Source organism: Aotus nancymaae, unplaced genomic scaffold (assembly GCF_030222135.1).
Source record: "Aotus nancymaae isolate 86718 unplaced genomic scaffold, 86718_ANA_hifiasm-v0.15.2.pri h1tg000039l, whole genome shotgun sequence".
Classification (NCBI taxonomy): Eukaryota; Metazoa; Chordata; class Mammalia; order Primates; family Aotidae; genus Aotus; species Aotus nancymaae.
In genome coordinates, this window is record NW_026988453.1 from 9822806 (window position 1) to 9893507 (window position 70702).

The window sequence follows — 70702 nt, forward strand, 5'->3', positions numbered from 1 at the left end:
TTTGTACCATGTGGATGTATTAAAAGATTTCAAAAAAAAAGAAAGAAAGAAAAAGGAAGAAAGAAAAAAGAATTATGTGATTTTGTAAACCTCTTGTATGGTCACATATGGAGAATTTCTGGCCCCTGTCCTCATGGCGGAGAGTGGGATAGCGCATGGGAAAGGCCTCATTTGGGCTGAACTTCAGGCTTAGAAGGGGCTGACAAAGGGAGGTGTCTGCTTGGGTTTGAGATTTTCTGAGTGTCTGAATGACACAGAATCTTGCATGACGAGGGGAGCGTTGCTGAGTATGATGGTCCTGGAGGGAGGAGGATGGGCCTGAGGTTCTGTAAAGGCCTAGAAGAACATTTGACGTTTTGTGTCTATGAATTTGACTACTTAGGTACCTCAGATAAGTGGAATCATGTAATATTTGTCGTTTTGTGTCTGGCTTATTTCATTAGCACAATATTTCCAAGGTTAGTCCATGTTATAGCATGTATCAGAATTTTTTCCTTTTTTTTTTTTTTTTTGAGACGGAGTCTCACTTTGTCGTCCAGGCTGGAGTGCAGGGGCGCGATCTCGACTCATTGCAACCTCCATCTTCTGGGTTTAAGTGATTCTCCTGCCTCAGCCTAGCCTCCCGAGGAGGTGGGATTACAGACACCCACCACCATGCCTGGATAATTTTTGTATTGTTAGTAGAGACGGGGTTTCACCATGTTGGCCAGGCTGGTCTCAAACTCCTGGCCTCAAGTGATCCACCCACTTTGGCCTCCCAAAGTGCTAGGATTACAGGTGTGAGCCAATGTGCCCAGCCACTTCCTTTTTAAGGCTGAATGATATTACCTTATATGGATATACCACATTTTATTTATCTATCAATAGACATGAATTGCTTCCACTTTTTGGCTATTGAAAATAATACTGCTGTGAACACGGATATATATACACACATATATCTGTTTCATTCTTTTTGGTATATCCCCAGAAGAGGAATTGCTAAATCATATGGTAATTCTATGTTTAATTTTTTGAGGACCTGCATACTATTTCCACAATGGCTGCACCATTTTGCATTCTCACCGGCAGCACACGAGGGTTCCAATTTCTCCACATTTTAGCTAACATTTATTTTCTGGGTTTGTTTTTGTTTTAGTAATAGCTATTCCAATGGGGGTAGCCTTGAGGAAGTTGAAGCATGGTGCCCTGGGGCTCGTAAATGGGAGGGATATATGCAGGAAGCCCTCATTGAGAAGGTGACATTTGACCTGGGCCTGTAAGGATGGGCAATAATTCTCCAAGTGGAGGAGGAAAACCACATAGGAGAAAGGCTTAGCAAAAAAAAGAACAGAGAGAGACAAGAAACCGCATGGCCTGTTTAGAGGCAGCAGGTGGTTAGCATCAGCAAGAAGATACAGTTTGTATGGGAGAGTGTCAAGATTCAAGGCAAGAGGCAGATTTAAGGTCTAGAAATTCCTCTCAGTCTTTGGACTTTGGTCAATAGGGAGCTATTGGTAATGTATGTGAAAGTGTTGTGCAAACTTCAACACACTTTATAAATATAAGAATTTAGAATAGCCGGGGTGGTGGCTCACGCCTATAATCCCAGCAATTTGGGAGGCCGAGGCGAACAGATCACCTGAGGTCAGGAGTTCGAGACCAACCTGACCAACATGGAGAAACCCTGTCTCTACCAAAAATACAAAATTAGCCAGGCGTGGTGACACATGCCTGTAATCCCAGCTACTCAGGAGGCTGAGGCAGGAGAATTGCTTGAACCCAGGTGGCAGAGGTTGTGGTGAGCTGAGATCACTCCATTGTACTCCAGCCTGGGCAACAGGAGCGAAACTCCATCTCAAAAAAAACAATAATTTACAATAAAAAGGAGAGAAATGTTTTTAAAGAAACAAGGTGTGGCTAGGCACGGTGCCTCATGCCTGTAATCCCAGCAATTTTGGGAGGCTGAGGCAGGCAGATCATTTGAGGTCAGGAATTCAACCAGCCTGGCCAATATGGTGAAATCCTGTCTCTACTAAAAATACAAAATCAGCCTGGTGTGGTGGCACATGCCTCAGGAAGCTGAGGCAAGAGAATTGCTTGAACCCCGGAGGCAGAGGTTGCAGTGAGCTGAGATCGAGCCACTACACTCCAGCTTGGGCAACAGAGCAAGACTTAGTCTCAAAAAAGAAACAAAAGTACTAAGATCAATACAGAATGCCTATTGTATATTACACAATATGGAAGTAGTGTCTGGCATCTATCTAGGAGAATTCTGGGCCCTCAGGGTGCTGGCACTGCCCCCTTCCCTCCCTGTCAGCTCCCAAATACAAGGCTAACCAAACAGCATAGATGGCCTCCCCCTGTTGATCTCTCTGGGTCAGGAGAGGCTCCTGCTGTGCATCAGATGGGAGAATCATGCAGCCATCACAACTCTCTGCAGCCTCAACCTTCTGGGCTCAAGCAATTCCTCCTATCTCAGCCACTTGAGTAGCAGGGTCTTAGAGGCTTCTGAACCACTTTCAAGAGCATTTAGGAACATGGGCTCTGACACATGTGGACGCAGGTCTTCCCCATCTGATTGTGTGATGACTGGTCAGTTAATTAATTTTTCTGAGCCATAATGTTTTCAGTGATCAAAATACCAGAAATACTACTACTTAGAGCATTGTCGAGAGGATTGAATGAGATGGTTAGTATGAAGGTACCTGCTGCATAGAAACTGCTCACATTTACAGAGACCAAGTTTTATGTGTCAGAGACTGTTGAAAATGTTACTCTTGTATTTAATCTAGGGAATATGATTTCTTCTTTCATTATACAAACAGTACAAGGAAGTGCAGTTAAGTATAGTAGTGAGTGATGGGTGGGATTGGAGCCAGGATTTGATTCCGCCATGCTCTGCTGCCTCAAAGTTGTGTTCTCATGTGAAGCTATGGATCATTATACCCTTAGGAAATCTCGACCCATTCCACATACACACGTGTGTATCTCTTCCCTACGTCTTCTACCTTCCACTTCCACTTACTTAAGTGAGGGAGAAAAATCCAGGCATCACCACCAGGTCACGATCCCTTTGGTTGACCCATCTTGACTGTGTTCCTACATAGTTTCCCCTTTCCTTTCCCCCTTTCCGAATCATTATCCAGGCTGTTACTCATCTAAGTAGCAACTGATATGCCAGATACAAGCTAGGTTGGAGGGCAGTGTTTTTCATTCAAGGACAACAGCCTTGAAAGCCTTCTTGAATACAGGTGAATATTTGGCTCTCTTCCCTGCATTTCCCATTGTAAACTGTGGATTTAGCATTGGGCATCCTGCAGTCCTAATTACTCTCATTTGTAGTCCCTTTGGACCATGTCATGTCTGTTGATGTGCAGAGGTGAAGTTTCTGTTCCCCTTTGGGTACTTCTTAGTTTCTCTTTCTATTCCCATTCTTTGCCACAGCCCCAGATGTTCCCTGCCATGGCATGAAACTGTCAAAGGATAAAGTGCAGATGAGGGCACTGTGGGTGGTGGGGAAGCATTTTTCCCCTCTGAGATGACTTACATAGGGCATTACCAATGGCACTTGCTTTGGGTAGAACTCCTTTCTGTGAAGCAGCCCTTAGCACCTTCAGAGAGAGGTCAGATAGAAGGGCTGATAGAGGCCATCCTCTCCAGTATTTTGAGGTCACTTTCTGGGTCAGAAATTTTTGTGACTAATGAGTCTTATGTATATATATCTGTCACTTTTGCTTTAGGGAATTTCTCATTTTATAACAGAAATACTATTTTAATGACAGGAAGACTGTTTATTTCTCTCTGGCTGTAAGCCATTTTTCTTTTCAAGGGTGGGTTTTTAGTGGACAGAGCTTCTTCTGTAAATCACACTTCTTCTTGCAATATTTTGTTTGCGGTACTAGCAATGGATACAAAGGTTGCTTTATCTGTGTTCATGTGCAGATCCGCCAGCCTGTGGATGACCCTCTCTCATCAAGAGAGTGTTAGCTGAAAATTTCCAAGAAAGCCACCTCCATAAATTTCCATCCTCTGTCACTCATTCAAAATGCCACATCATAGTTAAATAGGAAACTTTTACTCCCTGATGGTGTGATGGCTAAGTGGGGGAATCTTGAAGAAAAATACTGTCATGATGTAGCCTATCATATAACCCAGTCATGCAAATTAACATAGACCTATACTCTGCAACAGACTAGGCCAAGATGGAAGGAAACTGAGGTGTGGGAAATTGACCTTGATCTAAAATGGAAAGAATAGCCCATATCTCTTCAGGTGATTTCTACCCAGAAATAGCAGTTACCATATTTCTGACATTAAGAAAGATATGTGAGTGTATGTCTGCTCAGGAAGACTTGGGTCCTGTCCTTTGCTAGTGGAATAACTCTGGGAAAGTTATTTAATTTCTCTGGGACTCAGTTTCCTTATTTATACAACAGATAAGTGGGGATAACAGTACAGACCTCATACGGCTGTATAAGAGTAGGATAAGGTTTGGCTGTGCGTGATAGAAAATGTAGACCATCAGTCACTTCAACAAGAAGGCTGTTTTTGTCACTCTTTCATATAAAAGTCTGGGTAGGTGGTTCAGTGCTGGTATGATGGATCCAGGTTCACCAGGGCACAGGTTCCTTCTGTCCTTTTGCTCTGTCTTCCTCAACCTGTAACCTCCACTTCACCATCCAAGATGGCTCCAGCTGTGGAATTTTTATTCCAGCCAGCAGGAAACAAAAAAGAAGGAGAAAAAGGACCTACCCCTTTCCATAAACCACTTCCATTTACAAATCATTCGCTAGAACTTAATCTTATGAACGTAACCAGCTGTAATAGAGGCTGGACAATTGGGAAATGCAATTTTTTTTTTTTTTTTTTTTGAGACAGAGTCTTGCTCTGTTGTCTAGGATGGAGTGCGGTGGCACAATCTCGGCTCACTGCAAACTCCGCCAACCAGTTCAAGCAATTCTCCTACCTCAGCCTCCCGAGTAGCTGGGGATTACAGATGTCTGCTACCATGCCTGGCTAATTTTTGTAGTTTTAGTAGAGACAGGGTTTCACCACGTTGATCAGGCTGGTCTCGAACTCCTGACCTCGTGATTCTCCCGCCTTGGCCTCCCAAAGTGCTGGGATTATAGGCGTGAGCCACTGCACCCGGCTGGGAAATGTAATTTTTATTCCAGGAAGTCTTATGTTTAGCTAAATATGGGGGCTCTTTACTGTCAAAGAGAGGGAAAACAGGTATTAGCCCACCCAACTAGCAATCTCAGCCATGGATTGTCATGAGATTTAAATGAGGCAATGCAGGAAGAGGGATGGCCACAGTGTTGGGCACTCAGGAATCACTCAACAAACATGGCCATCATCATCATCATGAGAAGGTGAGGAATACTTTGAAACTGTGACAAGCTATTTTCTATTTTCTTGCTGATAAAGTCACCCTTGGCTACCTCCCTTTTAAGATGATTTGAGTTTCATCTTTTATGATACCTTTGACCATGCCTTCGTGAAATAAAACTATATAAAAAGGAAAGCAAAAGAAAGGTGAATATGGAACTCAGGATGATGGGGTCTTGGACCAGGGAAACAGAGGGGTTGGGGGAGTGTGTGTGCAGGAATCATCTGGTTAGACGTATGTTATTGTCAAAGTTCTAGTTTTTATTTTGGGTAGTGGATTCACAGGTGCTTACTGCATTATTAAAAATAATTATTAACTAACCGTATAAAAGTGGAGCTGCATGGATCAATGAGAGTGTGTCATGATTCAAGGATTATAATTAATCCATTTCTATGTACCTGAGGTCCTTAAATTGTCTTTATGTGTACTGTATTGCATGGCATATGTGTTTCCATGTTAATGGTAGACAAAAATAGTACTTGCTATTCGGATAGACTTTCAAGTTTTGAAGTGCTTTTACACATCCATAAAAGCTATTCATTAAGTAGTTCATTACAGATGGCTGAGAGCCTGGTGTTACACAAATAGGACTTTGGACGGCTTCCTGTGGGAAAGCATTTTATTTTATCTTTGCACAAGCCCTACAAGGTGGGTAAAGTAGATGTTACTGTCACTATTTTATAGATAAGAAGGAAGGACCTGAGGGAGCAAGGGGTTCTCATGAGGTTACATAGCAAGTCAGTATCAGAATGGAACTTAAGACTCGGAATCTCTTGCCCAGTGCGTCTGCCTTTAGCACGACTCACTCCTCAATTATTCATCCACTAGGCATTTATTCTGTTACATGGCACACTGTGCTTATGTGTTGTGTTCATATATGTGTGTGTTTTCTGGTGCTGTGTGTGCAGTTCATATAATCCCTATACACGATGTATGTACCCCCAGAGTCCCTGCGTGTCCCCTAGGCCTATTTGGCTTTTGCAACTCCAGGAGGAATCTCAGGTGGGGATTCAGTTGTCCTGTTATTCCTAAATCTTCGGGCTTCACCATCTCCTCAGAGCTCCAGCTAGGTAGGAAAGTGGCTCTGATATCAGGGATAGATCCGTAGGCCATGGGAACAGAACAGAGGAGCAAGCCAGTGATGTCTAAATAATGGCGATATTGAATATTTCATGATAATTTATAGTTTACGCTTTAGGATGTCTTCTCATAATTACTATTTCATTGTATTCTCACTCAGCCCTGAAAGTAGATTTTGCTGTTTTTCGTCTTTTCTTTTTCAGATACTGAGAGACGCTACATGTCTTGCTCAAGGTAAACCAGTTGGAGGAAAGCCTTGGCTTCGGCTCATTTGTCTCTAGATCCTGTGGTCTTACCACTGTGCCTTGCTGCCTCTGAAAAGGCAGAAGGAAGTTATCTCCTTTCCAGCTTCGTGTGCCAAGCTATTGGGAGCCTCCAGTGACTCTGCGAAATTAAAAAAAAAGACCAATTCAGACTCCAGAGCAGACCCACACCAGAGGCTGGGCAGCTGGAATCTTTCACCTCCTCATCCCTGCATTCCTCTCATCCTTGGGCATCTCCTGGGTGTGCTTTGGGGAGGTGACAGCTGTGCTATAGAAGTGATGGGATGAAGGAGTTTTCCCATCCCCATGGCCTTAGGTAGTGTCTTTGTTTTTGAAGAGTCGGGGGAATCCAGGGAGCTGTCTAACCATATCTATCCTGTAGCTCAGAGGAAGTTGCTGGCTGCTGCAGACAGAAGAAAATCCCTAAGCTTTGGGCTTCTAGGATTGGGTCTGCCACCCTCTCTGTGCCACTGGTATCTGTCTTCTTCCCCACCAGATTAACACCATCCGCCACTGCAGGGCTGAGCATGGTGCTTGGTACAGAGCTCTAAGCAGATACTGCTTGAGAAGAGCAAATGTTCATGTCCTGGGAACCATGTCTCTCCTTGGTGGGAGGGACCTGCCTGCCCCAGGAAAGGACAGCCTTGGGAGGGTGACTACCGCCCCTCATTCCTCCCCCTCATTCCTGTCTCCACAGGCATCTGGGAAAGATGGCACTTGTGCCTTACCTACCTAGGTTCTATCCCCAAGGGCCCCTTCCGCAGGCGCTCTCTTCTCTCTGAAGTTTTGGGGGACCTATTAGGGGCCATGTGTGGCCATAGGTCAAGCCTCAGTCTCTAACTGGCCTTACCAGGACTTAAGCTGACGTTTTGTGTTCACCTGTCTGGGTCGCTTGTCTTATTTCTCAACTGCTCTGCCAGTCAGAGTGGGGCGGAGGTCGGCAGGGATGGACTTGGTCATCTCGAACCCCATCAGAATGTGTGTGGAGGACTCCTGGCAGCTTCTATGCAGGGTCCAGCTAGATCCCTGGGCTTTTCCTGAGAGACACGGGGCTAACTCACTTCTTACGGACTTTTTCCACATCGGAAATCAGAACCCATTCCTCAGAGTCTCCCCTTCAGTTTCGTTATCTCCTCTGACTCTCTCCACAACCTTTGAAAAGGTCTCGCTGTTCTTCCCATGGAGAGAGAGGTGCAAGGCTTGCTCGGCCTCACACAGCCAATCCGTGGCAAAGGCTGGCGGGAATTCAGGCGGCCCCAATCTCAACCCATCCTCTTCCCACCCTGCGTCTTTTTTCGTTTATTTACATGAAAACATGTTCAAAGGTATAATTACGAAAGTGCTCCTGGTTACACAATAATACGTCTTTACTGAAAAACAATAAATTCATGAGAAAAGAGATGCAAAGAACTCAGAGGAAAATGTTAAAGTTAAGAAAATATTTCATACGCCCGCCTTTGGCGCACACCTTTCCCCGGGATGAATGACCCCTGTGCTTCCAGCTCGCTCCCGAGGTCTCATCTAGCTGGACACCTACGAGCCATCCCTCTCCTTGGAAATACACCCCTCTCCCATTCGCTGCCGCTAAGAGGCCCAGACAATTGGAGAGGGATGGATTTTCCATCTGAATTATGCGGCTCCTTTGACACGCCGCCCCTCTCCCTTTGCATGGCCTTGGTTAGGAACTGGGATTTCTTCGTCCCCTCTCCCTGCCCGCCAGGCAGCAGCCCCTAGCCTACTTCGCGGTCCTCCCAGCTCCGGGCACCTCGCGTCCTCCCCTTTAAGGCCCGCCCCGCCCCCATACCACGCCTCCCCAGGCCCCGCCCCCACTCCTCCCCTTTAAGGACCGGCCCCGGACGCAGACGAGGCTGTGACGCGGCCGCCGGCTCCGGGCTGGGTACATTGTCGCGCGGCCGCTTCCCCCCGGCCGGGCCCCCGCCGCCCCGCGGTCCCCAGAGCGCCAGGCCCCCGGGGGGAGGGAGGGAGGGCGGGAGGGAGGGTGCCGGGCCGGTGGGCGCCAGCGGCTCGCGGCGGGACTCACGGAGCCCCGCGACCCGCCGAGCCTGGAGCCGGGCCGGGGCGGGGAAGCCGGCTCCAGCCCGGAGCGAACTTCGCAGCCGGTCGGGGGGCAGCGGGGAGGGGGCCCGGAGCCGGAGGAGGGGGCGGCCGCGGGCAGCCCGGCCCGTGCCCCCGCGCCCCCGGGCACCATGCTGTCCAACTCCCAGGGCCAGAGCCCGCCGGTGCCGTTCCCCGCCCCGGCCCCGCCGCCGCAGCCCCCCGCCCCGGCCCCGCCGCAGCCCCCGGCGCAGCCGCCGCCGCCGCCCCCGCAGCAGTTCCCGCAGTTCCACGTCAAGTCCGGCCTGCAGATCAAGAAGAACGCCATCATCGACGACTACAAGGTCACCAGCCAGGTCCTGGGGCTGGGCATCAACGGGAAAGTTTTGCAGATCTTCAACAAGAGGACCCAGGAGAAATTCGCCCTCAAAGTAGGTCTGGGGCCGGGGGAGGGGAGGCGGGGCCGGCCCCGCGCCCTGGAGCTCCGCGGCGGCGGCTGCCCACCCGGGCCTCGGTCGCGGCGCGGGGCGGAGGGGTGGCCGGGGCGGGGCGGGGCGGCCGGGCAGGGGGTGCCGAGTGCGGGGCGGGCGGCGGGTCCTGGCGCCCTCGCCACCCAGACCGCTTCCGGCCGCCCCCATGCGGGAGCCCTGGGACCCGCTCGGGGGACTCGGGGACTCTGCCATTTTGGCGTTTGAGCGGGATCCAGCCAAGTCGGAACGGTTGACTTCGGGACTTCTGCTAATTTCACTCCATCTCAAGGAAGTGATTCGGGGGGGTGGTGGTTCCCCGTCTTCTCCTCCCTCGTTTTTCTCTCTCTGCGGGCACAAAAGGCCCATTACTCATTGAGCCGGTTGGTCGGTTGGTTTGGAGAAGTCGGAGCGCAGAGGTTTATTTAGCCTCGCTCCTTATTTGGGAGCCGGAATGTGTGATTTCACTTCCCCGAGCCTCGCGAGGGCAGCCGGGCCGCCTTGGGGCGCGCCGGCCGGGAGGTGTGCGGCGGGAGGGTTCGGGGCTCACCCCGGCTGTGGGGGCGGGATCGTTTGGATCCCGGAGCGGGCCCCCTCCCACGCCCGCGCGGGGCGGCTCCGGAGAGAGGCCGGCGGTGTCCGCGGCCCTGCTGATCACTGGGAACCGAGTCAGTAACCCGCGGCCGGGCCCGTGCTGATTCCGCCTCCCGGAGAGGGCCACTTGCTGTCCTGGACACGTGCGATGATGGGCAGTCTGAGGAAACTTTACCCTTGGGCCAGGGAAGCCCATCCTTTTTCTTTCTTTAAGGGGTGCGGTGGTCGGAGAATAATGATTCAAGTGAGAATATTGACTTCAGAAGTTAAACACAATGGGCTGGGAGGTCTCATGAGATGGGTGGGTCCCCAGTGAAGTGTGAGCCGGTCTTGCAGGGTCACCAACAAGGTTTTCCTCTCACAGAGGTTTCAGGTCAAACCAATCTCTAAAGGTGACACCTCAGGTCTGTTTCCCCTGGGGTGTCTCAATGATTGGAGAAGGAGAAAAATACTTCCTGTGTTATATTTTTCTCTTCCCCTTCAGCCCCCACAGCCAGCTGTATTTCAGTTATCAAGTACAAAACTCAGAAATGAGGTATGGGCGGAACTACTGGAATATACAATAAGATGTTTTAAAAAAAACACCAGTGCTTCGGGGTTGTACAGGGCAAGCATGTCCCATTTCTAGATTTTAAGGCCTCTAGAATTATTTTCTTGATGCTCTCATACTCAACACCATCACAGTTCTTTGGTTTCTGCTGTGAGTTCTTGCTGTGGGATCTCGGTGGTTGTTTAGTGTTGACTGTTGGCGAGGGGATAAGTATCTTCAACACTTCAATATTTGTGCCTCAGACTTCTCTTTCCTTGCTCATAACTGAAGGGAAAGGAGCAGGACGAGTTGTTTGGATTGATCGTAGCTCTGACCTTGGCGACTGGAGTTGGGTGAATACATTTTGACCACAGTTAACCTGTATCTTTGAGGAAGTGACAGACGGTCTTTACAGGAGTGTTTTCTGTCCCCTCTGAGGCACCATCTGCTTTCACCTATCAGTAGTTTGGGGACACTGGCTGTTCATTCTCTTGGATAGTTGGAGTATTATGTAAAGGCTTCAGAACAAAAGCTCCCAACTTCTGCTCCATATTCTGTTTAATAGACACACACACACAAAACCATCCTAAAAAATGCTTTTGAGTGGCAATTCAGATTTCTGTTGTAACTAACAGGAAAGAGGTTTAGGTATTTTTCTACTTTGAATAGTTTTGGAAGGAAAAATCCAGCAGCATGTTAAATAACACTCATAGTTTATCTCTTTCTGGTTAGAAGTGGGTGAAGAGTGAAGTCAGTCTGTTTTGACAGGCAGCCTGCTCCCAGATCTTTTAAGTTGACTCAACTGTTAAATTGTGGATTTCCCACACACGTCTTTGTGTTAAAACTTAATAATGGAGGAGGAAAGGAGAGACAAGGCATTTGGAGACTGACAGCAGTGTTAACAGCACTTCCATATCCAAATATTGGCTGAGACATAATTACAGCTGTGAGGGAGATCTGGTTCTAAGAATCCTGTTCCAGAGACACACACCAAAGAGATTTCTAAATCTTGAATTTTGATTAACCTCAGGTGCTGAGTAGTGAAATCGTTTTCAAAACTAGAAGTCTCGTGATTATAAAGCAGGAGAGGAAGATGGAGTGGGGCAGGAGGGATTACCCCTTTGGGAGGTGCCTGAGAAAAAGGGAGGAGACCTCTCTTCTGCACAGCGTGTGGAGGCCAATGCTGGGGGGCTAGGGCAGAGCTGGAGGGCAGCAGCCCCGCCTCTTCTGGGGTTCAGAAGTCTGCTGTGTCGCTGCCCTGAGAGTCGATGGGAACTGGCAGCTGCCCAGATGCTCTTCTCCCTGCCTGTAGTCTGGTGAGCCCGTCTTAGCCCTGTTAAGTGAAATCAGCATTTGAAAAACCGTCCCAGCTCACCCTGCTGCTTCTCTCCGTCCACCTCAGAGAGCTCCCATTTAAATGTTTTCGGTGGGTGCTATGACCTCACCTCACCATCTCTCCTGGCTGCTTTTGCTGACTTTCAGTCACAGTTGTAAGGGACTTGAGAGGTCATTTCGTGTAGCCCCCTGGTTTTGCAGAAGAGAAAACCAAGGCCCAGAGTGAGGGAGTGACTTGCTCAAGGTACCATAGCCATTCACTTGGCAGAGGCAGGATTGGAACCCCGGTTGCCTGACTCCCAGTCTCAGGCTTCTTCTCGCTTACTTCCTAACTGAGCCACAGGCTCAGGGACATGGCTGGCTGCTGCTCCAGGGTGCCTCCAGCCTGAGGAGCTGTTCTCTTACCTCAGGCCCTTCTTTGAGGTCAGCAAAGGGGGCTGGGGTGGGCATTTGCTGCTCCTGAGCTGAGTCCCCAAAGTTGGCAGGGGAGCTTCAACAGTAGCTCCATGCATTTTTTTTTTCAACAGTCCATCCCCCTTTTAAGGGAGTATTTGATAGAAATCTTGTTATCTTTTGTACAAGAACATGGGAATTCTATTATTTCTTTGATAAGGACCCCTAGTCTCAACTCACTTATGTATTAATTAGTTGTATTCCTTGGGAGGGTTCCTCAGCTGCTTGCCGCTTCACTGTGTCGTGGTGACCCTTAGGTGTTAGCTCAACAAATTTAATTAAAGACCGTATCGTTGTCCTCCTCTGCTGTGCCACTCTGATTAGGTGAAGCATGTTATTGCTTTATAAAATATACAGTGTTGTCATAACTTATCTCTGTGTATCTTTCCATTGCATGGATTAGAGAAAACAAGGTTCTGTAGTTTCTTTTCCTTTCTTTTCTCCAGCAGTCCTTTCTCCATAGGTCATGGAAGTGCCACTGTGTTGTGGCTTTCTTTGTTCTCACAAAGGGGAGATGATTGGAACCTCTAATGATTATTCTGGATGCTGTTGGAGGGAAATTCCAGAACTCCCACATCCTCACAGTACAGGCACCATCTCGTCTCCAGCACACCTCATGCTGTGTACCTGTGGAGCGTAAGACAGGTAGTGTAGCTGGTCAGAGGCAGTGTCCCAAACTGGAGTTTGCTGGAGTCACCAGGTGAGGAAAGTTTCCTTGACCAAACCAGCCTCTTTTATATGCAATATGGTTACAGGTAGGTAACAGTTTGCTGAGTATCTGTCATAAGCTTAGTTGCATGGAGGATTCACATGTAAAAAGTGGCCTGTAAAATTTTGAGTCAAGAAACCTGTTTGGAGAGGTGAAATTAACACATGTAGGCCAGGGCTGCACTGTCCAGTTTGGTGGCCACTACCCTCACATGGCTAATTAAATTAAAATTAATTAACATGAAGGGATTAAACTAAATGAAATTTGAAAGATCAGTCTCTAGCCACACTTCAAGTGTTTGGTAAACATGTGGCTAATGGCTATTGAACAGTGCAGAAGAACATTTTCATCCTTGCAGAAAGTTCTCCTACACTTTGCTGGTCTAGGAGCTAAATCGTGTGGCTGGGAGTAGAGGAGCTTTGAAAGATGGCAATCTGTGATGACCCCAGGAGCTAACGGGGGCTCCAGCTGGGGTCAGTGGGACACTGCTGTGCCTCTGAGGAGTGAGCAAGTCTGTGAGAGGTATGGTGACACTGGCCTGGCTAGAACTGAGGGGAGGAACAGGAGGTCAGAGTGGTCAGGGGTTGGCGGCTCAAAATTGAATCTAACCCATCTTGTGTCAAAGCAGGTTTTAAAGTGTTTGAGGGACATGAAGGTGTCAAAAAAGGTTAGGAATCATTGAAGTTGGGCTTGCAGAATTAAGAAGGAAGGGTTGGGTTTCTGGTTTCAGAGACCCCGTCCCTCCTGACCCCGGCCCTGACCCCGGGCTCCTGCAGCACGGCTCTTGGCATCCATTGAGGCAGGATCAAAGCTGGGTCTGCTCGTTGTCCTTTTTTACTTGTGAATTCTTGGCTTTGACTGAGCTTGGAGATAATCTCCAGCTAAGATATGGGATCAGTGGCTGACAGGAGGGGAGAGAAAAGCAGTCCCTGGGCCTCAGGGCCAAATATTGGTGGGTGTTTAAGAAACAAAAGAACTCCTTTGTGGGAGGAAGAAGGTATTGGGACCTGGTTTAAGAAGATGTTTCCACTACTTGGGACCTGAGAGGTTGAGCCATCCACAGTTGATGGTTTTTCTTATGAAGCAGGTACGGGGGATTGGGAGAAGGGCCTGGAAGAGCCCAGCCTCAGAACTACTGGAGGCAAACTTAATTCTGGGGCTAGGGGAGGGCCCAAAGCTCCTGTTACCCGGAGCCCAGGAGTGTGCTGAGTGGGTGCCAGGAAGAATGTCAGCCAAGATGGGGAGGAGCAGGGCACAGTCTGCGTCTGAGCCATTGCACAATTCCCAAGCAGCCTTGCCATGCTCTGAGCCAGGGTTCTTCCTGGTGGCGTGATGTCTGTGGTGCAGGATTCACTAAATTCTGCTTACCTTTCCTCTACTTCAGGCCCTGCCAAGGGTCATGTGAAGTCTCTTTTTGCTTCTTTTCCCTTCACTGTACCTTTCCAGATGGTTCTGTGTCCTGGAGGGAGGTGGATGGGCAGAGAGGAGTTGTTCTTTCCAGGGACTGGAGCTTTTCTTGGTAATGGTTTGAGGCCCAGTGATGAAGCGACCCACACTTCATAGTGACTTAGATCCCACATTCCCTGGTCATCATTCAAGACTCCTTCCACATCACTGAGGAAGAAGCTGGGCCAGTGCAGAAAGGTGTAGTGGCATGTCCAAGGTCTTACGTGTTGTCGACATCCGAGTCACACCTTGACACTTGGTTCCTTGGGACCTGCTCTTGGTTTGGGCTCCTTTGTTTTTGGTTGCTAGAAGACTGTAGACCTGGTGGAGCAAAACTGAGCTCCACTAACCCATCTGCTAGGGTCTTTCCATATAGATCACCTAGTAAATGAGGGCATTGGTGAACAGAAGGGGCTGTGCCACTGGACAGCATAATAATGTACGCCTGTCTCATTTCAAGTCATGGGCCATTTGAAGTCCACTGTGATTGCTGGTGCAATCTCTGCCCAAATCAGATTGCTGTACCTTTTCTAGTTTTTAGAAAAACACTGTTATTTTGTATTTTAAGATATATATATTATCTATATATAGATATAGATGTAGATATGTAGAGATGAGCTTCTTACCATGGGTTATGTGCTAGATAAGAAAGCAAAACTAAGTACATACATAAATAGAAAGGTTCTAGTCTTTGTATGCTGCTAACAAGTTACGTGAACTTGAATAGGTCAACTAAACTTTCCAGGCCTCAGTGCACAGAAAGTCGGCTTGTGCAGCTCCTTGAGCACTGGCAGGGTGAGGCAGTAGAAGGCGGTGCTGCAGGCCTGAGATGGAGGGCAGGCAGGTTAGCTTGCTGATTGCTCTGGGTCTGACCGTGAGCAGTATCTGGGTCAGCATAGATGACTTTTCATAGGCTTGATTTCGGGCTCCAGGGCAGCCTGTGTCCAGTTAATGGACAATCATCACTGACCAGCTGCTCCTTCTCTTTTATGAAGACTTAGAAGGTGTTCTAGCTGGTGACTCGGCAGAGAGGATAGACTACGTAGTTTAGCAGGGTGTGTATCTTCTCTTTCCTTAAAATTGGCAGAATCTTAGTGTAATGAAAGTAGAGATGAGGAACTCTGTTCCCTACTTGAGATTCCTTTCCCATTTCAAGTCATGGGGCATTTGAAGTCCACTCTGATTGCTGGTGTAGGTGGTGCCCTGTGCACGGGCATCTGGTTGAGGAGGTAAGGGAGGTCTGAAGTCTAGCCGCTGTCCCCTTGCTCGGCTTTGTCTTTGTGTGTGGCTAGGTTCTTTCAAAAGAATGCCTTCTTCTAATTCACCAAAGGTATAGTTATGGATTAGGGGTTGTTCTGAGGTCAGAGATGGGACTGATTCCCAGAGCTGGTGAGGAACTTAGGACTTACATTCAGTTGACCCTCAGCCCCTCAGACAGGGCTAAGAAGAGATATTAGGAGTCTGAGGAAGCAGGAGGAAAAGGGGGTGTCTGGTGATGTCTGTTCTCTTTCTTCCTCTTCCTGCCCATGCAAAGCTAGAGCAGTGGTTTCAGCTCTGGAGGTTTGGACTGTGGGGTCCTATGTGCTGGGCCATCAGGTTTGGTGGGAGGAGGAAGAGAGCCACAGGAGAAGGAGACATAAAGTTGGGCTGGGCCTCTGGCATTGAAGGGTTCTTGGGGTCTTTATTCCCTGATCAGTAAACATCTCTTTGTGCCAGAATGAGCTGCTGGGAGAATGAGCTGGGACAGGGCCCCAAGGTCAGCCCATATTTGTATCTGGTGTTCTCCTCCAAGACCAGCCAAGCTGTGTGCTCATTCTGCTGGGAACCTGAGCTCTCCAGAAGGGTCATATGAAAGGGCATCTTATTCTTGAGGGATGTTTCCAGGCATCTCTATGGCCAGTGTCCATACAGCACTCATCTGAGAGGTGAAGAGTGGTGGCCAGAGGTGGAAGCTAGGGGTTGCCCGGTAGAAGCCTCATCTGTCTCAGAGCAGAGGAGGGAGCTAAGGGAGCTGTACTGCTGGTGCCTTCATCTCCATGAAGATTCTTGTGAACCAGAAGCAAAGGTGAAATCTCTCCGAGGGGAAGGGATGAACAGGAGATCTACTGACTGTCCCCCTGCCTACTCTTCCACCTTCATCCTCCTGTGGGGGCTTCTTACCCTCCTGCTTGTCTACAGGGAGATGATCGAGTTGATTATTTGCTGCCATTTTAATGATCCATATTGTTAATGAGGCTCCCAGCACACACCAGACCTTAGCAGCCTGGCCTCCTGCCCAGAGCCCAGAACTGTTACTCAGCCCCTCTGCCCAACAGCTAAAAATAAACCTGCCACTGCTGCAGTCTCCCCTCACAGCCAGGCCCTGTTAGCTGTCTCAGTCCTTCCTGCCACACTGCTGACCTGTTTCTCTCCCTTTTCGCTGATGTTCTCTCTGCTTTCCCCTTTCTCTTCCAGTCTGAGCGATTTGGGGCTAACACTCTTCTGAGTGCCAGGAGATGCGCTATGGTTTTGTGTTTCCAGGTGTCCAGATTTGTGTGTGTGAAAGCTCTGTGAAGCTGTCCTGCTATTCCCCAGGAGGGAATGTGCTAGACAAAAAGGAGGTTGACCCAGCTCATCAGAGTGGATCAGACCTTCTGCTGTGCTCGCCTCCAGCCCTGGGTTCCTCCAGGCTTTACCTCCAAGCAGGCCTCTGCCAGAGTTACATAGGGATGCGTAGGACAGCCCCACATGGGCATGGTCTGCCCCAGGACTTCACCCCAGCTGCCCTGTCACTGAGCATGCTACCTACTGTGCACTCCTGCCCTGTTGCTACCTTATGTTCTCCACCTCCACAATCTAAGGCTTTGGGCTACCACATTCAAAAGCGTGACCTCATCTTGTCAGCTTCCAAGAATAACTAGGCCCTGGCTCTCAGGACCTCCTTCCTGAGTCAGGCCATGGCACCTTTGGCCCTCCCAGCTCAGCCACGTGTAGAATGTCACACTGTGCATGGGTTTCTTCTACCTCTTGGCTGCAATATTGATGTGTGTCCATGGAGGTGTGGCCTCTTCCTCTACTCCCCAGGGATCCTGGAGATTTGGGGAGCAAGATGAGGAAAGGGGCTCAGGTAGCGAGCATATCTGCTTAGCTGACAGAGAGTGGGCAGAGTCTGACATTGGCATTCTGTTCTTCAGTTTGACGTTAGTATTCTTTCTGATTTTTCTAATCCCTGGACAGGTGGTGATACTAATCGTGGCCTAGGAGGGCTCTTTGTCTGCTTTCTGGGTTTAGGGTTTATTTGGGGGAAGGAGTGCATGGTGGAGAGTGATGGCAACCGAGAGGTAGGACTTGAGGAGCCCTCTGCCTTCAGCTAGAGTTACATACTCTGACCAATCTCCATGGCCTCCTTGTCCCATCTCTCCCCGCTGGGGCCTCTTTCCTCTGCAAGGGAAGATGTATCTGCCAGGGCCCATTGGCCTGTGCAGGGGAAGAGTTAGGTATAGTTGCTAAGAGTTTATTTTTAACTCTGACAGAAGAAACCCCTGTCCTCAGAATAGCCATACCCTCTGTCTTTCCCTGTCCTGACTGCCTTCCTTGGCTTCTGTGATTCTTAGAAGAAGGTTAGTAGGATTCTAACAGCCAGGCTTCACATGAGCTGGAGAAGGGCAGCCTCTCTAACTGGGGAATCTGCAGATTGCTTGTCATACTTGGCTTCTGCAGAACTCAAAGGGTCCTGTGGGGAGAGCCCTGAACACTAAAGGCCTGGAGCTTGGAGAATCCTCGGAATGCAGGTGGCCTGAGGAGGAGGCTGCATGAGCTCTGCAGCTCGGAGCAGTCTGGCTGCTCTGCTGAGCCTGAGAGCCCGACAAGGGGCCATCCCATGCCTTCTCCCTCCTTACAGACACCCAGATCTCTGGCAAATGGAGGCCACAGGGAGAAAATGAGCATGTGTAGTAACTTGCCTTGGAAATGCTTGCTCTTGCAGACACGCTGAAGGCTGTCATTCCCTCTGAGTGCCAGGCTCGTAAGCACCATGTCCTTTCCAGCAGAGCCCACTTGGGACTCTCAGTGACTTCATACCCTTTGTGTTCCCTTCCCCTGATGTGCTCTAGTGACCTGTGCTCACAGAGGGGAGGAGGAAGGGCGGCAGTCCCCCCTCTCCTGGGTCTCAGACTGTCCTGACTTCATGCATTTGATTTGGCTACCTGGGCTCAGATTCTTTAAAAGAAAATAAATTTGGGTTTGAGGTGTAACCAGAGCGGGAAGGAGTAGAAGTAGTGGGGGTGGGATGGGCGGTTGAAACGTGGCTAACTCTGAGAACCCTCAGCTGTGGAATGTAGGTCCTGCCCCCTTGATTCTTTGGCGTTCAGTGGGGATTAGTTTGCCTAGAGCCCAGCTCTGATCATGTAGCTTCCCAGCTTAAGCCCTTCAGTGGGTCTCTGTCTGCAGAATACATGAGATATCCAAATCCTTCCCGGATCTGGCCCCAATCTGTTTTTTTTAATGTATACTTTTTTTCTCCCCAGCTTAAGTGGCTTATATATGTTGTTTCTTTAACAGAACCTGCTTTCCACCCTCACACTCAGCCTCTGTCCATCTGCATCTGCATCCTGTCCTGTCTAGATCTACCTATTCCACCCTGCAGTGATGCTGCTTTCACAGAGCACACCAAAAGTGGGTCTTCCCATCCTTCCCCAGCAAACTTGCCGATACACTTTTACCCTTTATCTCACTGTTTAAGTGCATTTCTTTTTTTTTTTTTTAAGATGGAGTCTCATTCTGTTGCCCAGGCTGGAATGCAGTGGCGCGATCTTGGCTCACTGCAACCTCTGCCTCCCGGGTTCAAGCAGTTCTCCTGCCTCAGTCTCCTGAGTAGCTGGGACTACAGGCACCCATCACCACGGCCAGCTAATTTTTTTATCTTTACTTTTATTTTTAGTAGAAACGGGGTTTCACCATGTTAGCTAGGACAGTCTCGATCTCCTGACCTTGTGATCCGCCCACCTTGGCCTCCCAAAGTGCTGAGATTACAGGCGTGAGCCACTGCACCCAGCCTAAGTGCATTTCTTTATGTACAAGGCATCTCTGTGTGTGTGTGTGTGTGTGTGTGTGAATGTGTGTCTGTTTTAAACAGGAATGCAGTTTATTAATGGAAAATATTTAAGGACTCCTGTGCACAGACAGTGACTACGGCAAACCCCTTCCTGCAGGTGCTGTCAGAGGGGTTGGGGGTGACATCCTCAATCCGTTCAATCTTCATACCCGAGTGGACAAAGGCTCTGAGGGCTGCCTGGGCCCCAGGTCCAGGGATCTTGGTTCTACTTCCTCCTGTGGCTCAGAGTTCGAGGTGTAGGGCAGCGATGCCCAGCTCTGGGCCACATCCTGGGCAGCCAACATAGTGGCACGTGGTGAAGATTCATCTCAGTCTGCCTTCACCTTCGTCTCACCAGTCACACGGCAGGTGATTTCTTTGCCATAAAGGTCAGTGACGTGGTTGGTGGCAGAAAGGTCAGCGACAAAGTGTCGTTGAAGGATGCAAAAACACGGCAGACACCAACTACATTCTCTCCTTCAGTCACCTGAGATCTGAGGCTGATGGCCTGTTCTTCCTTCTTTTCTTTCACTTTTCAACATGCCATTTCTGCACATTGTCTCCAGATTCCACACAGGAATGCGAGGCATCTCTTTAGATAGTGGATTGGATTGTAAATTCCTTGAAAACCCACATCTTCATTATTTTTGCATCCTCTTGTTTCCATGTAGTGACTGTATACCCTCATTAAAAAATTCAGGCCATCAAGCCTGTAATCCCAGCACTTTGGGAGGCCGAGGCGGGTGGATCACGAGGTCAAGAGATCGAGACCATCCTGGTCAACATGGTGAAACCCCGTCTCTACTAATACAAAAAAAATATATATTAGCTGGGCATGGTGGCATGTGCCTGTATCCCAGCTACTCAGGAGACTGAGGCAGGAGAATTGCCTGAACCCAGGAGGCGGAGGTTGCAGTGAGCCGAGATCGTGCCATTGCACTCCAGCCTGGGTAACAAGAGCAAAACTCCGTCTCAAAAAAAAAAAAAATTCAGGCCAGGTGTGGTGGCTCATGCCTGCAATCTCAGTGCTTTGGGAGGCCAAGGTGGGAAGATCTTTTGAACTCAGGAGTTTGAGATCAGCCTGGGCAACATAACAAGACCCAATCTCTACAAAAAATTAAAAAATCAGCCAGCTGTGTTGGCACATACCCATAGCCTCAGCTACTCAGGAGGCTGAGGTGGAAGGATCATTTGAGCCCAGAAAGTCAAGGTTACAGTGAGCTATGATCATGTCACTGTACTCCAACCTGGGTGACAGAGCAAGACCCTGTCTATGAAAAAAGAATCCTAGAGTATTTTGGCACTGTGCGTTATACTTAGCTGCTGAATAAAGGTGTGATAACTGAGTAATTGTGGATGCCACTGACATAAATGTAATGTACTAGTGGTAATCCTCAGAGTTAGGGGCTGTGGCAGCCCCAAGGGTGGGATAGTACTGGGCTGTGCACTCTGAGACTGAGCTGGGGTAGAGTGATGATCTCTCTTAGTGTCTGTCCCTGTTCTTCCTGCTGCTGAAAAGCTGCTCTTAGACAGTCTTCTGAGCATTTCTTCCTTCTACACACTTGGATCTGCTGACTCAAGCAGGCACCTTCTATTTCTGCTAACAGGGTCTCCTTCTTATAAGGACTCTGACCACAGTTTCCCATTGATGTCTCTCCTCCTTCTCCCTCTTCCAGGGCCCCTCCTATTCCCGTTCAGTCATGGAGATGACTCTTTTGCCCTTTGGAGAACTTTAACTGAGGGAGGGACAGGTGTGGAGCTTGCCAGCTTTCGTACAGCTCTTGGCATTTTTTTAGTTAGCTACAGACATGGCACAGACACGCAGATGCAGTCTGTGGTTTTCTACCTGCTGGTCACGCTCCTGTGTGTTGCAAGAGGGACCAGTGTTGAACACTGTATCAGTCCATTTTGTGTTGCTATAAAGGAGTATCTGAGACTGGGTAATTTATGGAGAAAAGAGGTTTATTGCTGACAGTTCTGCAGGCTGTACAAGAATCATGGCACCAACATCTGCTTCTGGTCAGGACCTCAGGAAGCTCTTGCTCATGGGGGAAGATGAAGGCGGAGCAGGCATATCACAGGTAGAGAAGAGGAAGCATGGGGGTGGGGGAGGCCCTTGATTCTTTTTAACAACCAGATCTTGCATGAGCTTGGAGTGATAACTCATTACCACAAGGAGGGCACCAAGCCAGGGATCTGCCCCCATGTTGGAAACATCTCCCACCAGGCCCCACCTCCAACATTGGGGATCATACTTCAACATGAGATTTAAAGGTATCAAATATCCAAACTGTATCAAGTACCCAGTTGCTGGGACTGAGGTAGGAGATTTGAACCTCATGGGGCTGCTTAACTCCATGCCCCAACAGATTTGCACAGGGAAAAGAACCTGACACTAGACTGGAATCTGAGAGACCTGGCTGGTAACTCTACTTTTGTGGCCCCAAGTAAGTCCTAGGACCTGCCTGGGCCTCACTCAGTTTCCTCGTTGTAAATCAATAGGACCAGACTTGACCTTGAAGCAAGGTCTGCACTGAAGGCCTTTCTTCATCACTTTTATCGCGTCTGCACTGCTGGGAAAATAGCCTGATGCTAGTAAACAAGTGGTCAGCCTGGGTCCCAGGGAGCCTCCGGGACTGAGAGCCACCATCTCTGTCCTCAGTTTCTGCAGGACGGTGTTACTTCACCTTTCTCCTGGCCACAGTGTTTTTATTCACTCAGCCAATGTTTATAAACGTTTATTCTTCTCTATGCCTGCCTCCTGTCTTCCCTGCTGACTGGCCATCAGGAGGCCCAGATGGCAGGATTAGCTTGGAATGGCAGAACAGTCAAGGGTCATCCTCTTGGGTTAGACCCCTTTAATACCTCTGCTATATGAGATGAGAAGAATTTAGAACAATGATTCCTTCTAGCAGCTTAGGCTAGACCCCTGCTTTCAAAGCAGGATTTGCCCGTGGGTGCCTTCTATACCCTTGAGATCCAAAACAACTTACTACTCAAGAAAATTAATCAGCAGTGCTGAGAGTTACCTGTACAGCTTCCCTAAGGATAGATCAAAATAGCAGATTGACTTTGATACAATATGACAATTTTCTATCCTTCAGATCACTGTCCGAAACTTAACAACTCTGTGAAAGTTTCCCAGATTAATAACAAGTCTTTATTGAGCAGATACTATGTATCAGCGTTGTTTTACTTACATTCTTGTTAATCCTTAAAATAGTCCTTTCGCTGCAAAGTGAAAGTCCTCATTTTACAGAAGAAACATGTTCAAACATGTACAGAATAATTCATTCATTAGCAATTATTTATTGAACACCTACTAAGTGCTAAGCATTATCTTGGGCTCTGGGTATACATTAGTATTTAAAACAGACAGTAAAGGTACTTGGTGGGTGGGAAGGGGGACCAGGTAGAGGAACAGCAATTGCAAAGGCCTGAGGCTTATTAATGAGTGTGTCTAACTCTAAAACCTAGGCTCTCTCTGGCTCACAGTATTGCCTCTCTAATGGTCCTTTGTGACTCCATTGTAATGGGGTACTTAGATGACCTAGCAATTTAAGTTTATCATCCAATATTTATGGAATACTTATTTTGTGCAAATCACTACAATGATAAGAATAAGTTTTAGACCCTGCCTTTGGAAACTTAGAGTTTAGAGAAACGAACATCTGTGTGTATAAAATGAATGAAAGGAGGCTTCCTCTCAGAATCCAGATTGTACCACTTCTTGCACTTTCTCATTTGACCCTTGTAGGCCAGGTGGTGTGGTTCCTGGTTTTATATGTGAAGGAAGAGCTTCAGGGAGTGGGTAGGGGGTAAGTGTCTGGACACCAGGGTGGCCAGTAAAGGACGAAGAGACACATGATTGGCTCTTCAAGGTGGGAGGGAGAAGAGGGTGGGCTCGCTGCCTGCACGGGCAGAGTATACTCATGGACACACACTTATGACACACCCAGGGGAGGGTGCAGATGAAAATATGACCAGTGGGATGGTTTCTAAGGAGAAGTGTGAGGGACTCCACTGGGGCTCCCATATTTTGTCTGGCTGAGGAGGGAGAGATGCTGCCTTTCTGAGAATCTGGGTAATAGGCAGTGCTTGAGATTGGTGTGAACCGACAGTCACATAGAGCCAGGGAGAAGTCACAAAGGTGGCATGAAAAAGGAATGGCTGGGCTGAAGCTGTGGCAGAGCCCCTTTTATCCTCCTTTGGGCCCTCATACGGCTTCTCTTTTGCTCTGAAGATCTCTTCATTTTTGAGTTTAGCTTTCTAGGTGAAGGAGTGGGAGACTGCGTGCAGGGAGATGGAGAGGCTGAGTTTGTGTCTTGCAGCTCACGAGCTGAAAGAACAGAGGTCAGGGCTTGGGATGGAGCTGATGGTTAGTGCAGATGGGAAAGTGAAGCAATGAGTCGAGTCTGTTTGTTCCTGAGCACGTGCTGTGACAAAGGAAGTTGCAACATGTCTTTCTTTCTCTCTTTTTCTTTTTCTTTTTCTCTTTTTCTTTCTCTCTCTCTATATATATTTATAAAGAAGGAAGGAGGTAAAACTGTCTTCTTGGAAACATCAGAAAAAGTATCTGGTCTGTAACGGGTGGTTTTTGCCCCTCCCCCCAATGCTTTTCCTGTGTAGTTTTTCTTTGTCCTTCGTTTCCCACCCACACCGTCCACTCTCCTTTCCTCTGAGAGATTGTGTCTTTGTAGCAGGCCGGCTATGTCTCCAAAGGGAAGTAGTCAGTGCTTAGACTGAGGGAACCTTGAGAAAGCAGCATTGTCCTCCAGGTGAGAGAGCTGTTGCACCAACTCATACATGGAAGGTTGCTGGTCTCCTCCCTGGACACTGAGAGCTGTTTAAATGTGACAGGTGGTTCCTGATTCCCACCTGACATTTTTTGCTGTTGCACAGGTCTGTGTTGTTGTGTCTCAGAAGGCTGAGGCAATACGTACATCTCAACTCAGTTATCACTTTGTTGGTAGATTCAGTGTGTGTGTGTGTCAAGGCAGATGCTGGGAGAAATGGCCCAGAATGTTTATGGGGGGTAGAAATCAAGGCTAGAAGACGCCACATGTTAATCCGGAGTACTTGGTCAGGTTTGATTTTGGCCTGTGTGCTATAGCTGGGCAGGAAGCCAGTTGTGTTTGGAAATGTACAAGATGATCTATTTTCCTGATGAAACCTTTTGAGGTCTGGAATAAACTTAGCTTGCTTTCTCTCTTTCTCTCTTTGGAGATTCAATTTCTGTCCCTTGGAACTCCATACCCCAGTAGAGCCAAAAGTTCCAGTACAAACCAGTTTTGAGACTCCAGCATTAGTCAACTAAGGGATGTTCCAGGTCATCCCTGAGATCGAAGACTGCTTGCTCTGGGGAAGCTGGGAAATGGCACCAGGTGTCAGGCCCTGCTGCCTAGGATGGGGTGACAGCTGCTGGTGTTAATTACTTTTCTGAGCAGAGCAGGGTGAAGTCCTTGGGGGTGAGAGTTTTTGTTCAGGCACCGAGTTCCCTGTACCTGTTGCCTCTGGTACAGCTGCTGCAGAGCCCCTCCTTTCCTGCTGTCATCTTTGAATTAAATCTCTCTGTGATCAGGTGGATCTCTTCAGACTGGAGACAGGCTCAGAGGAGTGGTGGAGGGAGTAGGGCCAGAATTTACTTGTTTGCCTGGATCCCACTGAGAATAGAGAAGCTCTCTTTTACAGAAAGTTGCACTGACCTGTGGTAGCCACTGGCCATATGTGGCTATTAAAATTAAGATTAAGTATTAATAAAATTTTAAATTCAGCTCGTCAGTAGTGCTAGCCACATTTCAAGCACTCAGTAATTAGCTAGTGGCCACGGTTTTATGCAGCACAGATAGAGAACATTTTATCATCACAGAATATTCTCTTAGACAAGGCAAGATTTGAGATAATTTTTCTAATCATGGTAAAGACCTATCTGTGCTGGAAAGGGGTTTGAGGAAGGACACAGGGAGAGCTTTTGAACCCAGGTGAGAGGGCAAGTAGAAGGTATTCATTTAGAAAAGGATCTTAAAGTATTTAGTTTGTAAGGCCAGGCGCAGTGGCTCATGCCTATAATCCCAGCACTTTGTGAGGCTGAGGCGGGCTAATGACTTGAGCCCAGGAGTTGGAGACCAGCCTGGGCAACATGAGGAAACCTTGTCTCTACAAAAAAATACAAAAATTAGATGGGCATGGTCGCATGCGCACATGGTTTGAGCTACTCAGGAGGCTGAGGTTGGGAGGATCACTTGAGCCTGGAAGGTCAAGGTTGCAGAGATCTGCTATTGTACCACTGTTCTCCAGCCTGGGTGACAGAATGTGACCCTGACTCAAGAAAAAAAAAAAGAGGAGTTCATCTGAGTTCATCTTGTTGAGGACTACATCCTAACAGATGGTCACCTGGCCCAGTGGCTCCCAAACCAGGATGACTGTTAGACTCACCTGTGGGTAGCGTTTCAAGGTACAGATTCCTGGGTCCAACTCTTTGTATCTAATTGAGTCCAAGAGGAGGGAATCTGGAATGTGCATTTTTAATGTGCTCCTCAAGTGTTGATTATCTGGGTTTGGCAACCACCAATCTATCACATCTGTGCTTCAATTCTTCCAATGGTAAGGAACTTCTCCCTTTTCAAGAAAACCTTACCATTAAAGAAAAATGTGCTGTTGTTAAAGCTCTATGTTTTTCGAATCTTGAGATTTTGTTCCTTGAGTTCGTGAAATCCTTTGCTGCTCATTGCTTCTTCAGAGCCTCGCAGAACACATCACCTTCATGTCTGCACTCAGTCTACAGCAGGTAGTTGAGGACAGCTGTGGTGTGGTCCCCGCCACTCCAAGTCATGGCACATGTATGTCAGAGTGCCTGATCTGCCAAGGGCTCTAGGGAGATGCAGAGATGCAACATCATTCCAGGATCCTTCCAATTGTCAGGCCTTGCTGAGAGCCAGAGGAAAGGTCTGAACCTTAGTGGAGCCCTACAGAGACAGCCCGAGGGCCATCCAGCTGGTGTGGGCCATGTGTACCTCTGCCTCTTTGCATCCTGCTTCATAGGGAAGTGTCCCTGTTTCTTTGCATGTTAACACTTGTTAACACTGACCTGGTTTTCTTCAGAGGCATTGAGAGATTCAGCCATCCATTCCCGGTGATGGCAAATGTCATTTCTATTTAGAGACCTTCAGTAGCCTCCCTTCACCTCCAGTGTACAATTCAAACTCCTAAACGTGTCATTCAAGCAAGCTGGTTTGTCCTGCCTTCCACCTTCTCCCTTCCAGGAGAGCACTCCTTACTGTTCTGCCGTGCATTCGTCTGCTTCCACATCTTCTCTTGGATCTTTGCTCTTCTTACGTTTTTTTCTGATAGAACTGCATTTATCCTTTGAGGCTTATATAGATTTTACCCCCTTACTCCCTTGCCCAATTCCAGGCAGAACTGCCTCCCTCCTCTGCCCTAGTGACAGTTCATTCTGCCTGCATGACTGCTATGCACTTGAATTACAGCGCCTTGCCAGGCCCTCCCCTGCTAGACTGAGCTCCTTGAGGACAAGAACTATGTCTTACTTGCTTGATATCCCCAAGTGCAAGCAAGCACCATACCTGGCACTTCGAGGAGGTGCAGCCATATGCACAGGAATAGATCAGTTTCTTGCCTGTGTGTCTTTGTTGGGTTTTGATGAATGCCAGTGCTGGAGCCTCCTTTTCCAGCACTGGCATCCTTACCCTCAGTGGCCCAGAGGTCATCAGCTCCAATGAGAAGAGTGCTACTTAGCAGCTGATAATTAACAGGCAGGATGTGAGGTTTGGCTGCCTCAGAGGCAAAAACTGGTATTTAAACAATAGAGTTTTTAAAAATCAAGCATTAAACTGTCAGCTTCAGAAGCAGCTATTTCCAAACATAATCCCACCCAGTTAGAGAAGATAAGTGGAATAATGAGTGGAACAAAAGACTTCTTTCTGGCCTTGAGAAGAGTCCAGGTGGAAGAGGCCTGGGTGGGGTATTGGCAGGAGCTTGGAAAAGGGGCCTTTATGTTTCTTCTCTCTGGGGTGGGGCTGGGGCTGCTTGAAGAGCAGGTGGGAGGGGCTTCCCTAGAAAGGGCTGTCTGTGTTCTCTTCCATGCCCAGTTTCTATAGATTGAACTAATTTTGCCAAATGAGCAAGAAGAAAAATTGGGAAACAGGGTGGGAATCAGCTCCGGCATTTCTCCTAAGGTGAGGCAGCACACACTTGTATTTAGTGATAGAGACTTTTCTGTAATGCCTGGCAGTATCTCATTGTATTTTCTTCTGATGCTTCTGGGGGCAGGAGGGGTGAGCTGACACCAGAGCCTCCTCCCTTGTAGGTCACAACCAGAGCATGAGGAATTCCCCAGCCCCTTGAGGTACCCAGACACTAACCACAATCTCCATCTCTGCTGAAGGCATTGTTAAGAAACATGCAGGCCAGGAACAGTCAGTGGCTTCAGAGCAGGGGCAGCCTGCTGAAGAGGCAGAGGCTTCTTGTGAGGGTGGGGAGCTTGAGAGTGCCCTGCACCCCGTCATAGGGGAGGTGAGCATCTGCCTCTGGGTTCAGCTGCCCACAGAGGTCAGTGGGAGACACCTTTTCAGGGTCTGCTTCATTATGAATGAAGCAAAAAGCCTGTCCCAGGAAATCGCAGAGGCTGCTGGGTATACCCCAGAGTACACAGGCTATATTTTTCCAACCCAAAGTTAGGGTCTGTCTGACAGTTTTTCCTGGGGTTGGGGAGGAGTCCTACTTTCAGATCCAAAAGAAAATCTGAGATACGTTGTTTGAATATGAAAGCACTAGACTTTCTGGGAAATGTCGAAGATTTATGCCTTTCTGAGTGTCGCTCACTCATTGTTACCTGTCCATTTGTTATCTGGCCCACAGAGGGAGGAGGGTTGGTTGGATGGAGTCTCCCAGGGTCCCCTTGCCAAACAAGCTTGGTGGACCTTCCTGCTTTTCCTTTCAGGTTGCTGGAATTAGTGGTGTTGGTGGCTCAGCTCACCCAGACCATGTGCGATGGTTACAGTGGTGACTTCTCGCTGACTGCTGATGTGTACAGTACACTGAAAGCAGTCACCCAACTTCCTTTATAGCCAGATGCAAAACTGCGTGAGATCTGGGTGGGGGAGGATTTGATAAGGGAGTAAAACCAGCCGGCTCATCTGGGGGCTGATAGCTGTCCATGGTGTGACATAAGCACAGATGATCTGCAGTCAAGTTGACTTTAGGGTGTACATGTGTTCAGTCCCTTTTATGAAGACTAATGGTCCTTGCAGAAGCTTCATTACCACTTGAATTGAATAAGAAGATGAGTGCACCATAAGTGTATGTGTGTGTACTTATTAATCTGTCCATTCATCTGTTCACTGCAGGCTTATTGAGGGGGAAACATGTAAACAAGGTATTTCTTATGTACTCTAGTGGTAGAAGAGCTATGTTCAGGGAACTAGGTGAACTTGGAAAAAGGAGCCGCCCATTTCTCCAAGCACAGCACCAGTCCCGAGACACTCTGATAACCCAAATTGGGGAACAGTCTGCAGTGCACATTACTGAATTAAAGGCTCCAAGAAGTTCTACAGTGAAATAATCTGTTTAACTTGGTTTAACCTAATGTTTCTGCCATCTGTATGACATCTTTTTTACTTAGCACTTATTAACATCCTATGGAATACTGTTTGAGAAATGGCAACAGTCTCTCTGCTCTGGGAGAATCAGTGATTCAGAGCAAAAGTCACCTGACTCTGGGTCAACACAAGTTGGAGAGGTTTGAAAAAGGTGTATGTATGTTTGCATGTGTATGTGCGGTGGGTTGGGGGCAGGGGTGTGGCAGAGGAGGGGCCCTGGCAGGTGGCTTCTATTGAAGTCAGCCCTGTCTGCCTCCCTGTTGGCTTTGTGCTTCTGGAGAAGCTTTTGTCCTGGCATGAAAACACTGAATAGCGGCTGCATCTGTCATGCCTGGGAAGCAGCAATGTGCAGTGTGGGGGTGCATGAGCAGACAGTCCTGCTGGAGGGCCAGACTGCTGGGAGTGCCTGGGTATTGGACGAGGGAGGGGCTGGTGATTCTGAGGCAGCTGCTTGCTAATCCTGGAAGTGGAGGGGAACAAGATTTAGCTCCCTTATCTCTCTGCCTTCTCCTTTCCGAGGGGGATGATTGTGCTGAGCCTTGAGGGACAGCCAGGAAGAAGCAGGTGGGCTGGATGCTGTCTCCTCTCTCCACCAACCCAAGGGCATCTGAAGGGTGGACCAGGGTGGAAAGGCGATTAGTTCTCCATTACCCAGGGGAGCTGAGAGGAATTTTGGGTTAAATTTAAGGAGGAATTCAGAATTGTGAACTGGATTTACAGAAGTCTGTGGGATTTTAAAATTTGAGAGTCCTGGCTAGACTTGTGCTCGGAGTGTTGGTCGGAGATGGATATGAATGATGGGTCCTGCAGATGGTATTTCCCTGAGAAATACCTGGGAGACTTACTGGATTCTTTGCTTGGAATAAACCCAGGCCTAGGGAATTCCCAGAGCCTGTTGCAGGCCTCCAACACCCTTCTGGCGCAGCTTCACTGTGAGGCTGTGGTTATTTCCCAGGAAATTGAGAACCGGGAATAAATGGGAGTGTGGGGTGGGAATCAGTTACTCTTCCTGAGGATCATACACTTCCAGTGTAATTAAGGTGGGGCCAGGATTTCCTATCTCTGTTTTATTTATTTATTTATTTGCTTAATTTTAAAAGGCTGCTTTCCCCCTCCCAGTCTTCCCTCAGGGATGCAGTTAGTCTGTTCCCAGAAGGAACTAGGGGAGGTGTCCTTCGTCTCCAGTCCTTCTGGCCCTCTCTCTACCTTTCCCGGGCCACAGCCAGAGACCCAGAGTCATTCAGATGGGGGAGGAGCAAAGCCAGTCCCTCTGATCATTGCCGCTTTGTGAGTGGAGAAAGGGCAGATGCTGCTCTGCAGTTACCCCACCCTGCAGAACGTCTGAGTGGGCCTGGCTTTGGTTTGGGAAGCAGGAATATTAGCTGTGGCTGCCAACTGGGCTTGTACTTGCAGACTCCCAGGCTCCAGGCTCTCTGGAGGGACGAGGAGCCCTGACCCCTGTGGGCTTGCTGTGGTCCCCAGGGAGCAGGCCCTTGCCAAGAACCTCTGAGCTCACCGACGTGAGTGTGGGGTAAGGGTGGAGAAGGCCTGGGGAGCAGGAGAAGTGTGCAGATGACTCCCTCCTTCCCCTCAGCTGGGGATGCATCACCGCTGCTGGGAAGACATTCAGGCCACTTCTAGACAAATCTGTCATGATGGAAATTTTCTTGCCCCTGGGTGGGGTTTACTTCTTCAGAAGAGGCTTCAGATATGCTCTTTCTAGGTCCCGGCTTGAATGCTGAGCATTTACCTGGCGCCCCTCGGGGCTAGAAGGCAGGGCAGTGTCTGAGCCCCTTCCCTACCCCTCGTTCATTCTCTCCCCTCACCTGTCGTTCCATCCATCAGCTCCCATCAGCTTGGCAGCCTTGTGGCTCCAGCTGGAGCTTAGTAGGCATGTAGTTGGAGGAGGGGACGGCACTGCAGCTATGCTCTTCTCTCTCCCATGGGTCTTATTCTTGTTGGGCCTCCACTTCCTGTCAGGGCCCTGCTTGCAGCTGTGGCACATCTGGACCTAGACGGGTATCCTGTTGTCCTGCATGAGGAGGATCCCAGATTTCCCCTAGGTGATGACCACAGGCGTTCCAGGGCAGGAGCAGGACTTCCCCCACCCCCAGGCACTCCAGAGACTTCCTCCACACCCCCACTTCCCAGTGTTGACCTCTAAGTAGTCTGTCCCCAACTCCACCTCCCCCGATGGAGACTGGTGGGAAGGAAGTCCTGCCAGAGGTTGTTTTCGGTTTGTGAGGTAATAGACTTTGGTTTGAGAAACATACATCGTTCCCTCTTCTTTAATATCTGAAGCACTAGACTCTGGTTTCCTTGGAAACCAGAATAGCAAAGGCAGAGATAGAAGGGGCTGGTTATAGGCACTGAAATTCAGGAGGGTTCTCTGGGGCCCAGCGCTTTTCCAGGGAATCCCCGTGGTCTGCCCAGGGCCCTGGGTTGTAGCCCTCACAGTGTTAATGGGCTGTGTAACCTTGGTAAACGCCTGCAACTCTCTGCACCGTGGTTTCCACCAAGATGCCTAAGGTGGGGAACGTGTTGGCTCCACTCAGATTCTGTGCCCCAGAATTCTGCTGGGTGTGTGGGGGTTTGGAGGTAGGCCGGGGGCTCCTGCTCACTGATTTAGTGTTTGCTGTGGCTGAACTACAGAGTGGACAGTCCACATGCAGACAGTCGAGAGCTGCTTGTACCCAGGTCCTTTCTTTGAGAATACAGTGAAGTAACGGGAGGCTCCTTCGTTTTGCATGTGTGAAACCGCCTAGAGCTTGTTGAAGCTGTAATTGTGTCTCTGCATTCTTTGATTCCTGTCTTAAAAAAATGGTTTCCACAAATGCTGTGAAGAATAGATTGTCGGAGCTGGAAAGTGTTTAGTAGGGATCCTTTAAACGGATCCCTGCATTGCACATTCATTCCTTCAACCAAAGCCAGAGAGAGGCAGGACTTACTTGCCCTGACCACACAGTCGGATAGTGATAGAACTGGTCCCACAGGAACAAGAACTTATAACAGTAAAGGTCTGAGTAGCAGCCTCATATGTGCTGAGACTCCCTGTTAGCTAAGATTATCTGTTCCGAGGTCACACTGGCCTTTTGCAGTTGTGCCTTCCATAGGCCCCTGTGTTGGCTGAAACCAGCCTCTTCCTCCCCTCGCGCTCTCCTCCTGTGACCTCCCAGCCACATCTTGTTTCCCTTGTGGTGCTCCCCACTGGTTGCTGCTTCCTCCTCCTCACAGCTTTTTATTCTGAAACATTTCAGATGTGAAGCAAACTTGAAAGAATTGTACAGTGAACACCATTATATCCAGCCACCTGGATTCTACCGTTAGCCTTTTACTATGCTTACTTTATCACATCTCTAACATGTTTCAGTCTCTCTGTCCATTGACCAGCCCATCTTATTTTGGGGGATGCATTTCGTAGTAAGTTGCAGACATCAATGTACTTTACTCTCAAACATCTCGGCCTACATAGACATTAATTTGAGTTCAATATTTGTTCATGCATTTTTTTGGTGATAAAATTTATATAACAGTGAAAAATGCACAACTCTTAAGGTGTCACCTGATAAGCTTTGATAAATGCCTCTATCTGTGGAACCCAAACCTCTGTCAACTATAGAACAAAAGTTTTATTACCCTAGTTAGTTCCCTCGTGTGTTTCCCAGTCATCCCAAAACCTACCCCCTTGCAGGTAATCACAGTTACGTTGTTTTCTCACTGTGGATTAGTTTCTGGAACCTCATATAAATGGGATAATCAGTATGAACTCCTTTGTGTGAATTTCATCTGCATGGTGCCATGTATTAGTAGTTTCTTATGCTGAGTAGTATTCCATGGTATAGATATGATATAATTTGCTTCTCCATTCTCCTGTTGATGGACATTTGAGTTGTGTCCTATAAAGCTCCTGTTAACATTCTTGCACAAGTCTTGTTGTGGATGTAATGTTTTCATTTCTCCTGGATAAACAACGAGGAATGTGATTGCAGGTTATAGGAGGCTGTTACTTCTTGTTCCTATCTAACTTTCTGCCCTGCCCTCTCATTGTACTGTGCTCCCAAGAATTTTAGGACTGTTACCACATCCAGTTCGTCAGTTGCTCCTTCAGGATTTCTCTTCTTCCAGCCAATCACCGCAGTTGGTTGAACTGTTGCTCATATGTTATGCTTCTCAGATCTTTTATATCCTGGTTGTCCTCAAGAAGTGTAATACTCTTTTACAAATGTGTTGTCCAGAACCGAGTGCTCGCTGCTTGATGTGGTCCGCATGTGGATTCTACGTATGGGAGAAATACAGTGTGGGTGCACTGGATCCCTGTCTTGAGCTAGGTACTTGATCTGTCTATAAGCTGAAGGCAAGATTAACTTTTTGGCAGCCACATCATGGCATCAGATTAGATGAGCTAATGTTTGTAAAAATACCACAAATCTAACTCACATTAAGATACCTATTCAGCTTGAAGTCAATCAGAGCCTCTGATACTAATGGCATTTATTGTGAACATTCAACTTGCCATTGTGTCATTTAGTCTTTGCCTACCACTTGGTGAGAAAGATACTATTCAAATTAGCTTAATAAAAATTTTCTTTGATTTAAACAAAGATTCTTTGATTTAAACAAAGATAAGAAATTCTTTGATTTAAACAGGGGTACTTAGCTTTGGCACTGTTGACCTTTTGGACCAGATAAGCCTTTGTTGTGGGGGATTGTCCTGCGTTTTGTAGGAGTTAGCAGCATCGTTGGCCTCTACCCACTCAGTGCCAGTTGCAACCATCTACCCATCCCCCCAAGTTATGACAACAGAAAATGCCTTCAGCCGTTGCCAAATGTTCCCTGGGGGGCAAATTAACACCAGGTTGAGAGCTATTCCCAAGGTGTAGAGTTTAGTCACTGAGAAAAAATTTAAACAGCATAGCTCTTCCTGAAAGCAATCACTGTTAGCTCTTTAGTGTATGTACTTACAGATAATGCTCTTTCTATGGACATTCCTCATTTTTCATGGTTCTAATCTGCATGAATTTCAGTTACTGTGGTTTGGTTAAGTAACATCAGTCCTCCGAGAACTTGTCTCAAATTTGAGTTGCCGAGATATATGTATTATGAGTAACTGCACAGAGTACAAACTTTGCTGTTAGCTTCAGTCCACAGATCACTATGTACATAACAGATGTTCTTTATGGTCACTGACCAATCATGTTCCTTCTGTAAGAGTCTTTTGGTGATTGATCACTGCTTGTTCACTTCACACGCAGACAAAGTGTGTAGTTGTGTTGCCTCCCTGGCTCCTAGTGGGAAACTCATGTGACATTTTATAAAAATGGACAATTGATAGAGGGAATTGGCCAACAAAGATGAAATTTCAGCAAATAAACAAAATGTGGTAATACTGGTAGTGAAATTCAAGCCAAATGTAATGGAATTATAGACGAAATAGTGGACCGTGGGAATGTGGACAGTGCCACTGCTCAAGTGGCATATGCAGCTTGGGAAACTCAATGCAGGTGGCATGTCAACATAAACAGACAAAGTGGTTTGATGAAAAGGATGAAGAGGGCCCAGAGGAGGGGACGCTGGGAAAAGCCACTTCACATTACAGGCACCCTTGAAGATACTGCACAACATTGAAAGTGCAAAGGATAAAATGTTAGAAACGGAGCCAAACCTAGAAAAGAGGATGACAGTTTGCAAAGGCATAGGAAAGATACTAATTTCATGTTGGATGTTAAACAACGAGAAGGCAAGTGCTGTTCAAATTACTCTGGATACATTTTTTTACAAAGAAATAAAACACTCATTCTCAGCAACTCTAATGTTTTAAATTGGAGTATACAAAATAAATAGTTTTACTGTTTTCTCATTTTCTTACTCATTTATAACTCGACAGCAAGAGAATTTTTAGTGTTTTGACAGAAATTTTTAAATGTCATGGAAAAACCATAATTTTCCTCCTCGATGATTAAGGTTACTTTGCATGGTCATTTTTATGGTTCCACATTACTGTGCAAAGCAAGAGCTGCCTATATTTACTGCCTATGTTTACAAGAGCTGCCTATATTTACATGCATGCATGTACACACACATGCTTTTTCTCTTTTTAAAACATTTTACAAAATGGGATCAGACTATATGTATCAAATTACAACTTGCTTTTTTCATGAAAGATTTTTTTTTTTTTTTTTGAGACACTGTCTCTCTCTCTCTTGCCCAGGCAGTGGCACGATCTCAGCCCACTGCAACCTCTGCTTCAGAGTTCAAGTGATTCTCATGCCTCAGCCTCCCAAGTAGCTGAGACCACAGGTGCGCACCACCATGCCTAGCTAATTTCTGTATCTTTGCTATAGAAGGGGTTTCGTTATGCTGGCTAGGCTGATCTCAAAGTCCTGACCTCAAGTGATCCTCCCACCTTGGCCTCCCAAAGTGCTGGGATTACAGGTGTGAGCCACTGCACCCAATAGAAGAATGTCGTTTTGAAGAACTTTTGATTTCAGTATGTCTTAATCTACCTCATTCTTTTTTTTTGAGACAGGCCTCACTTTGTCTCCCACACTGGAGTGCAGTGGTGCGATCTCTGCTCACTGCAACCTCTGCCTCCCAGGCTCAAGTGATCCGCATGCCTCAGCCTCCCAAGTAGCTGGGCTACTGTCCTGTGCCACCACACCCAACTAGTTTTTTCTGCATTTTATTGTAGAGACATTGTTTCATCTTGTTGTCAAGGTTGGTCTCAAACTTCCCGGCTCAAGTGATCCACCTACCTCTCAAAGTGCTGGGATTACAGATGTGAATCATTGTGCCCGGCCCAGTTTTCTATTAATAGGTATTTAGTTTATTTCCTTCTGCCCCTCCCAATTTGAAATAATGCTAAAGTGAATATTTTTGACCGATACTATCATAAACTCCATTTAATTGATGAGCTCAATGGAGATTTAGAATGTGAAGTAACTGGTTAAGGTCAGGCAACTATTAAGCTTAAAGCTGGTATTTGAACTTGAGGCAGTGTAATTTCAGAGCCCTTGCTCTTAATCACAATGCTTTACACCTTCTCTTCCCTGTTCTTAGAAGCAGCTTTTAACAATAACAACAAATAATAATGAAAGATCTTACTGAGATAGGCACAATTCTATGTGCAATTACATTATTATTATTCACTAAGTAACAACCTGTGAGTTAGATACTGTTATTATCTCTGTATTACAGTGAAGGAAACTAGAGGCCTAAGAAAGTTAGGAAAGATGCTCAGGGTCCCACAGCTGGTTAATGGAGGAGCTGGGACGCCCCCAGGTAGCGTGGCTTCAGAACCTTGGCTCTCATTCATGTTATAAAGATGTGACTTGAGAAAAGTCTCTTTCATCCTGTGCTGTTATAGATGGTTTTTTTTTTGGGGGGGGGGGTTAGTTTTGGTGTTTATTTTCTCCTACTGTAATCTTTTAAAAATCTACGACCTAGCACACACTGCCTCTCCCATTGCTTTTTTAGGGAGTGTTACTTGGAAGTTTGATAAGCTTGCTGCATACTATGTCGTTAGTCAGCTTGTTGGTAAAATATAAATACGAGGCAAAGACAGCCTGTCGTGGTGGCTCATTCCTGCTGTAATCCCAGCACTTTGGGAGGCTGAGGTGGGTGAATGATTTGAGGTCAGGAGTTTGAGACCAGCCTGGCCAACATGGCGAAACCCATCTGTACTAAAAATACAAAAATTAGCTGAGTGTGGTGGTGTGCACCTGTAGTCCCAGCTACTTGAGAGTCTGAGGCACGAGAATCTCTTGGACCCGGGAGGCGGAGGTTGCAGTGAGCCGAGATCGCACCACTGCACTGTAGCCCAGCCTGGGCGACAGACAAAGTGAGACTCCATCACACACACATGCAAACACACACACACGCAAACACACACACACACACACACACAGCAAAGCCAAGGATAGCTTTCCTTGGTTTGCCACTGAAGTTGTTCTTTGGGTTTAGTCAACAAGCAGATACTTATTGAACACCTCCTAAATGCCACGTACTAGGTCTAGGATTTGAAATCAAAAGACGATCAAGACATTGTCCCAGCCTCCAAGAGGCACATGGTCTACAGTGAGAAGAGAAACAGTTTTATAAATCACACTGGTGAGTGCCGAAGTCGCAGTTTAGCAACAGTCTGTGGGCACAAAGAGGCAGAGGGGCTGACTTTGCCTGGAAGTGATCAGAGCTTCACAGAGGAGGTGACATTGCCATGGTTCTTGTAGGATGCACAAACCTGAAGTCATGACAAAGCCCAGCTTGTCTGAGGTTAGGAAGTGCATTGTAGCTTAAATATAGTGGATGTGTTGGGAGGTGAGGGTAGCGATGATGTAGGTAGGAGCTAGGGAAGAGTAAGTTAGGGAATTTGGATTTTATCATGTTAGCCAGTGGAGATGTTTAAGGAAGAAAATGTCCTGCTGAGCTTTGCCTTCAGCATCTGACCTGGGATGTACTGGGATGGAGTAAGTCTCCCTTCTAGAAACCAATTAGAAAGCACACAGGAGTAGGCTGTGCATGATGGCTCATGCCTGTAATCTCAGCACTTTGGGAGGCCAAGGTGGACGGATCACTTGAGGTCAAGAGTTCGAGATCAGCCTAGCCAACGTGAAACCCCACATCTACCAGAAAATAAAAAAATTAGCCAGGCATGGTGGTGCGTGCCTGTAGTCTCAGCTGCTCCGGAGGTTGAGGTGGGAGCATCACTTGAACCTCAGAGGCGGAGTTTGCAGTGAGATCAGGCCACTGCACTCCAGCCTCAGGGACAGAATGAGACCCTGTCTCAAAAAGAGAAAGCACACAAGAGAAAAGGGGCTACAACCCAGTAAGCGACAGCAGGACTGGGAAAGGAAAGACGGATTTGGGAGCTCTTCCCAGAGACAAAATTGGACTGGTTCTGTGGATGAGGGAGGGAGAGAGGCTGAGGATGAGTACTCAAGATTTCTATCTGTGAGCCTGGCTCGGTGGTGATGTCATTGCCATTTCCTGGGATCCGGGAGCAAATTCAAGGGGGCAGTGAGTTCAGTTTGGTGCATGTTCAGCAGCCTGTCCTAGACCCACTAAACAGCACTTTATTATTGGTCATTTGTAACAACTGCAAATATTATCTAAACGCTTTGCCATCTCACTGCCTCCTCCTTTGTCATCCCTAACGTCTGGCAGGAGACTGTGTTCATATACTTTATAGAGGTCCAGACCCCTTGTGTCTGGCATTCCTTTGGTCTATAATTCAGTAAACTCTGCTTAAAAGGAAATCAGACTAGCTTGCTGTGGCCTCATAGGGGACCCAGGCTAGCTTGTATGGTTTAGATTATGATTTGTTCTAGAGCTTTTCCAGAGACAGATGTTAAGCAGTTTATCCTATTTGTCCCCCTCCCTTTAAACAAACAGAAGTGCCAGCTGGATGCAGTGGCTCATGCCTGTAATCCCAGCACTTTGAGAGACTGAGGCAGGCGGATCACCTGAGGTCAGGAGTTCAAAACCAGCCTGGTCAACGTGGTAAAACCCCATCTCTACTACAAAAATAAAATTTAGCCAGATGTGGTGGCAGGCACCTGTAATCTCAGCTACTCAGGAGACTGAGGTGGGAGAATCACTTGACCCTGGGAGGCAGAGGTTGCAGTGAGCCAACATCACACCACTTCACTCCAGCCTGGGTAACAGACTGAAACACCATCTCAAAAAAAAAAAAAGTGCCAACCCCCCCAGTTTTTTATATCTTCTTAGTCATTATAGTTTATTAACAGTTTTGTTTATATATTGCTTCTTTTTCCCTCTTGGCTTGACTGTGAACCTTGAAGCCCTGTGAGCTTGGTCTAGTGCCTGAAGCATTGTGGGCACTGGGTACCGAGAGAACGTGTGCTGCCAGAAAGCAGAACATTGCCATCTCCTCTCCCCTCCGCTCCTGAGCCACTGCCAGCAGTAGTTCCGGAATCATCCCGCACTTTCCTTCTGCATCCTGGGATGTAATTCTGGGTGATTGTAAGTTGTTTCATGGTCTGGCTTAGATTTGAGGCTTCTCTTGAGAGAGAGAGAATGTGTGTAAATGTTCAGCTTGTTCTAGTCTGTAGACCATTCTCCTTGATAGGAAAGATGGGAAATACTGGAGATGAACATCCCCCATTCTCTGTCATTTTGTGTATTTAGAGCCTCTGTCCCCATCACGGAGCCACTTCGTCCCTGGTTCTTCTTATGGCTTTGGTTATAGCTTGAAGGCATGCTCTTAGTAGCTCTTGCATTTTCACAAGCTCTACACGTTCTGTGTAGTGAGCACAGACTACTCCCTTTGGGCCTGTCCTGGCTTATGGGCAGTTGCTCATGTCTTTGCACACATCCTTTACTATCTGAGCTCATCACTTCTCCCTGACATGTGGCTGCGTCCTGCTTTCTTCCTCAGGGGACTGTTGTGTTTTAGATGATCAGAATTCACTTTTAGAGACTTGGACCATGTCTTTCAAAATGTATTCCCTTTTAGGATTTCTGCCCATCATTCTCCTTGGTCTCAATATCTAAATATTGTTTTTCTTTTTTGTTTTTTGTTTGTGAGCCAGGGTCTCACTCTGTCGCCCAGGCTGACGAGCAGTGGTGTGATCATGGCTCACTGCAGCCTTGACCTCCTGGGCTCAGTGATGCTCTTGTCTCAGCCTTCTGAGTACCTGGGGCCACAGTCTTGTGCTACCATGCCCAGCTAATGTTTTAAATTATTCGTAGAGACGGGGTCTTCCTGCGTTGCCCAGGCTGGTCTTGAACTCCTCCTCCTCCTTTTTACATCCTCTTAGTCATCAAGCTGTCCTCCCGCCTCAGCCTCCAAAGTTCTGGGATTTCAGTGTGATCCACTGCGCCTGACCTAAATACTGGTTTTCTTGAAGTCTAGGCTAAACAATTGTTTTTGTCTCTTTTTTTTCTTCTCTCCTTTGAACTCTGAATTGACGTGGTTACTTCCTCCCAATGTGCTGTTCTTGTTATTATTGTTTTTACTAGCGGAAGTATTTCTTTTTTTTAATTAACATAATTTGCTAGATTTTTCTTCCTGGTCAGAATTAAGTTCAGGGTAATAGTTCCCTTCGTTGTATTTTCAGCTATGTGAGAGGTGATGTAGAATGAGAATTTATCAGGTGCCCTGCCCATAGCAGAAGATGTGACCTCTCTCTCACAGGTGACCTTGTGTTTTTGTTAGGTGGCTTGAACTCACTCTTGTGTCTGGGTCGTTTCTCTCACTATGTAGGAAAGAATGGTTCCTGTCTTCTCCCTGGCCATGTAACCTGCTGTATGTCATCACAACAATGATCTATTTTCTGGTTCCTTTTCCTTCTCTTCTCACCTAGCTGTGTCCAGTCTTAGGCATGTGGAATTATGTACTGGCTGGGGGAATGTGTGTTTGTGTGTGTGTGTGTGTGTGTGTGCACGCGCGTGCATGCACTGCCCTCTTGAATTGTAGGATCCTTCTCTTCCTCCACGTTCTCTCTCAATTCCCCTGCACCCCCGTTAGATCTGTTGACTCAGGTATACATTACCGAGTCTCATTCTGCTCAGTTGGGATGACGAAGGTGAGATTGCGTTTGTTGCTTCAAAGTAAAATTTTAGATTTCTTTTGGCAGCGGCACAGGGTCGTATGTACAGGGGCTGCTTAGATCAGAGGCAGTGTTCCTGACCTCCTTGTGTCTTAATTTCTCTTGTTAGTTTGCCCATCTCTGGATTTTTAAAGGTAGATACTAGTAATATCTAGATACTACTAAGAACATGATCTTTTTCTTCCTGCCACTCGGATCTTAGCTTAAAGCCAACTTGGAGCATGTAGGGTATTTCCTTCCTACCACTGTCTGCCTTGTCTCCTAGGGAAAGATGCCTTGTATCTTGTTGTGCTGGTGTACAGTCCACCCATTTAATCAGTAAATGTTTATTGTGACTCTTCTGTACTGGGCTCTGGCCCCGGGCCTGATGCAAATAGGGCAGGCCTGTGAACAGAGCAAAGACAGAGTTACTTAGGAGGGGACGAGAGAGGCCAACAGTAAACTAATAGCAGCTCAGGGTTTATTTGTTAAAAGCCTCCCTTGTTGTGAATGAAAGAGACTGGTGGTTAGATCTGAACTGGGTCTGAGTCCTGGCTTTGGCACTTACTAGCCGTGTGGCCTTGGGCAAATTATTAACACTAACTTGGGCCTTGGTTGCCACACCTGTACGATGGAGTCAGCAATCGATCCTGTTCTGCAGGGCTGCTAGGAAGCTTAAATATGGCAATATTTTCTATATATAAAGTGCACCTGGCACACGATCGATGTGGTTTAAATGAAAATTCCTCTTTCTCTTTCAAAGTCATTTGCTGGAAGAAACAGAAATATCTCTGTCCCTGCCTTTCAGTTTCCTACCCAAGACTCCTGCATGGTTGACATCATGGCTGTGTGCAGTGTTCATGTCCATATAAGTCAGAAGTGGTTTGCAGCAGTGGTTTGGCGCTTTGGGGCCTCTGCTCCCTCCTTATCAATTCTGAGGGTTACGTCCTCTGGGAAGATGCCAGGCCTGGTCAAGTGTGGCCTCTGACCTAGAGTTATGCAAGGCCTCTCTTCTTCCTGTGGCCAATGTGAAATCTCTCATCTCTGTTCTCCTCCCTGTAGCAGGAAAGTTGGCCTACATTTAGGGCACGTGTGTGTCATTGTCTCAGGCCAGAGTAAGGCCTGAAGCATACTGCACCTCAGAATCTAAACCCTTTCACTTAATTTTTTAAAAAAAGGTTCATGCAGGTGATAAAGGTTCAAATAATACATAGAGATATCAAACAAAAAGAAAAATAATACACACCTCTCTCTAGGACCTATTCCACAGTAGTCAACACTGCTACCTTATAAAAAAAATTTTTTGGGTAAATTCCTCCAGAAAAAAATTAAGGCATCTACAATTTCATATATCCTCTCCTCTCTTCCATAAAAAAACAAAACATTACCACCAAAAGTACTCAAATGGGATTATGCTATATATTTTGTTCAGTACTTTTTTGTTTTTGAAAATGTAAAAAATATGCAAAAGAAGAAAATGTTATCCATATTACTACCATTTATAATGAGCCACTAATTAACTTTTTGGTGTGTTTGCTTCTTGTCTTTATGAATATACTTTAAAAGCTACTTAAGTAAGGTGGAAGCAGTTCCATTAAAAAAATTAGGATGTTAGAAAGATAAAGTCAAAGTGTTCTATCATCTGGGTCCTTATCTGCTTTCCCATCTAATAGCTTCCTGCTGTCCTGGTGGCTGCGGATGGGGAGCCGCCTCATTCTTTTATGATGCTGCCCGTTGTATGGATTTGCTGTCATTTATCTTACCAGCCTCTTGTTGGTAGGCATTTAGGTTGTTACCAGTTTTTTGCCATTAAAATGATTTATGAATATAATTTGTAGGATGGTTCCCTGCTGGGTAAATACTGGGTCCAAGGTTTGAACATTTCCAATTTGGATAGATACAGTATTCCTCCCCAAAAAATACTGGTTTATTTTCCTACCAACTGAGAATGTAAGAAAGTGCCTTTTCTCCCCAGATCTTTGCATAAACCCAGGAGTTTTGTTTTGGTCAAATGTTAATTTTTTTTGCCAGTCTGGTGAGTTATCATCGTTGTTTTTATAAACATTTCTGTTAGAGCTACACTGGGCGTCTTCCATTCAGCCATCTGTGTTTCTTTTGCTTTGAGCTGCCTGTTCTTATCCTTTGGCCAATTTTATGTTGGGTTGTTGATCTACAATTTATTTGTCTGAGTTAAGTTAGCCTTTTATCCATCATGTGTTGCAAGTGTTTTAAATATTTGTCATTTACAGTGTTTGCTGAGCCCCAGACTTTTGCGACTGCCTGTGACCACTCTGCAGAAGGGGCCGACAGGGACGGTGGCCTGCACTGGAGCCAGGCCCCATCTTCTGGGCAGTGCCACTTGGTGGTTTTAAGGCTTTTGGTACTGGGACTCCCCGTCGTAAGTTTTACCTACCTTTGTTTTGGATAGGAACTTTTCCCCATCATATTAACGAGCATTAATAACAAACAGAGACTTGCTTCTGCCTCCCAACCAAATGTTTGGGAAGTATGCGTCCACGTGAAGCGTCTGTGTGGCATCTTTACCTCATCAGCCTTCTAAGGCTTTTTAAATCTGTTGTTAGATTTATGTTTAGATCATGGTTCTGGGGGAGAACCATCAGTCAATCCTCACTGAGCTTTGCCGAGGCTCCGAAAGGAGTACATCCTCTTTTCCCCCGTCAATGTGGAGGAAAGTCAGTAGTTCAGCCAAGATTGCTCTGCCTGTCACCTATTATGCTTCCAAGCTGGGATAATTGAGAAGTGTGACATCTTACTCCATCCTATAAGCAGCTGTCTGTAATTCTGAGAGGTGAGAGGGATTCTCCCTTAAACCATTGCTGCTTTCGTGGTAGCATCTTCTTTCCTTTGCAGCATAAATCACAGTGTATAATTAAAGCTGTTTTCTTTGAACTTGTTTTTTACATATGTTCTGCACTAAAATGTTAAGTTCCGTTGCAGTCACAGGACTTATTTGTCATGTTTTCTATTATACCCTTGGCATCCTCTAAACCAGTGTGTGGCACATGCTGGGCATTCTGAGGTTTTGCTGAGTGATCCATTCTGTGAGGATGGGATCCAGTGCTTGTGTGTTTCCTCCTATGTCCCTCTCTGGCCACATCTTCCATCTGGTAGGGCTTCCGGAAGCCCCAGAGATAGACTCCATGGCCATAGGGCCTGAGGCGTGGATGGCCGCCCTCTGACTAAAATTTGGAGAGCTAAGCTTCTTTGTTTTTTTAAAAGGTAACATATATTAATTGTAAATCGCCTAGAAAATAAAGACATAATAAAGGAAATTAAATCTCCTGTGATTCTGTCTTTCAGGTATCATTACTATTAACAACTCGTTGAGTCTTAATGCCTTTATTTTTTATTTTTATTTTTTTGAGATAGAGTCTCGCTCTGTTGCCCAGGCTGGAATGCAATGGTGGGATCTCAGCTCACTGCAGCCTCTGCCTCCTGGGTTCAAGTGATTTTTCCCACCTCAGCCTCCCAAGTAGCTGGGATTACAGGTGCGTGCCAGCATGGCTGGCTAATTTTTTTGTGTTTTTTGATAAGAGACGGGGTTTCACTATGTTGGCCGGGCTGGTCATGAACTTCTGACTTCAAGTGATCTGCCTGCCTTGGCCTCCCAAAGTGCTGGGATTATAGACTTGAGCCACCGCACCCAGCTCCAATGCTTTTATTGTTTTTATATATAGATCCAAATAAATATTCATATAGTACTGAGTTTATAGTGTACATAAGGGTTTGTAACTTCCACTTAACATCAGACATGTTCTGATAACTAAAGGAAGTACAGATTGAGATTTGTGATGCAAAAGAAAAAATAGGATAGTATTCTAGACAGTGACAGTGATGATGCCTGAGAATCTAGTAGACACTCAATCCACATTTCCCCATTAAATATTCATCCGAAACACCATTTTAGTGACTGTAGATGTGTAGCTAAACTCACTTTTAAATAAAACAACCTCTATTACTTGTCTCTGGGCCTTAAGTTTGTGATACAGTTTGGATATTTGTTTCTTCCAAATCTCATGTTAAAGTGCAATCCCCAGTGTGGGAGATGGGGCCTAGTGGGAGGTGTTTGGACCGTGGGGTAGATCCCTCATGAATGGCTTGGTGCTGTTCTCAAGATCGTGAGTTCCTAGGAGATCTTGTTGTTTAAAAGTGTGTGGCCGCTCCCTGTTGCTCCTGCTCTTGCCACGTGACATGCCTGCTCCCTCTTTGCCTTCCGCCGTGACTGTACGCTTCCTGAGGTCTTGATGGAGCAGATGCTAGTGCCACACTTGCAGTGTCTGCAGAACTGTGAGCCAGTTACATCTTTTGTTTGTTCATTACCCAGTCTCAGGTATTTCTTAATAGTTTGTTCGCCATTTCTAAATAACTCTTGAGATGTATATATTCTTAAAGATACATCTATAATTAGTACCTTAGGATGAAATTCTCAAAGTAGAATTTTAACATCAAAGGGTTTGCACTTTAAGGCATTTTCAGCCTCCATTTCTGGCTGTTGCTGTTGTGGACAGTCTTGGGCAGATTTTGCACTCTTTGCCTTACTGTGGGGTGGTGGAAAGGAGGCTTGAGGAGCAGCCACAGCAGGATTCAAATTCCAACCCTGCCAGGGACAAGTGGCCACAAGGTCGTGAAGTAATGACTCAATGAGTTTTCTCATTTATGAAACAGGATGTTTCCTCCCAGGGTAGGGATGAAGTCAGTGAGATGACCCATTTGAAGTGCAGTTGACCCTTGAACAATGTAAGGGTTAGGGGCACTGACCCCTGAGAAGTCAACAATTCACATAAAACTTTTGATTCTCCCAAAACTACTATTAAATAATAGTCTACTGTTGACCCAAAGCCTCACTGATTACGTAAATAGTTAATTAACACATATTTTGTCTGTTACTTGTGTTATATCTTTATTCTTAGAATGAAGTAAGCTAAAGAAAATAAATGTCATTAAGAAAATCACATTGAGTAGGCTGAGGAAGAGGAGGAGGAAGAGGAAGGGTTGGTCTTGCTGCTGCATGGGTAGCAGAAGTGGAAGAAAATCCGTGTACAAATTCATCCACACAGTTCAAACCTGAGTTGTTCAAGGGCCAACAGTACTTAGGAGCCACTTAGCACAGAGCGCTGCCAGCGCCCCTCGGCCCGCAGCCTGCTCCAGCAGCACCTTGCTAAGAGGTTTCTGGGGCTCACCTGCGGCAGCGGCCCTCCCGAGTCTGCTTTCCTTTACACTCTGTGGAGCATCCTGGCCAGCCATCCTCCATGTGGTGCAGCAGAGGCACTGGTGGTCCAGGGACCGGAGTGGGTGGTCCTGGCCTGCAGGCATGGTGGGTTAGTGCTTGACACACGTGGCTTTCCTCCTGACCCCCAGCTACCTCCTGGGAGTGAAGAGGAGGTCTTGTTTGACAACACGCACCACACACTGCACCACACACCCACAACACACTTGGTGCCAGAATCAGCCTTTTGCATCACTCTTGGCACTGAATCAGTCTGTCTTGAGGAGGGATGTCTTCCTTCTCTCATTACATGTGCACCCCACCCTCAGCTGCCCAGCTTAGGTGGTGTAGTGAGGGAGTGCGCAGGGCCGGGATGCCACAGCCTGCTTTCCTCCCTGTGTCCCGGGGTCCCCCGCTCTGCCCGTTGCCCAGAGCTATTAATAGCATCTTCATTGAAATGGGTGTAATGGAATCCCAGTTGCCCACCCGAGTGGGACTCCAACACATGGGGAGTGGGGAGCAGAATAATAATAGCAAACACGGATGCAGTACTCACTACGTGCCAAGCACCATTCTTGGTTATTTACGTCATGCACATCTATTAACTTGTCTAAAATAGCAACCCCATGAGGTAGGGGCTATTACTGTCCTATTAATGGATAAGGGAACCAAGGCTCAAAGGGGTTGGAAACTTCCCCAAGTTCACACAGCTAGTGATCAGTGGGGCTTGTGAAGGGGGTCCCCTGAGGCCTTGGGGCCTGCTCCTTCCCAGTCTTGTCCTCATGTCTGCCTTGCTGGTGAGTAGCACCTCGGGCCCTGGGTGCCGGCTGCTTTCCTTTCCTCTGGCCCAGCTAGGCTTCAAATGCTGACCACTCCTGAGTCTTTCCATGTGGCTCCACGATGGCAGACTCGTGAGAGGGGATGAGGGGAACCATGCACACTCTGAATAGGGGGAGGGGTCCTGTCCTTCTTCCCCTCAGGTTCTGGCAGAGACAGAGAGGCATGGGACTGTGTTTAGGCAGCTCCTACAGCTCCCTCACTGCCACTGTCCTAGAGCCTCCTCCCCAGGCAGTGGGCTCTGTAGCTTGGCCCCCTGCCCCTGCCACAGTTGGCAAGGGGCCATGCCTGTTGGGTTGCAGCCAAGCACATGCAATCGTTAACCTTTTCTATAGTGTAAGAGAATTTCAGGCACAAACTGCGTGGGGCTGAGGTGAGTCACAATGTTGGACCGGGGCTTAGTTTGGGCTTAAAGTATTTCACAATTCCTCCAGGCATTTTTGACTAACGATCTGTGGCTTTTTAGTAGGAAGACCCTTCCTTCTTCTAGTCTCTGGTCCTCAGAGCTGTGTTCCAGGGCCTGTTGGCCTCCACTGCCTATGGCCATGGCCATGCCCAAGGAGTGGGAGCCTCGGCTTCTGGCTGGACCTGCTGCCTCGCTCTGCTGGTGGCCTCTGGCAATGCCCTAGGAGTCCTGCTTTCCTTCCTCGTCTCTTCTCTGGCTTGGAGCGCAGGCCACCTCCCCTGCTGTTCTTTACTTAGCTCTGTACTCCAGATTAGTGCATTCTTGTTTTCCTCCCTCCAGGCTTTCTGCACTCCTCACTTGTCCACAAAGCCACTTGGGTGCTTCCGGACTGTGTGCCCATGACGTCAGCCAGCCTGCCTGACCCATTTGATGGTCTTTCATTGCTTGGGTTGATTTTCCTATCCAGTCAGGGATTTCTGATAAACATGTGCCTGGGTGGATGTCAGTGACCAGTCTTCATGGGAAATTCTTGCTGTGTTTCTCTAAGAAATTAAAAATACTACCTTTTCCAGTTTACTTCAGGACAGAGAGGACAGCTCACCCTCACTCAGTCACTGGGGGAGAGAGTTTAGTAGGGAGAAGATGCAACAGAATGAGGGGGTGTTGGCTCAGTAATTCCTAACCACTAAGTGAGGGAAGGAAGAGGGGAGGGAGTAAACAAATCAAGTTAGATCTTGCCCATTGGAAATGCAGTTAGGTTGGGGAGATAAGGCATAAATATGCAAAATAGTAAGTTTTTTAAAAGTGAAAAGTACCTACCCTCTATATAGAATTTTTGAAGCATCTTCAAGGATATTGTTTTATGAAGTTGAATCTAATTTTATAGATGAGGAAACACTTTTCAGGAAGATAGATGGCCTTGCCTGACACAAGCTAGGAAGTGCAGAACCGGGATTCAAAATGCGTGTGATTCCAAAGCCCAGGTTCACTGCTACATCCGCCCGTCTCCTCTAATGGGAAGAGATTTTGTGCAAGTCTGGAAGTGTGATGCGAACCCAGCCCTTCTTGCTGCAGACTCTCCTTTGCCTTGTGCCATGCACTCTTAACGTGTCTAGGGCAGAAAGCATGGAACCTGCAATGGGCTCTGGGAGTTCAGGGGGTGTCAGGGAGCACGCATTTGGGTTTGGCCCTTGGTGCATCCCACTTAGCACAGCTCTGGTTGGCAGATGTCCTGGTGGTGGTCACCGGGCTGAAGACAGAAACCCAGCCTACACTCTTGCTGGCAACTTGTACTGGTTACATTCACATGCTCCAGGCTCAACTCAGTGGTGACAGAGGGACCTCCCTCTACCGTGGCACTAATGGTACTGGTTGACGGTGATGAATGCCTTTCTTGATAACAAAGCATTTTTAGAGGTATTATTTCATTAGATGCTCATAATGTTTCTATGAGGGGGAGGCTAGGCAGATATCATCACTCCTAAATGCCTGTGGCACAGGCTCTGAAAGGTAGACCTCTCTGTGAGGCTGTGCAAGAAGAAATTGACAAATTTCAGACCGGGCCAAGTCTTCCCCAGTTGTAACTCTACCACCACGTATTGCCTATGAGTAAATTTGACAACTCGATTCTTCTCTGTGCTCCAGTTCCTATGTGCCTGTAGGGGGCGATAGAGGTTCTTTCTGCTTAGCTGCTGTGGAAACCTTGTTCCTGAACCCTTGGGAATTTAGCACTCTTACAGCATGTAATCTCACTGGATTTTAAGCATTTTTCTGTGTCTCCCCTCATATCTTCTGACCCCCGCTAACCTAGGCTCTTCCAGATCAGGACTCCTCTATTTGGTTTTGACATTCAGTGCAATGCATGGCCCATAATAGGAACTCATAAAACGCTTGTTGGATTGAATTATATACAAAGGAAATTGGCCAGTGCCTTCTGCTCCTCTTAGAGCATGCGAAAGTAAACTTTTTTCCTGGTACATCCAAATGTATGAAGTTGAAGGATGGGTGAAGTGGCTCACGCCTCTAATTCCAGCACTTTGGGAGGCCAAAGCGGGGTATCACTTGAGACCAGGAGTTTGAGACCAGCCTGGCCAACATGGTGAAACCCTGTCTGCTAAAAGTACCAAAAAATTAGCCAGACGTGGTGGCTCACACCTGTAATCCCAGCCACTCAGGAGGCTGAGGTGGGAGAATCGCTTGAACCTGGGAGGAGGAGGTTGCAGTGAGCCAAGATTGTGCCACTGCACTACAGCCTGGGCAACAGAGGGAGATCCTGTCTCAAAAACAAAAAAAACTCGAATGAAGTTGAAAGTGGCAGAACTCAAGACCCATGCGGTGTCCTCAGATGGCCACAAGGTGGCAGTGTGACCTCATAGGAACCTTGACTCCTGCAACTATTGGCTCCAGCCAACCATGACTCCATGGGAGAGACCCAGTTATCTTGTCATTGATTCCCTCTAGACACCTGATGGGGAGTGGCCTCTGCAAAGTCAGTCTGAGAAGTCTTGGCTTCCAGCCTCCTCTAAAAGCTGGGTGGTATGGTGGAAAGACTTGGTCTTTGGAGTCTACCAGGCCTAGATTCCAGCCTTGGCTCTGCCTTTTCTCAGAAATGTAGCCTTGGGCATGCTACTTTCCTGAGCTTCAGCTTCCTCATCCTGTAAAATGTCAAATGTTGTACAGTTAGGAAAAGCCCAACACATCATGGGCCATAGCATAAATGTATGCCAGCCTTACTGTTGGAAATGCTTGTTTGCCCTTCCCTGCCATCTGCCATCTCCATCTTGGCCATCTGATCTTACCTGCAAGCTTCAGACACTTTGCAGTAGGTTCTCAGCCCTCCCTGCTGTATCATCCCAGCTCCACTCCATCTCAGTCAGTCAGCACCTGCTTCCCATGTTTCCCCCCGCCTGGATGCCTTCCCTCTGCCTGTCCATTTTCTTCCCAGCCTGTCTCCTGGACACCCTACCCCTCTGCTTGTCCAAAGCAGCTGGAGTGTGGACTGCATCTTGACTTCCCAAGAAGATACTAGATCTGTGAGTGTCCTTGTCTTAATTATTTTGGCACCTGTGCTTGCACTTAGCAGACAATTGGTGATAAAAATGACAGCTATTAGTGAGCATGTCAGGCACTCTGTAAGGTGCTTTGTGGAAATATTCATTTAATCCTTACAACAAATCTGTGAAACAGAAGCCATTATCCCCACTTTACAAAGGAAGGGTAGATCAGGATGCTTTTGGCCCCAAGCAATAAAAATTTTCATGAAAAGCAGCTTAAACAGTAAGAAAAGTCTATTATCTTGTCAGAAAGAAGCCATGAGGTATCCTTGGTGATGTCAGCAAGGATCCAGGTGGTTGCCATCTCTCCTGGTGGCCTTCCTCAGTGCATTGGTTTATCCTCTTAGGCCCCCCTTACTGGTCATGATATGCTTGTCAGACGGCCCCAGGTGCCATATACAGGAGAGATGATGTAGGTTTCTTGTGCTCCCTTTAAGAAGCGTCTTAGCAGATTTCTTACAAAGATCTTGGTCAGTTGGGTTGTAGGCTTGTTCCCAAGCGAGTCACTAGCAAAGGGATTGGAATTAATGAGACTGGCTTAGACAAGTCAAGATTGAACTCCTGAGGCTGGTGAGGAGCCAGCCTCCTTTAATACCCCCAGCCAACTGGTCCAGGGAGAAGAAGGGGCATCAGTGAGGCTCAGCGAGTTAAGTTACTTGCTCAAGCTTGCCGATCCAGTAATAACTGGATTCAAACCAGTATCTGGCTGACTTCCAAGGCCATCTGTTGCTTGGCCGAAGTCAGCCACAGAGGTAGAGAGAACATCGCTCTGGATTTGGTGTGCTGGGTTTGAGTAATTGCGGAGGTACCTTTTCCTATGGACTTTGGAGTCTCTCCTTTCTCTAGCCCCCTTTCCAATGCTGTCTTCGTTTTTCTCAGTCTGCCTTTCTCCCCCTAACCCCTTAACCCCCTGCTTCCCAGTACCTGATTGCTGCTTGCCTTCTAGAGTAGACGTCATGGCCTAAGCTGGACTGAATGGTCCGAGGGCTGATCTCAGTGTAGTTGTCAAGGCCCCAAGAGGGTCATGGTGAGATTTCATATAGAGCAGATAAGGAACTGGAGAGGCCTCAGGAAATGTGCCGGGGACTGGTAGGGAGGGGCCAGTGGGAGTGGGGGCTTTGAGGTGTGTCGGTGGTGATGCCAGGGCATGCGGGCGCCAGGGGCTTAGAGCAGACCCACATGAGAGTGCAGTTCCTCAGGAAGTTGTTTGGCCTGCAGATGCTTCAGGACTGCCCGAAGGCCCGCAGGGAGGTGGAGCTGCACTGGCGGGCCTCCCAGTGCCCGCACATCGTGCGGATCGTGGATGTCTATGAGAATCTGTATGCAGGGAGGAAGTGCCTGCTGATTGTCATGGAATGGTAAGCAGCCACTGTTCTGGTCCCTGCCCAGCCTGTCCCCACTCCCCACCCAGGTGCCTTGCGCTCTGAGGACAGCCCAGGCATGGGCCTGAAGCCTGGAATGTCACCACTTGATTTCTTTTGGGGGCAGTGGAGAGTGACGGCAGGATGCGGCGTTCTCCGGATCTCACTGTGGCTTTGTTTCAGTTTGGACGGCGGAGAGCTCTTTAGCCGAATCCAGGACCGAGGAGACCAGGCGTTCACAGAAAGAGGTAGAAACGATCTGCTGCGGGAACAGGTGCAGGCAGGCAGGGCAGTGGAGGTCTGAAGGGGCCTCTGCAGTGCCTGCTCTCGGAGAAGGGTGCGGAGGCTGATACCCCTCCAGCATGCTGCAAGGGGTGCCTTAGCTGACCAGGGCAGCTCCTGGTGGCTTTGTTTCTGGGGTGGGTGGTGGCTGTGGGGAGCCTCAGGCTGCACAGAGGTGGGACTGGTGCACTGGGCTTTCAAGTCTAATGATGTGTCTTCGTGACTTTCTTTCCCACTCCCCCTTCCCTCCCCTCTACAGAGGCATCTGAAATCATGAAGAGCATTGGTGAGGCCATCCAGTATCTGCACTCAATCAACATTGCCCATCGGGATGTCAAGGTGCCAGCTGTTCACAGCCCTGAGCCCGAGTACTGTGGGAGCAGCAGGGGGGCTGTGCCACCCCAGGGATGGTTGCCAGGCCACCCTGCATCCTTGCTGCCTGGTTCCTGAGCATGCCATTCTCTGCCCTCTCTGCCCATGGGCAAACCCATAAACCCAGTAGTGAAACATTCTCTGGCCACACTCAGCCCTGTGGTTCTCCTCAGGCAGAATCTCACAGACACACTCTTGGTTTCTCTGTCCCTGTGGTGTTGACTACAGGTTCTGTGTGTCAGTCTCTCATCTCCAGGCGCTCTGGAAACCCTGCGGAGGCAGACACCTGCCCATAGAGAGCTGCCGCTCCTCGTGGTGGGCAGCACATGAGCCGGGCAGACACCTGCCCATAGAGAGCTGCCGCTCCTTGTGATAGACAGTGCCCGGGATAGGCAAATGGTTGCTGGATGAGCAGAGGAAAGGGGGAACCAGGACCCCTTTGGTTTCTGACAGCCCCTCCCAGGTCCAACAGGGTTGCTATTTTTCTGTCTCTCTTTCTGTAGCCTGAGAATCTCTTATACACCTCCAAAAGGCCCAACGCCATCCTGAAACTCACAGACTTTGGCTTTGCCAAGGAAACCACCAGCCACAACTCTTTGACCACTCCTTGTTATACGCCGTACTATGTGGGTAAGTCCACAGGAGGCCCAGGGACCTAGGCTTTTCCCGGAACTTTTCTCAGCCCCCTCCTCTTGGCTGTGTGGTGGGGCCACAGAGCCTAGGAGAGTTGTGTCTGTATGGCCCCTTCTGGTGCTGGTTCTGCCGGGACCTGCTGAGAAGCAGGGCTTGTTAGCGCGAAACTACAGTGGAGGAAGTGTAGGGAAGGCTCTGCTAGGAGCTTTCTGAGAAGAGCCATGGTTTCCATCAGATTCTCAGTGGTGTCTGGGACCCAGGTCTTGTTCTGGGCTCACTGGCATGGAAGAAGCTTTCAAAGCGTGTTCAGAGTATCTGTCAAATTAAATGGATGGCATGAGACTAAAAGCAGTTCAGGATTTTTACAATCTTAATATCCTAGTTCCAGGGTTCCTTGTGGAGAAGGGTGTCTGTTCCAGTCCCTGGGCTGGGCTTCGACTCTTCCTCCTGCGCCCCAGCTGCTGCTACCTCATGACAGGCTGAAAGGCTGGGAGGGGGAGCATCTTTCACAGAGAAACTGAGTGGATTGCAGGGTTCTGAGAGCCAGGCCCACCCATGTTGACCTTTGGTTTACAGCTCCAGAAGTGCTGGGCCCAGAGAAGTATGACAAGTCCTGTGACATGTGGTCTCTGGGTGTCATCATGTACATCCTGTGAGTGTGCTGGGGAGGGGCCTGGGTGGGGCTGGGAGTCAGGGCAGGCTGTACCTCTCCAGATCAAGAGGAAGAGGCAGATGTTAGCATTCCCCTTTGGACAGGGGAGTCCCCTGCATGCCCCTTCTCTCAGCTCCCGTAGCTAAGTGGGATTGTAAACACCTCACGGGTGCCTTAGATACTTGCTGTGCTGCATTCCTGGCCCCCATCCTTGACTTTGTATGTTATGCCTGTTCAGTCAGCCCCGATTTCTCTGTGACCTTTACAAGGAGAAGAGCCTGTTTCTCATTCTGTTCCTGGTGCAGGGTCCCTAAGTAACAGCTGCTTGGTCTCCCACTTCCTTCCTCCTGATGCAGGCTGTGTGGGTATCCCCCCTTCTACTCCAACCATGGCCTTGCCATCTCTCCGGGCATGAAGACTCGCATCCGAATGGGCCAGTATGAATTTCCCAACCCAGAATGGTCAGAAGTATCAGAGGAAGGTAAGAACCCAGGCTTTCAGGCTTTCAGGACAAGGGGAAGAGTGTGTGTGTGTGTGTGTGTGTGTGTGTGTGTGTGTGTGTGTGTGTGTCACATGTGTGGGCCTCCATCTCATGTGGTGTAACTGTGGGTTAGCACCTGTGCCCACACCTACAGGGTGCATCCTGCCTGTGTGGAGGGCTGGAGGCAAGGCCAAGGCTGTGGGTCCGTGCAAGGCCTGTAAGTGGTACAGCCACAACAGTCTCTGAGGGAGTTCCTTGGGCAGTCTACCTCTATGCCACCTCTCTTTGAACCCCATGAAAACTGGGAGAAGGAGCAGACCAGGGAGAGTGGCCCCTGAGCTGTCCCTGCCCCCTGTCCCACCCCGCAGTGAAGATGCTCATTCGGAACCTGCTAAAAACAGAGCCCACCCAGAGAATGACCATCACCGAGTTTATGAACCATCCCTGGATCATGGTAAGCTCGGCAGGCTGGGGAGCCTTGGGTCTCACGGGACTGTTCCGCAGGACAGGGTCTTAGCCAGGACTCTGCCCACCCCAGGCTTTGATTCGGACCCCTTTTGTCTCTTCTCAGCAATCAATGAAGGTCCCTCAAACCCCACTGCACACCAGCCGGGTCCTGAAGGAGGACAAGGAGCGGTGGGAGGATGTCAAGGTGAGGGGCACCACTGGGCGAGAGGGGGTCCAGGTGGGGTGGGCGGCTTGCGGGGAGTGCCCAGGTGTGAGGCGTGGTGCTGGCAGAGGAGAGCTTGATTCTGCATCTCTCACCCCAGGGGTGTCTTCATTACAACAAGAACAGCAACTGGGCCACTTGGCTGATCAGGTTGTGAGCAGAGGATTCTGTTCCTGCCCAAACTCTACCAGAGCTGTTTCTTTTCTTTCTTTTGAAATGGAATCATGCTCTGTCACCCAGGCTGGAGTGCGATGGCACCATCTCTACTCACTGCAGTCTCCACCTCCTGGGTTCAAGTGGTTCCTTTGCCTCAGCCTCGCAAGTAGCTGGGATTACAGGCGTCCACCACCACACCCAGCTGACTTTTTGTAGTTTTAGTAGAGATGGGGTTTCACCACGTTGGCCAGGCTGGTCTTGAACTGCTGACCTTAGGTGATCCACCCGCCTTGGCCTCCCAAAGTGCTAGGATTACAGGCATGAGCCACCACACCTGGTCACTGCCAGGGCTGTTTCTTTGAATCCCTTTACTCCCTGGGTCTCTAATGGTACCTTAAAGACCATCGGATATAATCTTCTAATTTTGCAGAAGAGAAACTGAGGCCCAGAGGCAGAGGCCAATCTACTCAAGGTCACGCAGCTGGTGACTGATTGGGGCAGACCAGATCCAGGTTTCCTGACTCCTGGCCTGACTCCTGGTCCAGGGCTCTTCCAGCTTTCCTGCTGGGTCACTGGGGGGCTCTGAGGGAACAGCAGCAGTGCCATAGCCAGGCTCTCTGCTGCCCAGCACTGGGGACCACTAACCAGCCCATCTTTTCTCTCTGCTCCCACCCCTGCTGCCCTCACCCTGCCCTTGTCGTGTCTGCGTCTCTCATGTCTCTCTCCTGCCATCTCTCCTTCCGGTCTTCTGTCTCCCTCTGTGCCTTTCTGGTGCTGCCGTGGCCCCAGGAGGAGATGACCAGTGCCTTGGCCACGATGCGTGTTGACTATGAGCAGATCAAGATAAAAAAGATTGAAGATGCGTCCAACCCTCTGCTGCTGAAGAGGCGGAAGAAAGCTCGGGCCCTGGAGGCCGCGGCCCTGGCCCACTGAGCCACCGCGCCCCTCCTGCCCACGGGAGGACAAGCAATAACTCTCTACAGGAATATATTTTTTAAACGAAGAGACACAGAACTGTCCACATTCGCCTCCTCTCCTCCTCAGCTGCATGGAGCCTGGAACTGCATCAGTGGCTGAATTCTGCCTCGGTTGTGGCCGCCCCAGAGTGGGAGAGGCTGGGAGGCTGGGAGGCTGTGGAGAGAAGTGAGCGAGGTACTCCTGAACCTGTGCTCGTTTTGCAATTTTATCAGTAATCTGACTTAGAGTTTTTATGAAACCTCTTTTGTTGTCCTGCCCCCACTCCTCCTCTCCACCAGACGCCTTCCTCTCTGGATACTGCAAACGCTTGTGGTTTGTTAGAGGGTATTTGTGGAAACTGTCATAGGGATTGTCCCTGTGTTGTCCTATCTGCCCTCCCTATTTCCCCACAACAGCCTGGGGTCGTCCCCGCTGGCTCAGGCGTTCTGGGAGCTAACGGCCATCTTGGAGGAGGATGCCATGCACCTCCTCTCTCGGAGCCCTCAGACATCTCCAGTGTGCCAGACAAATAGGAGTGAGTGTATGTGTGTGTGTGTGTGCACACGTGTGTACGAGTGCGCAGATCTGTGCCTGGGATCGTGCATTTGAGGAGCCAGGGGCAGGCAGGGCTACAGAGGGAAACGGCCCTGCTGGAGCTTAGGAACCTTCTTCCTTCTTGGATCTGCCCTGCCCATACTGAGCCTGCCACAGTGCCTGGGAAGCCCATCCAGATTCTGAAGCAGGCCCTTGGTGGCCTGTCTCTGTTAGCTGGGTTCTGGGAGGCAGAGAGGAGTGACCAGGCACTGGCACAGTGATCAGGAAGACTGGACCCCCAGCCCCCAGGGCCCCCTTCCCCCCACTTAGTGCTGGTCCTAGGTCTTCTGTGGCGCTCATCTACTGAATGACCTCTCTACTTCCCCTTCTTGCCATTATTAACCCATTTATGTTTATTTTCCTTAAAGTTCTAGCCATTTCTCCATGGGCTGCCTCTCAGCTCATGTGGGTGAGCCTGGGCAGCTTCTGTTGACAAAGCTTTTGCATTTCCTGTGTCTCCCCTGGTCCTGGGGCATCAGCCAGCTACCCCTTGTGGGCAAAGGCAGGGCCACTTTTGAGGTCGTTCCTCAAATTTCCATTGTGTGGCCTGGTGGGTGGGGGGGAGTCTTTGCACCAAAGATGTCCCGACTTTGCTCCCTTGCCCATCAGCCATTTGCCATCACCCCAAACAACTCAGCTTCGGGGCCGGTGAGGGGAGGGGCCTCCCCCCGCACAGATGAGGAGTAACTGGGGATAGGCTCCCTGTGCCGTAGCCCCCCACTCCCCCTTCCCTTGGAGGGAGAGGTGGCAGGAAGACTTCACCTTTCCTCTCCCTCAGGGGCAGGTGGTGGGGGGCGTCCAGGGTTGTCTTTGTGCATGGGGGAAGGCGCTGGGTACCTGCAGCGCCCCCCTCATCTCAGATGGTGTGTCCAGAACTCGATTGTTGTAAACTGTTGTTTTGTATGAGCGAAATTGTCTTTACTAAACAGATTTAATAGTTGAAAGTTTTTTTTTTTCCCTCTTTCTTCCTGGGGCTCAGAACCTAGCCTCCACCGCCTCCATGTGCAGAGGGGTTTTGTGGTTGGGGGGAGGGCGGATTGGGGGCCTTGGGAGAGGAGGGGAGGGCCTCCTGGGTGAGCCGGAGTCAGCACCTCATTGGTGAGGACTTGGGCGGGATGTGTGTAGGGCATCCTCAAAGCAGGACAGGGAGGCTGCAAGGGTTTCAGCCCATCTTTTACCAAATTCAGAATCAGGAGCCAAGCTCTTTTTGGCCTATGATTCTTTGACCTACATAGCCACCACCAGGTGCTGGCACCTTTAGCCTGCAAAAGCCAGCTGGTATGGGGTCCAGGGAAGAGCACTGTAGTACCTGCACGCTCCAGGAGGCGGCGATAGGCGTCATACGGAAACCAAATGCTCCACCTCAGGGCTGGAAGAGACCTCAGGGTTCCTGTGGCCCATTCTCAGTGCACAGAGGAAAAGACTGAGGCCCAGAACTGGGGCCACGTGATGAGCTGACCTGCAGCAGAGCCTGAAGTGGAAACTGGGCTGCCTGCCCCATCGCACTCCCTCCAGGTCAGGTGGAGAAATAGCACATGCTCCACTGTGTCACCCGCATTTTCTTATGTTCCCCTCAGAGCTGCCGGGGAGAGGCTGCTGATTGCTGTTTTACGTGTGAGGAAAGTAACTGAGAGGGCGGGATCATGTGCTAGGGGTCACGCAGCTGCATGTGGGATTGGAACTCAGATCCCTCTCCCTGCTGGAGGAGAGACTTGCTTGTCCCCTCTGCCGCCAGAAGAACTATGTCTCCACCCTCAGCTCATGAGGACAGCAGGCCCTGGACCTCCCCTGTATGACATTGGATTGCTGAGTTTGGTTCCCACCTGAGACTCTACTCATCACTCTAAAATCACTGCTCAAAACAAACCAGCATGGGGTTTTGCTTTCAGAGAAATCCACTTACTTTGTCTACACTTATGAAGGTGTTAAAAGCAATGAGAACTCGAGAAGGAAGAATGAGGGCTGGTAGGAGGGAGTCAGGGAGAGAAGGAGAGGAAGTTGTCAGAGCTCTGCTGTCTTTAGAAGCTGTGTTAGTTTCCTGTTGACAGAGCCTCTGCCATGTAAATCTTAATGGCTTAAACAACACAAATGTATGATGTTCCTGTTCTGTAAGTCAGGAGTGGGCTAGGGTGTTACTAGGCTGGCTGGAGTCCAGGTCTCAGCAGGGATGCGTTCCTCTTTGGAGGCTTGTCTCCCTGCCTCTTCCAGTTCTGGAAGTTTCCTGCATTCCTTGGCTTGTGGCCCCCTTTCTCCATCTTCAACCAGGAACCTCACATTTTTCTGATCCTTCTGTGGTCACATCTCTCTGACCTAGCTGGTGTGATAAGATGGAGCCCACCCAGATAAGCCAGGATAATCTCCTCATTGCAGGATTCTTAACCATAATCCCATCTGCAAAGTCCCCTTTGCCGTGTAAGGGAACATGTCCACAGTCTAGGGACCAGGACACAGGCATCACTGGGGGCCAGGATTCTGTCACAGAGGCCCATCTCACAGCCTCCTTGTCCACACGCCTAATGGCCCTTGTGTTTTGCTTCCTTCCCTGACTCAGCCCAGTTCAGGAGGATGCTTTTGTGGTCAGCAAGGATTTAGCCTGGGGTTGGCTTTCAGGGAAGATGGCTGGGGTGAAGGGCCAGGCGGTGTCTGGCGTGGTTAGTGGGGTCTTGCCACACCTTTCCACCCCCCATGCCCATGCCCCTGACCTTCCATGCTGGCATGGTCCTGTGAGTCCCTGTCTCCAGAGAGAACCCAACACCTCTGCTAAATGCTGGTGTGGGATGCCCCTAAGGGCAGATGCTGGCTTGCGTGGGTTCAGGGGCAGGTGTGCTTCTGGGGCACCGTTAAGTGGTGTGAGATGTAAAGAGCTTACAGACACTCCTGGGTCCCTGCCGAACGCCAGTGCTGGGCTCTTCGCCTCCATCTCTTCACCATCATCAGAACGCTCTGAGGTAGTCATTCTCGTCTCCAGCTTATCTACAAGAAACTCCAGCTCAGAGGAGTAAAGGGACTCGCCCAGTGTCACACAGCTAGTCAGGGATTCTGACCTGGATCTCCTGTTTCCAAGTTTAGAGCTTCTTTAAGAAAGCACATGGACACCGTGTTGGTAAGGGAGTGCGGAGGGGGCGGGGAGGAGAGGAGATAGGAGGCTGGACTCCACTCCACTGAGGAAGGTCTAGTTTTCTTTGCTAGGGAATGAGGGTGATAGTCCTAGGCCCGTGGCTGTTAAAAGGAATTCAGTGAGATGGTGGATTTATGTATTTGAGATGGAATCTTACTCCATCACCCATGCTGGAGTGCAGTTATGTGATCTCGGCTCACTGCAACCTCCGCCTCCCAGATTCAAGCAGTTATCCTACCTCAGCTCCCCAAGTAGCTGGGATTACAGGTACCACCATGCCCAGCTAATTTTTGTATTTTTAGTAGAGTTGGTGTTTCACCATGTTGGCCAGGCTGGTATTGAACTCCTGACCTCAAGTGATATGGCCGCCTCGGCCTCCCAAACTGCTGGGATTACAGGCATTAGCCATTGCACCCAGCCTAGATGGTGGATTTAAATACTTTCTAAAATGCCAGCTGCCAGGTGGCCTTTATCACCAGGAGGGTTCCACCCCTCAGTGAGCTGCTCAGCAGTGGGGGCACAGGGAGCCCAAGGCCTGGAGTCAAACCAGTGGCCTAAGCTTGGTCCACGCTGCTGCTCCGAGCTTCGGGGTGGGCGGGTGGGGGGTCTCTGTTTTTGTGGTGAGCAGGCAGTTGGGTCGGTAAACAATAACAGTAAATTTGGGGTTTTCCTTTGACTGGGTTGGAGACAGGAAATGCAGGAGGCTGTGAATGACGAGTGGGTAGTGGCAGGTTGGTCGACTGGGTAGCGGTAGGTCGGGCCTGCTCAGGGTGTGAAGGAAATTCAGTTATTCGAGGGAGGAGTGTGAGGGTGGTGAGGCTGGGGAAAGTGGCTGGCCCACTTACTGGTGAGTGTAAACAAACCCTCTGGGTACTCCCCTGGTGGGGCAGAGTGGGGACAGGGGAGGCTTTGGGGGGCAGCCACCGCTTCCTCAGCCCTGAGACCGTAGCTGCTTCCGGCTGTATCTCTGGAAGCCTACAGTTAGGGGCTCCAGCCACCCCTGGGCACTTTTGCTGACTTCATCTCCCTGTTGTCATCCTGCGCTCAGTCAGAAAACAGTGTGGCTCCCCAGCACACTCAGCTACTCAGCTGCTGGATATCCAGGCACTTGGTGTATGCCCTGTGCTTTGCGAGAAGCAAGTGAGGTGTAGCACCCAGTTCCTGCCCTTGAGAACCTAGCTGAGGAGATACAGAATGCCTGTGTGCAGCGGCAAGTGGCCTTGTCTTTCCCTGTACCCACAGGCCTGGACACATTAGAGGCTCTTCCAGACTGTGAGCAATGTGTCATCCAAGCCCGGGTGGCATAGGGCAGCCTCTTAGGGCCCGAGAGGTTTCGAGATGAGCATGAGTGACAAAAAAACAAAAACAAAAACAAAAAAGCAAACTACACCCTGGATCCTTGTCCTCTGGACAAAGACCTCATCCATGGGGGAGCATTTCAGTCCTTCCTCACCCAGGCATGTGAAGATTAAATGAGGCTCTGCCAAGACTTTGAAAAGTGGGTGAAGCACAACTCATGGGCGTGCAAAGACAGGCCTGCGCCCCGGCTCCGGGCCACCATTCAGCGGTTCAGTGCTTTGGCCTTTTCAGCCCAAGCTGCTCTTTGAAAAGAAGACCTTCAGCCACTATCCAAGAGTGAAAAGGCCACATTTTCAACACATTCAGCGCATCTTGAGCACTTCCTCTGTGTCATGGCCCGGGCTTAGGACTTTGTAGGCACACGGATGAGTCTAGAAGTGGGTCTAGCCTTTGTGGAGCTCAGCGTGGAGGAGTGGCGGGCACTGGTGCAACAGGACAGCCAATGCTCTCCAAAACAGGAGCAGTGGTAGGGGGCGCATAGGTGGAGCCATTCTGTCAGAGACCCGGGAGAGCTTCCTAGCAGCCCTTCGAGCCGGCACCTGACTGACGGTTTTGATGGTAGGAAATGGAACAGCATAATGGAGATTTCCCCATTGCATCTCCCCTCTGGCTTCTCTCTGTGGGAGCTAGATCCTTCTCCGATAGGTTCATCAGCCCTCCTGTCTTTTGGTCTGAACTGCTGTCTGCTCGTCTCTATAGCTTGACCTTTGACCCCCCCCCATGGATTCTGCTCATGGAAATCTGATTTATTCCCCTCTGTGGGGTGCCCTTGGTGTTTTCTGTCCATTTTCCCTTTCCAGCCCCTCCCATTTGGATTCCCCTCATAAATGATGTTTGCTCCCCGAAAACCAAAATTTGAGAATGTGGTCTGACAGGGATCTTGCCACATCTCACTCAATTCATTAATTTTTTAAAAAGTCTTATAATGTTACACCTTAAACTTAGATCCTTTGTAGTTAGACCCTTTGTGAATCATCATGAAAAATGATGACATTACATGAAATTGGGAGCCCTTCTGGAAGAGCAGGATGAACAGTTGTCAGGGACCTCCTTGCCCCTCTTCCCTCTGCCACTAAAGAGCCTTTCTCATCCCTTTGTCCTCATGGTTCTTACTCCACTCATTTTGAAAGTGGAGCCCTTGGGAGCCTCCCTGGTGTTCACACACAAAAATGTCAATATACTTGGCGTCTACCCTTTCCATTTTTAACACACCACCGTCTGGAACTAACTTGTTCCCAGGTAAGATTACCTTGGAATTCACTTGTCTCCCCTCTAGAGGGAGTCATAATTGCCAGAGCCTCTGGCCAGGAAGTATTCTGGCTGTCAAGCCTGCAGGATATCAGGTGGGGCTGCTGAGGCAGTGGAACCAGTGTACGGTAAGTCATTTTTAGGGACCAGGGCTGCCATGCAAATGCATTTGTTTGCATAACTTTCTGCCCTCAGGGACAGTAAAGTTTCCTACTGCCATCCCACACCCCTGCCAGGATTTGCAAATGAAATACCGGGCCTGACTCTCCCCTTTCCCCTTCATGAGTCCTCCTCCCTTCCTAGTCCTCTCCTACACCTGGGATTTGGTTTTGTCTCTGAGTTCCTGTGTGACCAAATGCTAGTCGTAACCTCTCTGATTCTAGGGGAGTTGTGTTCCCAGGACCCTGATAGGCAAAGTATCTATACAAGTTATGCAAATGAACATCCTGTCTGGGTGGCTCGGGTCCTAGCCCAGGGCAGTTACCAGCTCTGACCACTGCTGTCTGAGTGTGTGAAACGTGATCTTGCTCCTTCCTCTGTCCAGGCAGCTGTGGAGCTCTTGTTCCTCAAACAGCTGCTGCCTCTTGGGGTAATAAGGCCTCAAGTTTCAGAATGAGCTGAGTTCTCTCAGCCCTTTCCCTCTGATTTGGAGACACGTGGTTCTGAATTCACCAGTCAAAGGTCTACTTTTCAAAGAAACCACGATCTCATCTAAGTCTAAGACAGAGACCTTGGTTAGCTGGAGTCTGTGGTGCAGGGAGACTTGGTATTTGTAGTAAGACCTAGAGGGGCCTTTGGTTTTCTGGTCACAAACCTGTTCTCAGGAAATGGTCTTCATAGTGAGACTCTAGCCTTACCTCTCATCCTACCCACCCACAGGAGGGGCGAGGGCAGGAGGGGAGGGATGACAGTGGGGTGTTCTTTGAGCCAGTGGGCAAGGAAGAGAAAGCGTTGATGAGAAATTCAGTCTGATCTGTTTATTTCAGGCTCTGAAAATGACAGCTCACTCAGGCTAGGTGCTTGGTATCTGTTGGATAGATGAATGCATCTAAAGGAAAATTCACACAAGTTATTTTAGTAACTCAAGACATTATGTATCCATATACAGACATACAGAGTAAGGTGTGAACCTTTCTCTTTATAACCTCTCCACATCAGTGATGCCAATTCCCTCTCCAGAAATAACTTCATTGAACAGTTTTTTTTTGAAATTTTTATCCAAAAAGTTTCTCTTAATTTATCTAGATACTAATATACTTATAAGCACAACTGAGGAATTTCTTTGGCAGTTATACCAAGTATAAATGGAATCATTAGGCGTATTGTTCTGCAACCTGCTTTTAAAAAATTGTGATGAAATACGCTTAACTGAAAATTTACCGTCGTAAACATTTTTAAGTGTGTTCACATTGTTGTGCAACTGACAGAACTTTTTCATATTCATTAAGCAACATGCAGCTTGCTTTCTCAGTTAGCATATATTGCGAATTTCCACGACCAAACTCATAGAACTACCATATTCTTTTTAAAATAGTTGCAGGCTGTTCTGTAGTGTGATGTGCCACAGTTTATCTGCTATGGATGGATGTTCCCGGTCCCCTTTCTTTCTAATTTATCTTTTAACCTCATTTGCATTGAAGGACTGCTCTCCCCTCTTTTTCTACTGTTGATATAGGTCCCATAAATATCTTGTGTAATATCTTTGAACACATGTCTAAGGATTTCTGTAGTGTAGATCCCTAGTAGTGGAATGGCTAGATCTAAGGGTGTATACGTTTTAGCTTTTGATAGGCACTGCCAGAAAGACAGTATCGATTTATGAATGAATGAATGCACTTTGCATACTGTTTTCCGAGTGAGAGCTTTATGAAAGTGTTTGCTGTCAGCAGCAGATCTGGGGGTAGAGTCAGTCAGCCAAGAGTAAAAGGACATGTGTAGCACTTCCCAAAACTGATAGATGCAGACCCTTGCCACATTGTGGGCGAGTGGAAAAGTCAGATGTAGAGGGGTTTAGGGGATTCCTTTAACCTCTCCCCGTGTCAGTGGCCCTGCTCACTCAATTATGGTTATTTGCATATATTTTGGGTGTGTAGGCAGAATGACTCCAAGACAAAAATCTGAGGCTCAGCCTTGTTCGGCCTCCTGGTGTTTGATCGTGACCTGGCTACCTGACCTGCTTCTCTGACTGGCATGCAAATGCCTGTGGGGGACGACAGGTGTGCACATAACATAAGTGACACAGGCAGACTGGTGGGTGAGTGGGAAGTTATGGAGGGGGTGGCCCTCTGGTTAGGAATAGCAGGGAGGAGGAAGCGGCTTTGACTTGGGGTCCTAGGTGTTGTGGGGCACACAGGACACATGCAGTTCCCACTAGACAGGAGCTCACTGGACAGGAGCTCAGCCACATTGCCTCCCAATGTGACACTGATTGTGTTCCCCGCCCTCTGCGGTACTGGATCTGAGGCATCAGTCTTGGGGATGGCTTGGGATGTGGTTGTCAGTAGCTCAGTTGCAGACAGCACAAGAGAAATCTTTGGAGTTACTCTAAGCTGGGTCCCAACTAGGAACAGATGACTTGTCCTCTCTGAGCCTTAGTTTGTCAACCAGTGAAATGGGGATAATTATCGAGGCACCCATGAACATGTGCCCCACAGACCTCCTATTATGGGGAGCTTAATTGTCCAAGGGCCCCAGCTGCTGCACTCTGAAATTCATTGTCTCATTTGTATGGAGGTCACACTTCCTTCCTGCTGCTCCCAGTCAATAACATTACAACAGTAATGGGAAGGCACACCCATTCCCGGGAGAACCAGGACTCGAAAGATGGCCAGCTTTGCCCCTGGCAACTTCACGGACACTTGTGCCTGGGCCCCTTTCCTTAGTGGGGTCACCCGCTGTCTGGTGGTTCCCCCAGCCTCGCTTCACACTGCCTATTTTCTCTCATAAAGAAATTTCCCCTAACCGATCCCTTGTATGTGTAATCCTGTTTTGGCATCTGCTTCTTGGAAAACCTAGACTACAATATTATCACCAACCGAACAAGGTGGTGAGGGCCAAATGAAGAATCAGGGAAAAAAATAATCACGTGAAAGCCTTAGTGTAGTTAAATCATGTAAACAGTTACGGAAAAGCCTTAGCCTGGCACATAGTTAGCTCTCATTATTATCATATCTTCTCTTGCATTATGTAGTGGGTACTGTAGTCATCACTGTACCAGCGTGAGCAGGTTGATTTCACTTAGGAGACGGCATTTGAGAGTCAAGAAGCCTGCTTTCCTGCCCCTTCCCTGCTCCATCATCTCCTGAATTCTCTATCCCCTCACACGTGCCATTTGTTCGTTTGTTTTCTTTTGAGACGGAGTCTTGCTTTGCCGCCCAGGCTGGAGTGCAGTGGTGCAATCTCGGCTCACTGCAACTTCCACCTCCCAGGTTCAAGTGATTCTCCTGCCTCAGCCTCCCGGGTAGCTAAGACTACAGGTGCCCGCCACCACACCCAGCTAATTTATGTATTTTTAGTAGAGACAGCGTTTCACCATATTGGCCAGGCTGGTCTCGAACTCCTGACCTCGTGATCCGCCCGCCTTGGCCTCCCAAAGTGCTGGGATTACAGGAGTAAGCCACTGTGCCTGGCACATGCCCTTTTAATAAGAGTGGCAGTTGTCACTGTTGATGCCCTAGGCTGGCCCCAGACTCCTCTTCGCGGGATAAAGGTGATTAAACGCTGTGTGTCTTTCATTGAGAAGGGAGGCTGCTACAAGGGTCTGCTGCAGGGGCATTCAGTCCCAGTGGATTTGTGGTTCTTTAGACTGCAGAGAGGAGACCCTGCCATGCTGAGCTGTAGGCTTGCTGGAGGCAGCAGGAGTAGGTGGGTGGGTCATTGAGGGGTGCTGGCAGCTGGGCAGAGTTGGCGGTGGGGGCTGAGGGAGGATGATGGGAAGACAGTGTGCCTCCGAGTGAAACAGACCGTGAGAGGCGAGGTGAGTCACAGGTTTCTCTCAAAACCCTCATGCCCGTGGTCTCTACAATGTGCTGAAAGCGGAGCCTGCCAGCCCCAGCCTAGGCCCCAGTTCTAAGAATGCCTCCTCTTCTCTCCCTCCCACAGTTGCCAAAATTAATCAGGCCCTTGGCTTTGGGGGGTATCGTTCTCTCATAAGAATTCGACAGAGAAAACCGCTGGGTTCTATCCCAGCAAAGGAGATCGCAGAGATTAAGGCTGATTGGAAGGAAATGTGAGAGCAGCAGTGTCTAGTTTGGGTTTTAGAACCTGGCTCTTCCCGCTTACGCCACCAGAGGAAATTTGGCTTGAGAGATTCAAGAGAGGTTGTGTGGTGTGTAGGCTGGAACCTCCGACTCCTGCAGATCTGGATTCATGGTCTTGCTCTACCACTCGACAGCCCAGAGTCCTCAATGTTTGTATGCCTCAATTCCCCACTTAGTAAAAACAGTGATTTAAGAGTGTCTTTGTCGTAGCGCTGTTGTGAGATTAAGGTAGCGCATCAGTGTTAACCTTTACCCTAGTTCCTAAATGAAAGCCCCATGATGACTCTTTCAGCTCAGTTCAGAGACCGCCAGTTCCCCTTTGTGACCCTTTGTTTTGTATTTTTGATCTCCAATGACTCCATAAGGAAGTAGAATAATTATCCCCATTTTATATAGATTTGTAAACTGAGGCTCAGTTTGATTAAGTACCCAGGAAACAATCCTTTGTAGTACAGGACCCTGAAGTTCATTGGAGGTTTATCGCCTCCTTGGGATGCCGCCCAAAGGCAAAGGGGAGACAGTGAAGGCATCTGAAGCTCAGAGAGGCTCAAGGTCAAGCCACAGGTTAGGGACCTGCAAAGTTCATGGACCTGCAGAGCTGGACGGGTGCAGCATAAGCCATTCTATTTGTCCTCCAGGTCCCCACGGTGGAACACTCCTCGGTTATCAGCAAAACTCATTTGGAGTTTTGGTCACATGTCACTTTTTCTTCTCTCTTTTTTCTTTTCTTTCTTCCTTCCTTTCTTTCCCTTCACTCTTTCTCTCTCTCTCTTTCTTTCTTTCCTTCCTTCCTTCTTTCTTTTCCTTCCTTCCTTCCTTCCTTCCTTCCTTTCTTTCTTTTTCTTTCTTTCTTCTTTCTTTTCTTTCTTTTGAAAGAGAGTCTCGCTCTGTCTCCCAGGCTGGAGTGCAGTTGCGCAACCCCGGCTCACTGCAACCTCCATCTCCTGGATTCAAGTGACCCTCGTGCCTCAGCCTCCCAAGTAGCTGGGATTACAGGCACCTGCCACCATGCCTGGCTAATTTTTGTATTTTTAGTAGAGATGGGGTTTCACCATGTTGGCCAGGCTGGTCTTGAACTCCTGACCTCAAGTTACCCACCCACCTCAGCCTCCCAAAGTGTTAGAAATACAGGCGTGAGCCACTGCTTCCTGGCGACATGCCACTTTTTCAATGACACCTAACCTTATTGTCTGTTTTAGAACTGCAATTTTCCCTCCCACCTTTGATTTCTCACTCTGGGCACTCTCTATAACCCTTCATGGTTCTATTTTAAAAAATCATTTTATTGAACTACTCTGTACATATACAAAATTACCCTACTTAACTTGCCCCCAAAGATCTGATCCCCTTCTAAAAATCTGTATAACTTGTTTATCATGGCTTGCACGTAAGCTCCACAAGGGCAGGGATTTGTGTCTGTTTTATCCACGGACACATCCCAGTGCCTAGCACACAGCAGCCCTCAGATACTTGTTGAAGGTTGGTGGGAACCTGCTGGCATTCAGGACTCTGCAGAGAATGAAGATGAACTTCCCTGACTTGACAGTTTCGTGGAGAGTATGAGTCAGTGTCGAGGGTTGTGGTAGAAACAGCAGCACGTGCTGGGGCCAGGAGCAGGTCCCCAGAAGTCTGTGCGACCCAGGGAAGCCCTCCTGGAGGCGGTTAGTTGGCACTCCCATTGCTTTAGCTCCCCCACAGCTGAGACAGCTCCCCCTGCTCTGATAGAGGGAGGGCTTCGCTCTGTCAAACCCTGATCCATCCTGCTCTTTCTGCCCATTTCCTCTTGTTCTGCCCTCCGTGGGTCCTGTGGCGGTAACCGCACTAACCATTCCAGCCCATCTCGTTCCTCACCCCGCTGTCCCAGCAGACTGCATATGGGCTGCTGCAGACAAATTGCCCACAGGCTTGTGCAGCCTGGGAGGGGCAAGCAGAAGACAGCTTGCTCTTGGAGTAGGGTTGAACCCATGGATGCACATCCTGGCACTTGTCACGAAGCCCAACACATAGATGGTGCTCAGTAAATATAGGATGAGTAGATGGATGAAGCTGAGGATTAAAAGATGCCTGGAGGCCAGGTGCACTGGCTCATTTCTGTAATCCCAGTGCTTCGGGAAGCTGAGGCAGGAAGATTGCTTGAGACCAGGAGTTCAAGGCTGCAGTAAGCTATGATAGCACCACTGCACTCCAGCCTGGGTGGCAGTGCCCTAAAAAAAAAAAGAAAAAGAAAAAGAAAAAAGATGCCCTGTGAAGACATTTAAATGACTCAGCCTCTGTCTAGACATAACAGTGGCATCATTTAAACAAATTTGTTTTTTTTTCACTTTACTATGTGTTCATATTTAGCATTTTGTTTTTTATGTCACTTTTCCCTAAATGGAAGCTTGCATGATTATATTCTGTGTAGTACAAAATCAAGGAAATAGGAAAATAAAAGTGAGAATGTAGAGAAAGGAGGCTACATACCAAAAGTTCTCACTCAGTGGAACCGGGTGGAGCTGAAACCCGGAGAGTCAAGCCTGCTGCTGTCTAGATATTCAGACCCCTGCTCCTCCAATGAGCCGTTCTGCGGGCAACCCTGGGCACAACCCTCTTGCGGGGTTGAGGGTATGTCCCTTGCTCCTCATCCTTATAGGGGAAGTGGAGTGTCACATTTCTTAAGGGTCCTAATTCCTCTCTGGGTTTGTATTAATATCACATGTCCCTAAACAGGCATATTGAAGAGTAGGTTGAGACATGGGCATTCTAGGGTATTTCTCAGTCATAGAATCTCAGGGCTGCAGGTCCACGAAAGGATACTTTTGTTTATTTCTCAAACTTCCTGAAATATAGATCACCAAATTATAATATTTGCCATGTTCCACCCCTGCAAACTTTTTACTTAAATTATATATCCTTACTCCAAACCTCTAAATAGCCACATACAGAGTGTAAACCAAGGGGATGAAATTGTTTTAGGTATTGTGGTTGCAAAGAGATAACATTTCATCAGTCTTCACTAACAGAACATAGAAAACAATATTATTTTTCCCAGTTCTCATAGCACACTTGCAATTGTTTTCACAGGATCAAGGCTAGAATTCCATGAACTCTATAATTGAAGTCACCAATCCCAGAATGTTCTCACTCGCAAGAAGGAGTTCTGTAGCCACACTGGAAACTACACCCCTTTCTTCTTGATTTGTCCTCCTAGGACACAAAGAGTGGTTGGTGATGCCTCTTTAGAATCATTCTGTGATAACTTACAGCAGGAGGCCTTCATGGGGAAGCCAATGAAGCCTGAACTTCAGAGTCTTGACTTGTGGCCGGGTGTGGTGGTGCACACTTGTAATCCTAGCACTTTGGGAGGCTGAGGCAGGTAGATCACCTGAGTTCAGGAGTTTGAGACCAGCTGGCCAACATGGTAAAACCTCGTCTCTACTAAAAACACAAAAATTAGCCAGATATGGTGGCTCATGTCTGTAATCCCAGCTACTCAGGAGGCTGAGGCAGGAGAATCACCTGAACCTGGAAAGCAGAGGTTACAGTGAGCTGAGATCATGCCGCTGCACTCCAGCCTGGGCAATGGAGTGAGATGCTGTCAAAGAAAAACACAAAAAGCAAAAAACAAAACCAACCAAACAAAACAGAGCCTTGACTTGCAAGGACCCTTTGCTAATTTGGTATGTGTAATTTTTATTTTTTTTTCTTGAAGACGGCTTCCAAATTATTCAAGCTTTGGGCCCCACAAAACCTGGATCCACTGCTGCTTATATTCCGTTGTGGAAGAGGCTGACTATATACTCACGATTCCTTGGCCCTTTCATAGTTGTTGCTGGGAAGTGACTGCCCAGCCAGTTACCTTTCCTAGCCTCTCTTCCATCTAGGGGACTTGGTTCTAGCCAGTGGAATGTGGGCAGAAGGGATATGACCACCATTCCCAGGCCTGACTTATTGAGACCTGTGCAATCCTCCGTTGTCCCGGGTTTTTTTTAATTGTCTGGATGCGTGCTGACATCTGGGGCAACCTTGGAAGCCATGCGCTGATGCCAGCAAAGTGTAGTGGAGTCTGACTCTGTTTTTGGTGTTTGTTGGCAGCTTTCAAGCCCACCACTCTCCTAACCCCATCTGCCCCATAAGCTGAAAATGAAACCCCACGAGCATTTTCTTCTTTGGCACCGGCAGGAAGTTCAAACCGTGCAAATCCAAGCCTGGGAATCCTTAACGCTGCCCCTTCCCCTAACTGTCACAAAACCCAAGCCAGTTGCCCCTCTCGTCTTTCTCTCAAGCCATTTTTGGACCTACCCGGGAACCTGCCCAGCTCTTCCTAGAAAGCCCCATTATGTGAGCAAAGAACCTTTTTATAACTTCTTGGTGCATGTGTGGCATCACCTGTCTTGACATTTGAAATACATTTGGGGTGTGTGGGTCCGTCTTGTTTCTGAAGGAGATTTGGGGTGTGCGGGTCCGTCTTGTTTCTGAAGGGTGAATAACCCAGAGCTTCCATCAGCATGAGTGACCGTGT

The 70702-nt window shown here is 48.4% G+C and overlaps 1 protein-coding gene and 1 pseudogene across 1 annotated transcript; one reads left to right on the forward strand and one right to left on the reverse strand.

Moving 5' to 3' along the window:
* The first annotated feature begins 8584 nt into the window (after positions 1 to 8584).
* On the forward strand, positions 8585 to 57161 carry MAPKAPK2 (MAPK activated protein kinase 2). The gene is made up of 10 exons (XM_021677212.2): positions 8585 to 9200; positions 51278 to 51417; positions 51604 to 51668; positions 51962 to 52041; positions 52578 to 52704; positions 53284 to 53359; positions 53716 to 53840; positions 54209 to 54294; positions 54412 to 54492; positions 55456 to 57161. The coding sequence occupies exons 1-10, from the start codon at positions 8922 to 8924 to the stop codon at positions 55597 to 55599; spliced, it is 1203 nt and encodes a 400-aa protein (XP_021532887.2). The 5' UTR covers positions 8585 to 8921; the 3' UTR covers positions 55600 to 57161.
* LOC110569536 (small ribosomal subunit protein uS11-like) lies at positions 15031 to 19920 on the reverse strand (annotated as a pseudogene).
* Positions 57162 to 70702: the final 13541 nt, after the last annotated feature.

Bases quoted from the DNA above. Each gene is read 5' to 3' on its own strand.
- MAPKAPK2 (XM_021677212.2), top strand. From the start codon at position 8,922: ATGCTGTCCAACTCCCAGGGCCAGAGCCCGCCGGTGCCGTTCCCCGCC. The intron at 54,295-54,411 runs GTAAGCTCGGCA...GTCTCTTCTCAG, and splicing joins TGAACCATCCCTGGATCATG to CAATCAATGAAGGTCCCTCA. The intron at 54,493-55,455 runs GTGAGGGGCACC...CCGTGGCCCCAG, and splicing joins AGCGGTGGGAGGATGTCAAG to GAGGAGATGACCAGTGCCTT.